The sequence below is a fragment of the Nicotiana sylvestris genome, chromosome 5 (genome assembly GCF_000393655.2).
Source record: "Nicotiana sylvestris chromosome 5, ASM39365v2, whole genome shotgun sequence".
Taxonomy (NCBI): Eukaryota; Viridiplantae; Streptophyta; class Magnoliopsida; order Solanales; family Solanaceae; genus Nicotiana; species Nicotiana sylvestris.
This window is the reverse complement of record NC_091061.1, coordinates 183,005,906-183,077,994: the sequence shown is the minus strand read 5'-3', so window position 1 is coordinate 183,077,994 and position 72,089 is coordinate 183,005,906. Positions and strand designations below refer to the sequence as shown.

The 72,089-nt window shown below is 39.4% G+C and overlaps 2 protein-coding genes and 2 non-coding genes across 4 annotated transcripts; 3 read left to right on the top strand and 1 right to left on the bottom strand.

Moving 5' to 3' along the window:
* The first annotated feature begins 16,130 nt into the window (after window positions 1–16,130).
* Window positions 16,131–20,808, top strand: LOC138869761 (uncharacterized). The gene is made up of 2 exons (XM_070147424.1): window positions 16,131–16,678; window positions 20,643–20,808. Exons 1-2 carry the CDS (start codon window positions 16,131–16,133, stop codon window positions 20,806–20,808), a joined length of 714 nt encoding a protein of 237 aa, XP_070003525.1.
* Window positions 20,809–31,969: 11,161 nt separating this feature from the next.
* Window positions 31,970–32,859, bottom strand: LOC138869760 (uncharacterized). The gene is made up of 3 exons (XM_070147423.1): window positions 32,647–32,859; window positions 32,295–32,515; window positions 31,970–32,189 (listed from the first exon to the last, which is right to left on the bottom strand). The coding sequence occupies exons 1-3, from the start codon at window positions 32,857–32,859 to the stop codon at window positions 31,970–31,972; spliced, it is 654 nt and encodes a 217-aa protein (XP_070003524.1).
* Window positions 32,860–33,689: 830 nt separating this feature from the next.
* Window positions 33,690–33,796, top strand: LOC138869805 (small nucleolar RNA R71). The gene has a single exon (XR_011400058.1). It is a non-coding gene; the product is annotated as a small nucleolar RNA R71 (small nucleolar RNA).
* A 23,482-nt stretch (window positions 33,797–57,278) lies between these two features.
* Window positions 57,279–57,385, top strand: LOC138869930 (small nucleolar RNA R71). Its single transcript, XR_011400165.1, has one exon. It is a non-coding gene; the product is annotated as a small nucleolar RNA R71 (small nucleolar RNA).
* The last annotated feature ends 14,704 nt before the right edge of the window (window positions 57,386–72,089 follow it).

Below are 72,089 nucleotides of genomic sequence, written 5' to 3'. Positions count from 1 at the left end.
ATAGCCACTTTTAATGCATTGAAGGCCCCCGCTCGCCTGAGACCCCAATCCTAAGGCATGGCTTTATTTAGGAGTTCTATCAACGACACTACAATGAGAGAGTAATTCTTCACAAACCGCCGATAAAAGTTGCATAGGCCAAGAAGCACCCTTAAGGCGTGGATATCCTTAGGCGGCGACCAATCTGTAACAGCCTGAATCTTTTGTTGGTCCATCTTGATCCGCCCTTCCTCAATGACATGTCCGAGGAAGTCAATCTATTTTTGGGCGAAGGAGCACCTGGATAGCTTCACATATAATTAGTGCTCCCTTAGTTGGGCTAGGACATTCCGCAAGTGCTCCAAGTGTTCATCCAATGTTTTTCTATATACCATAATTTTGTCCAAGTAGATGACTACGAATTCATCAATATACTATCGGAAAACTTGGTTCACGAGCGTGCAAAATATGGCTGGAGCACTAGTCAAGCCGAATGGCATGACAGAAAGTCATACGCCCCATATCTTGTCACGCAGGTCGTCTTGTGTTCATCTCCCTTAGTAATCCGGACTTGCTAGTAACCTATCTTCGGGTCTATTTATGTGAACACCATAGTACCACCCAATCTATCGAACAGGTCTACTATTAGTGGTATAGGGTACTATTTCTGCACGATAATTTTATTTAAGGCCCGATAATCCACACAAAGTCGTAGGATGCTATCACGTTTCTTTTGGAACAACACATGGGACCCATAAGGGGACTTAGAGGGCATAATGATCCCCTTATCTAGCATTTTTGTCAACTGTCTCCGAAGCTCGGTGAGTTCGGGTTGTGACATTCTGTAAGGCGTCCGGGCGTGTGGCTTCTCACCTGGCACCAACTCAATCTCATAGTCCACATTGCGCCTAGGCGAGAGTCGTTTTGGCATATCTATTGGAATGCCGTCTTCAAACTCCTTTAGCAGCTCCTTCATGGGTACAAGAATAGGACTCGAAGAGCGTTCAATATCTTCAATATAGAGGGTAGCTAGGAACGTAAGTTCATGTCTTTTGAATCCCTTCTTCAACTACAAGACTGAAATGTTCCCCATATCCATCTTTATGGTTGTGCTTGGGATAATGTAGGGTTTCGCCCCGTTTCTCCCACATGTAACATGTATGCATAAGGTGCATGAATGGTGTTGGTTTGCCTCATGAATTCTGATCCAATTATGAGCTTGAAGTCATCTATGATCATCACACGCAAGTTTAATTTTCCTTTATAAGGACCAAACTTCACTGGCACTCCTTTGGCTATTCCACCCACTGACCGAGGTAGTGAGTTGATAGACTTGACACGACCTCTGCCCTTTCCCATAACTAGACCAAGATGCTCTACCTGAGTTGAGGCTAAGTAGTTATGAGTAGCGCCTTGACTAGCTTCTAGCGTATAGAAAAATAAGGCTCGTACTCTATCAAATTATAGTATAGTTTATGATATCGTCCCACAGAAATTGGAAGATCTATGCTACAGATTTATGGTATTTTAGCTACTATTTGAGAGAATCAAATTGATGAAAGAAGAGTAGGATTTTAGAATTATAAATTTACTTAAACAATATCAAACAACTTCCGAAGATTTATATTTAAAAAGAGTTGGGAATCATTAAATTCACTTGATAATGTTATTATAAAACTATTTCAGTTTCACATATATTTCGCCGAAGAATAATTGCTTATTGTGAATACAATTATATTTACTCACTCTAAAACCAAATTGTTACACCCCATATTTTCGTACATGAAAATACGCCATAAATAAGTTAATGAGAGCCCGAAGTAAGGTGTCGCGTCCCGCAGTATTGCATTACGGTGATGCACGTTTTGCAGTGTTAAGTTGCGATGATGTTGCACCCTAAAGTATTGTACGTTAAAATTTTATTTTCAGTTAACTGATGTAAGACTCGGGGATGAGATCATCTTAACGTTAACGTACTTGCGCTATTTATAGCAAGCAATAAATAAGTGATATGAAGAATAAGGGGGTACACGGATTGAAGAAATCAAGTTTCGTTGAAAGTGGTCAATTTGGAATAAAATACGGACCGAGCAATAATACACGATAATTATGAAATACTACCATGTAAGGTACCACATGACCATGATAGTAAAGTATATAAAGTGTATTAAAAGTGAGTAGTATTTTAACTAATTTGAGATAATTGGTTAATTATTCATTTAAGTGGGTAAGTGTAGGAATTGTCTTGTCCACGTGGGACCATGACAACTAAACTAAACTATGACTAATATGTGTGCTACGTTGGTGTCATACTTTGGGAGCAAGAAGTCTTGCTAAGCATTAATTATAAATGGGGCCTACCAACCAAGACACTTAAAGAATGCATTTTGAAATCAAGCCTCTAGAGAAATCATTTTTGAAACTCAAGCCTTTGGATTTAGGCTTGCTAAGAACGGTGGAACTCACCATTTTTCAAAGACTTCTTTATCTTAGAACTTTTTAATGCGAGATATCATATGACCACGGTAGTGTAATATATAAAGTATATATGAAGTATTTTAAAAATAAATAAAATTTTAAGTAATTTGTGATAATTCTTGAATTATGCGGGTAATAGATTAATTACCGGCTAACGAAACATTACCCGGCTAACTAATAAGTGGATAAACTTAACAAAAAAAATCACCTCTCAAGGAGGTACGTGGCAGCCCCCTCTCTTTATCAAAGTGATTCATCAATCACCTTTAATAGGTGTCAAAAGCACAATTTGAAAGTCTTATCAAGATTTTATGGTTACCTTTATCAAATCAAAATAAGACAAAAGAAAGCATTTCACTTAAAGGATCAAAGGCCATCATTCTACCAACTAACGTGAATAGCAGAAGCAATACTTTGGCATTTAAGCCAAGAGGCATTTCTAGTCCATCCAAAGTTCCTAGGTTAATCAAAAAAATTCTGCCGTGGATTTTAAAATCCAAGAACTTGGAACAGAGTTGTTTCGTCCAAATTATTTAGCCAAGATTCGATTGCAAATTCAAAGAACAACAACAATATTGTTCAAATAAATTCCAGGAACAGGTATGTTAAGGATAAGCTCTTCTTTCATTTGGCATGACCCCGTAATTACTTGAGTTTGTTAACAATACATCCTACTACCCGTTTTACGTTGTACAAGACATATAAGGCAATGTTCAATTTTTAAGGTTAATGAAAGGTTCGGTACTAGCAGCAACTTAGGATAAATGAAAAGCTTTTCATATGACACTAACATAATTAGATAGGTTATTATTATATATTATTTAATCAATTAGATCTCTAAGCTAGTTAAAATCTTACTTGTAGTCCTTACGTGTAAATAGTTGGCGAGCAATTAATCCCATGAAACAATAGGACATAATAATGTACTGTAGGAGTCAACATTAATAATGGGTAAAGTAGAGGTATAGAGAAAAATTTATATCCCTGAATTTACGTATATTTGTCTATTTAAACAAGTAGTCCTGTATATATACTTTTCCCTCTACTAACGGGAAGCGTGTTCATAAAATCAATTGTTAATTTGCATTTCATGTTTGAATGTACAACAAAACCTTTTCAATTAAAGGTATCCATGATATTCCTAGAAAAAAGTGAAACAAATAAAGAACCCAATATAAGTTAGTCTTATGCACAAAATTAGGTGCAACCTCCTGGGAAATACTACTGCCTTCGTCATATGATTAAGAAATTTAGGTTGACAAAAGGCTCATATATGATTAGTACTGCAAGTGTTATCATAGGCAACTACTTTAAATACATGCAGGAGGTTAATATTTTCCTATTTTTGTAAATTACCACATTCTTCTTATCAGGACTTCATATTCAGTTGAGTATTTCCTTCTTCCAGTCAAGAGAGCAGAGAAGTTACATGTATACAGTATTAAAAGTATTTTTATTACCATCGAGCTATAATCGATGGGCAGGACCCTATTGGGCAACCTCTGATCAGATGGTAAGTTATATACCGATCCTACTGTGGCCGAGCGCATATGAGCGAGCCCAGTTGGTCGAGATACAGAGCCTAGTATGGCCGAGCGCTTATGAGCGAGCCTACTATGGCAGAGCATATATATATATATATGTATACCGAGCCTTATAGGGTCGGACAACTATTTTATTTACTATATTGAGAGAATTGAGTCAGTATCAACACGTAAGCATATCTTCAGATTATCTTTGACTTCCAACTACTTGCAGTTATTATATTATCAGTTCAGTTTCAGCTTTTAGTATATTGCCTTACATACTCAGTACATTATTTCGTACGGACGTTCCTTTTACCTGGGGACGCTGCGTTTCATGCGCATAGGCCCTGATAGACAGGCTGATAGCCCTCCAAGTAGGCTATCAGCTCAGCGAAAGATGGTGGTGCGCTCCATTTGCTTCGGAGTTGCGTATTTGGTTAGTATGATTTAGATGAGTATTGTTTGGTATGGCGGGACTCTGTCCCGACCTATATGACATTTATGTATTCTTAGAGGCTGGTAGACATATGTCGTGTACGTGAAAGATTGTACGGCCTTGCCGGCCTATGTTTTGAGTTTATAAATGATTATGTTGACCTATTAGGCCCGTATGTCACGTGTATATGCTGATGTAATAAGAAAGATACGTTACATTGGTACTCGGTTGAGTAAGGTACCGGGTGCCCATCGCGGCCCATCGGTTTGGGTCGTGACACAATTAATATCAGAGCAGTTCTTTCCTAGGAAGTCTACAAGCCGTGTCCAGTAGAGTCTTGTTTATGGGTGTGTCGTGCACCACACTTATAAGCAGAAGGCTATAGGGCATTTAAGACTGTCACTCTTTCTTCTTACTCTAAATCGTGTGGTAGAGCTCACTTATAAGAATTCAAGTCCCAAGCTTCTATTTTTATTCATAATAAGACAATGCCTACGTTCAGAAAGATGATCGATAAGAGCTATAGCTGTGGAAGTGTTGGATTAGTGGAGCTCAACTTTGTATGATGCTTATGATAATTAAATATGAGATCTTCAGCAGATCATGTGTGTGCTGAAAGGTGTAAGCCTCTTGATAAGAAGCCTCAAGGCAAGAATGTCTATCCCATCTTTATGGTAAAGGACAATGAGAAATTAAGAATATAAGTACAAGTTTCAGCAAGTAAAAGAAGTAAGATGAAGAAGGGTACAAGGCGCCCAATTAACAAAGGTTAACAGTGGTTATAATTGAGGCAGAGGAACCTAAGCCTTTTGAATTATATTCAATAGTAACAGAGGTATATACAATTGGTCGTACCTCTTCCAGATATGCCCTATGGGGGTTAACAAAAGTAGTATAAGAAGATATGATGGATGAATTGATTGCGTCAGTTGATATCTCCGAAGAATATTTCAAATGTGCTAATAGATCTCTTTATGAGACACCTAGATACTGCACTCTGAATTAGTGCAGCCAGATATGAGTACTACAAAGACATGTACTATAAGCCTTGAAGGAATAATATTATCTTAGTGTGGCTCCCGCCCTAGTAAAGAAAGAATGCTAGGCAATTGAAAGAGCAAAGGGATGGAGCAAAGGGATCTAAAGGAAAAAAGGAAGTTTTGTTCGAGTTTTTAGAATAAAGCAGTAGACATAGATAATTAGCGGGAGATGAGAATAGAGTTAATGAAGCATTATGAGTAAAATATGATACACGGATGTTAACGGTAGGTCAACAAAAATGATGACAGTATTACAGTATTTACAGTCAAGTGAGGGGAAAGACAAAAGATGACAGGCCTTGAGACAATGAAAGAATATAGGCCATAAAGTCATATCCCCACTTCGAGAAATAAGTTTGCAACTCTGACGTAATCACCGAAAGGAAAAGTTAGACCCCAAAGTAATAGAAATTAGTATGGGCTGGTAAACCTGATAAACTAAATATGAATTAGGGACTGAATGATTGGAAAGTACTCAACATAATGGTAATTTTAGATTTCGTTGCGGCTGTAATAGAATGGACAACCGAAGAAGATTCATGAGAAATTCTGAGAATGATCATTCAGGAAGACGCTTCACTAAAGCAAGCAATGGAAGCGAAGTTAATCTTAAGGGAATGTATGAGCCAGTTACATCAAGTGTCACCGTCGTGAGTAAGGAATTTTATTTTCATTGGTACAGAAGGATTACTGCAAGGCGAGTAAGGGTCATCGATGATATGAAAGGATGCCAAAGATGAAAAGGTGAAACATCTATAGGCAGGTCGTCATAGCTCCAACTCTTAGCAATCCCCTAAAGGGGGGAATATGGAGTGATGTGGCATTAAGTCAGAATTAAGTGGTTCTAGTGAATATGGAATGGTAAAAGAAGAATGCGATAAATGAAAGAGGAATGAGATGACACTTATCCAAATCTTACAGATGCGATACAATTCAAGAATATTGTGCAAGCACGAACATCAAAAATTCTATTGGGAATACGGTTTAATAAGTTCGCATCTTTACAAGAGTTAGAGGGTCTTCCCTAAGTACTACAATGAAGGACTAGCTGAGGAAATGAGGAAAAGGCTTCAACCTAAGCACAATGACCTAAAGAGAAAATGGTCTTGTAACAATAATTTCACAACAACATTGTACGTCCTCCATAAGAAAGAGGAATCTACCGTGGGTAGTGAACGGGAAGTAAAAATCAAAAGAAATATTCGAAGATCATATGAGTTGTACGGAAATTCCGGCTAGCGTGGGAGACTAAGCTAAGCAAAGTATACACGCAACAAGGAGGAAGAAAGATAAGGAAAGGTAAAAGCTTACGTTAAAAGAAATATGAGAAGGAACGAAAGGAATTATTTGATCAATGATCCCAAGTTAGTCACATTATTATGCACTCAAGATTTTAGAAAATTATCCATGGAGCATATATATGGCAATCGTATAGCCGTAAAAGACTCTGGTATATGTTGAAAATAAGGAATTAAGTTCAGGTTATAGAAAAAGGATTGAATTGTTGGATGATGGTATTATGGGTATTCCATAACGCCCATGAAAGGTTAAGGTAATAACTAATACCATGAGCCACAGATCGGAAGATAGCTTAAGCCTATGTAAAGGCTAATCAGAAGAAAGAGGAAACTAAAGAATCACATCGCCGAAGTAAATCAGGTATCTGATTATTGGACCTAGAAATATTATAGAAGTTGTGCTGGAGAAGATGACAGAATAGCTCTTAATAGCAGACGTTCAATAGAAACAACACAACGACAATAATCTATAATGGCTCTACAAGGAAGCCAGTTAGAAGAAGTACCATCCTCATAAGAAGTTAGTACGAAGCTCCCACCGGATTGTGTATGCACCAAAGGTGTAAAAAAAATTATAATAAAGCTTCAAGTATAGACGTGAATTGTACCTATGTGGAAGGGAGGTCATGAAAAAGATAGAAGATACAATGTGAGATTTTAAGTAAGTAAGGAAAAGGTGAACAACATATAAGATACTCAAATACAGAAAGTTATGAATAGTCTGTACTGCAGAAAAGAGACTATAAGCGCGGGATTCAATATCCAGAAATGATAGCGACAAGGTTTTAGGAAAACTGGAGTAAGGATAAGAGAAGGCGAGTGAGAAGGTGACGAGAATGGATAAGTCCTAGGGATTAAGCCCATTAAAACAAGAAGAGCTGATGGTTTCTCTAAGTTATAGAAAGCTCAGTATAGCCTGAATGAATTCAAAGGAATCTAAGACTAGTAGCATTTAGAAAAGATGGAATGCTGCCCTGATAGTACAATGAAGGTATAATTGTGATGGATAAAGGATGACGTTTAGGCTTTCGAGTGAGTAATGATTGAAGAGGCTTTCATGGATTGTACGAGATTAAAATACCTACATAAGTAAATCACATTGGGATGCCATGAGATACGGTTATGAAAGCAGGGTATCGCCCCAGGTGGATCAATCTAATCATTTCAGATGTTCCTCGATAAAACATGAATCCTAACACTAATATTACATAAAATGTTAAGTTATCAAGGGTGGACTATGGATCAAAATTGAGGTGAATCAATAATGGATGGGTAAAAGTTATAAAGTATGAGAAGAGATTAGGCCGTCATTCTTAAAGATGAACAGTAATGTGGAGGCATTAAAGGACATAGATTTATACGTACGAGATAAGCAATGAAAGTAACCTGAGATTGTGTAGCAGACCTCAGTAACGAGAAATCGAGGTAAGTGTTATGGTATAGTATGACCTATGTAGATGCAGTAAAGTCATACGATTGGATAACCATGTCTATAAAATAATATATAGCAGTATTCGTAAGTTCGACAAAATACCAAGCAAAGAAATTCAGGATTGGCTAAAAACTAGAGGAAAAATGAAAGGAGAGTTGCATAAGGACACATACATGGTCAGTATCGTAGGAGCTGCATGATGGGAGGTAGCAACAGTTATGAGATGGGAAAGTATTTGATCACAAGTCATGGCATGAGAAAGAGGCCTAAAGGGGGGAATACCCTGACCTTTGGACTTATTCACAGAACAGTTGCATAGATGGCAAGAGGGCTACTAAAGTATTCGCAAGAGCTATGGGATATGAGAACGATAAGCACATCAATAAACATTCGAGGACGAATGTTCCAAAGGGGGGAATGATATTACACCCCATATTTTCGTACATGAAAATACGCCATAAATAAGTTAATGAGAGCCCGAAGTGAGGTGTCACGTCCCGCAGTATTGTATTACGGTGATGTCATGTTTTGCAGTGTTAAGTTACGATGATGTTGCACCCTAAAGTATTGTACGTTAAAATTTTATTTTCAGTTAACCGATGTAAGACTCGGGGATAGGATCATCTTGACGTTAACGTACTTGTGCTATTTATTGTTAACCGATGTAAGACTCGGGGATGAGATCATCTTGACGTTAACGTACTTGTGCTATTTATAGCAAGCAATAAATAAGTGTTATGAAGAATAAGGGGGTACACGGATTAAAGAAAACAAGTTTCGTTGAAAGTGGTCAATTTGAAATAAAATACGGGTCGAGCAATAATACACGATAATTATGAAATACTACCATGTAAGGTACCACATGACCATGATAGTAAAGTATATAAAGTGTATTAAAAGTGAGTAGTATTTTAACTAATTTGAGATAATTGGTTAATTATTCATTTAAGTGGGTAAGTGTAGGAATTGTCTTGTCCACGTGGGACCATGACAACTAAACTAAACTATGACTAATATGTGTGCTACGTTGGTGTCATACTTTGGGAGCAAGAAGTCTTGCTAAGCATTAATTATAAATGGGGCCTACCAACCAAGACACTTAAAGAATGCATTTTGAAACTAGAGAAATCATTTTTGAAACTCAAGCCTTTGGATTTAGGCTTGCTAAGAACGGTGGAACTCACCATTTTTCAAAGACTTCTTTATCTTAGAACTTTTTCATGCGAGATATCATATGATCACGGTAGTGTAATATATAAAGTATATATGAAGTATTTTAAAAATAAATAAAATTTTAAGTAATTTGTGATAATTCTTGAATTATGCGGGTAATAGATTAATTACCGGCTAACGAAACATTACCCGATTAACTAATAAGTGGATAAACTTAACAAAAAAATCACCTCTCAAGGAGGTACGTGGCAGCCCCTCTCTTTATCAAAGTGATTCATCAATCACCTTTAATAGGTGTCAAAAGCACAATTTGAAAGTCTTATCAAGACTTTATAGTTACCTTTATCAAATCAAAATGAGACAAAGGATCAAAGGCCATCATTCTACCAACTAACGTGAATAGCAGAAGCAATACTTTGGCATTTAAGCCAAGAGGCATTTCTAGTTCATCCAAAGTTCCCTAGGTTAATCAAAAAAATTCTGCCGTGGATTTTAAAATCCAAGAACTTGGAACAGAGTTGTTTCGTCCAAATTATTTAGCCAAGATTCGATTGCAAATTCAAAGAACAACAACAATATTGTTCAAATAAATTCCAGGAACAGGTATGTTAAGGATAAACTCTTCTTTCATTTGGCATGACCCCGTAATTACTTGAGTTTGATAACAATACATCCTACTACCCGTTTTACGTTGTACAAGACATATAAGGCAATGTTCAATTTTTAAGGTTAATGAAAGGTTCGGTACTAGCAGCAACTTAGGATAAATGAAAAGCTTTTCATATGACACTAACATAATTAGATAGGTTATTATTATATATTATTTAATCAATTAGATCTCTAAGCTAGTTAAAATCTTACTTGTAGTCCTTACGTGTAAATAGTTGGCGAGCAATTAATCCCATGAAACAATAGGACATAATAATGTACTGTAGAAGTCAACATTAATAATGGGTAAAGTAGAGGTATAGAGAAAAATTCATATCCCTGAATTTACGTATATTTGTCTTTTTAAACAATTAGTCCTGTATATATACTTTTCCCTCTACTAACGGGAAGCGTGTTCATAAAACCAATTGTTAATTTGCATTTCATGTTTGAATGTACAACAAAACCTTTTCAATTAAAGGTATCCATGATATTCCTAGAAAAAAGTGAAACAAATAAAGAACCCAATATAAGTTAGTCTTATGCACAAAATTAGGTGCAACCTCCTGGGAAATACTACTGCCTTCGTCATATGATTAAGAAATTTAGGTTGACAAAAGGCTCATATATGATTAGTACTGCAAGTGTTATCATAGGCAACTACTTTAAATACATGCAGGAGGTTAATATTTTCCTATTTTTGTAAATTACCACATTCTTCTTATCAGGACTTCATATTCAGTTGAGTATTTCCTTCTTCCAGTCAAGAGAGCAGAGAAGTTACATATATATAGTATTAAAAGTATTTTTATTACCATCGAGCTATAATCGATGGGCAGGACCCTATTGGGCAACCTCTGATCAGATGGTAAGTTATATACCGATCCTACTGTGGCCGAGCGCATATGAGCGAGCCCGGTTGGTCGAGATACAGAGCCTAGTATGGCCGAGTGCTTATGAGCGAGCCTACTATGGCAGAGCATATATATATATATGTATACCGAGCCTTATAGGGTCGGACAACTATTTTATTTACTATATTGAGGGAATTGAGTCAGTATCAACACGTAAGCATATCTTCAGATTATCTCTGACTTCCAACTACTTGCAGTTATTATATTATCAGTTCAGTTTCAGCTTTTAGTATATTGCCTTACATACTCAGTACATTATTTTGTACTGACGTTCCTTTTTCCTGGGGACGCTGCGTTTCATGCCCGCAGGCCCTGATAGACAGGCCGAGAGCCCTCCAAGTAGGCTATCAGCTCAGTGAAAGATGGTGGTGCGCTCCATTTGCTTCGGAGTTGCGTATTTGGTTAGTATGATTTAGATGAGTATTGTTTGGTATGGCGGGACTCTGTCCCGACCTATATGACATTTATGTATTCTTAGAGGCTGGTAGATATATATCGTGTACGTGAAAGATTGTACGGCCTTGCCGGCCTATATTTTGAGTTTATAAATGATTATGTTGACCTATTAGGCCAGTATGTCACGTGTATATGCTGATGTAATAAGAAAGATACGTTACATTGGTACTCAGTTGAGTAAGGTACTGGGTGCCCGTCGCGGCCCATCGGTTTGGGTCGTGACACAATTAATATTAGTCCGTGAGGTTATAAATATTAATTAATTGATATCTAGTGACAGTAAAAACTGAAAATGTTCTTGCTTGAATTGTACTAAAATTAGTGAAAACCTCTTGAGATTATTTTCACTGAGTCATTAGTCTTAATTGAGTCAATCCCTTCTTGAGAATTAGAATTGAAAGAAATCAAATAAAGACTTTTGAATCAGTCACCTTACTTGAGTCAATTCCTTCTTGAGGATTAGACTTGAAAGAAGCAAGGTTGAATACTCGGAATAACAAATTGTTACAAATTACTATCACTCTATTTTACTAAAATAATTATATAATATATCAATTTTTCTTCGTGAGAATTACAAAATTTATACAAGAATAATTAAGTGATAAAATAGATGAATGTGATAATAATAACTACAATCTACCATTCTAGTACATAATAGATTTGAAATAGAAATTTTCGTGACAAGCACGCATGAAACTGAAATTGAAATTATAATAATATATTAAGTTTCATTAACTATCCTAACAAAAAAAATTACTCCATAAAGAAGTATTTAATTTTTACAAAGAAGAGAAAGAAGAACTCTTGAAAGAGTATTATTTTTACTTGCAAAATAAAAGACTAGAAGAAAACTTAAGTGAAAGCGAGTGAGAGACCAAGATAACAATTTCTACTCCTAAATACTTGATATTTTCTCTTAACCGTTGCTAGCGTATTTATAAAATTATAGGTCTAGATGAATCTTGAGTTAAGGCCTAGATGAATCCCGAGTTAAGGGCTAGATAAATATTGAGTTAAGGCCTTGATGAATTCTAACTTCATGTCTTCTCTTCTTCTTTTTTGATTTTTTGTCGTGTTCCACAGATGCATCAGGTCTTTTCTCCTCTTTTATTCATTCCATTATTTTTTTCTCTAGAGTTCCATATTTTATCTTCGTCTATGGTAATTCTTCTTCCTGCAATACTTGTTAGAAAATATGAGTTTTGAGTATAATATTTATTTATTTTGTAACAAATATATATTATTAGCTATGAAAATATATGAATAATTTTTATACATCAAATTCCCCCCTACTTAAATATTTGTTCGTCTTCGAATACACAAAGACAAATAACATAGTTAAAACACCTGAAGGAAGATCATAACAACTTTGGGTAGACAAAATTCAACTAAGACCAATCCATAAATTTAAACAACCTTTAACCACACTCATGTTCACCTATTGCAAATTGAAATCATAATATTTTCTAATCCTAAGTGTCTCTCGCTAATGAAGTAAGATGCCCACAATATATATCATTATAGAACAAAGAAGGGCATAGAAAAAAACAAAAAAAAACTCTCATTCTCAGCAAAGAAGTACCTCATGTTACCATAAATTGCCATAAGCTTCACTATAATGTGATTATCCACTAATATAGGAGATCTTGAGTCGAGATCATGTAGGACTTTATAAGGTTATAATGTAGATTTACGGACGAGTATGATATATATGGATAAGAGTGATTTATGTCCCTTATAGGCACTATATTTATAGCACAACGAACTACCGTTTAAAATAATCAACCTCCCCTCTTTCTCTTTTTTTCCTTCTTTTTTTTCAACGTTTCTCCTTTTGGTTCCCTTTCATATTATTTATTTTCTTGAAACTGGATTTCAAGAGCAACACTTTTTTTCACATGAAAATATTTTAGCTTAAATCAGTAAGCACAACAATCACCCTTATCGCCTCTTTCTTCAATAATTATTCTTCTCACTTATATTTTTCATCTAATTTAACTTTTTAAGTGCCGGAAAGGGAATGTATTAAAATAAATATCATAAAAATAGGCTACGGGTTAAAGTTTGGCTAAAACTAAGATAATTTATTTAGGCTCAACGGGGTTAACTAAGGATAGAAATAATCAACGAAGGTAAATTTTGGCCATAGTTTAACACGGACGACCTACTTTCATTTTTCAACTCAAAAATCTTCCTATGAGTTCGCCTCAAACCACACTCAAGGCAAGTTCAAGATTTTTAAAATAAACATGAGAACTAGACAATATATAATGACCACACAATGCACTTGGGATCAACAAACACTGTGATTTTAATAAATAATAAACAAATATAAGTTTAAGAAAGGTAGTTATATAACCCATGAATGGTACTCAATTAAATTCGTCTTTCCTAAGTCTCAATCTTTTATAGAGAAAACAAGTATTTAGCCAACTTATTTACTAGTTAAAAAAAATTTAAGAAGTGTTCGGTTCAAAATATTACGACCATGGCAAAGAACCGAACAAGAAATCCATGGAGATACGTAAATAAAGTTATGTACCACTAGCATATATAAAAAGAAATACTAATATATACATATAAAATCATTTATATATTAAAACACATTTATCTACCAAATTGCCAGATGTATTTGGCTTTATTTTTGCTCCATTCTATTTTTTCTCTTTTCTATTTCAGTTACCTTCAAAAACAAAGACAATAAATAGTTAGTGCTTTATGCACTTATTAGTTTAATGATAAAATATAATAAAAATAAACAAAAGATATCTATATTAAAATGCAAATTTGTTTTCATTTTAATTGTTCAACAGTTGTCTCAACAAAAACTTTCACAATTTTGAGCCAACAATCTGCATTTACCTACGTTCCACCTATTTACATTCTTCTAATACCAAGATAACCAAGCAGCTTGTAACGATCTGGCCGGTCGTTTTGAGAAATCAAGTTCTGTTCGGCGACATAAGGTCTAGAACATCTTCATAATATGAGTATCAACTTACGTGCATGGTTGAATTCTGTTAACGGATGATTCAGAGTCAAATTGGAAGAAGGAATCTAGTTTTAGAGGTTTAAGCGGTGAGAATTTAACTGAAATTTGACTTTTGAGTAAACGGCCCTGGAATGAGTTTAGGGTGATCTCAACAACTTTGTATGATGATTTTGTACTTAGGCGCACGTCCGGATTCAGATTTAGAGGTCCGTAGGATAATTTGAGGCGTTTCAGCGAAAGTTGGAAAAGTTGAAGTTTGGAAAATAGAGAAGTTTGATCCATAATTGACTTTTGTGATATTGGGGTCAGAATGTAATTCTGAGAGTTGGAGCAGCTACGTTATATCATTTTGGAGTTGTCTACAAAATTTGGTGTCATTCCGGGTTGATTTGATAGGTTTCGGTGCGAGTGTTGGAAGTTGAAAGATTTGAAAGCTCCTAAGTTCGATTCATGGTGTGATTCGTCGTTTCGGCGTTTAATGTGATTTGAGACCTCGAGCGAGTCTGTGTTAGGTTATGAATTGTTTGTGTGTTTAGACGGGGTCCCAGGGGCCTCGTGTGTGTTTCGGGTGGGCTATAGGTCATTTTCCCCTAATTTTGGACTGCTGATATCTGTCAGTTGGTTTTCTCCTTCGCGTTCGCGTCTGCTTCTCCCTGTTGGCAAAGAGTAATCTTGGAGGAGGAATTTATTGTTCTTCGTGTTCGTTTAACCTCTCGCATTCACGAAAGTTTGCCTTTCTCCTTCGTCGCGTCAAGTTCGTGTAGTAGAACTAAGAGCTGGGGGCGGGTGGCTATCTCTTCTTTGTGTTCGTGTCACTCTCCCCACGTTCGCGAAAGCTTCTGTTCCTTACTCTCCGCGTTCGTGTCCCTTAGCTCGCGTTCGCGATGGGATTTTCTTGGCAAATTTAATTTTCTTTTTCGCGAACACGATTGTACTTCCGCGTTCACGATGCACAAATACCTGGGCTGGCAGAATATATTCCCAAATCGAGGGTTACACCATTTTCATCATATCTTAACTTGTGGAGCTCGATATTGAGCGATTCTTTGAGGGTTTTTCTAGCAAAATGATCGGGTAAGTGTTCTCACCTAGAATCTAACATATTTCATGATTTTATCTTCATTTTCATCATTTAATTTATGTTTTGAGTTGAGGAAAAATGTTGGTTTTGAAAGAAAATTTCTAAAATGAAAAATCGTGATTTGAGGGACCAAAAATTCGATAATATTTGTAAGGCTGCGCTCGTATCATAATGGGTATTCAGTTTTTGTAAAATTTGTCGGGTTCCGAGGTGCGGGCCCGGGGGTCGACTTTTGGATCGATTTTTGGATTTTGTTAAAAAATGAGACTTTATGACCCAGAATAGTTTCTTATGTATTTTATTTGTGCTTTGAAGTTAATTTGATTAGATTTGAGCCGTCCGGAGGTCTTTTCACCCGAGAAGTGCATTATTGAATATCGGTATGTCGTCTTTGAGGTTAGTATCTTGCCTAACCTTGTGTGGGGGACTTTCCCTTAGGATTTGAGTCTTCTATGTTAATTGTCGTCTTTGAGGTTGTACGCGAGGTGACGAGTGCATGATCGGACTTATTTGTGGAAAATTCCGGGTGAGATACTCGCGACGCAGCATAGGCTCTTGGTGATTGACGTGGGTATTATGTTAAAGAGGAGGAAAAGGTCTACTCGAGGAAGACCAGGGATCAGGTGGGGAGCCTTAACTAAGGATAAAGCTCAAGAGCTGGAGGGGGGTTGTTGGCTATGGGAGCCTGGAGGAGTAGTGGTAATGTGAGCACTAGGAGGTTAGTGATATCAGACTGTATAAGGGAGGCTGTGAGAGAGGTGTTAGGGGTCGCAACGGGTGTCTCTGGTGGGCACAAAGGAGATTGGTGGTGGAATGAAATGGTCCAAGGTAAAGTGGAAGTTAAGAAGGCGGCGTACCTGAAGTTAGTGGGGAGCATAGGTGAGGAGGAGAGGCGAGCGTGCATGAAGAGTTATAAAGTAGCCAGGAAGGAAGTTAAGCTGCCAGTCACGGAGGCTAAGACCACGGCGTATGGTCGTATGTATAAGGAACTGGTGGAAAAAGGCAGGGAGAAGAAGTTATTCCGGCTGGCCAAGTTGAGAGAGAGGAAGGCTCGGGATTTGGACCAAGTGAGATGCATCAAGGACGAAGATGGTAGATTATTGATGGAAGATGCCCAGATTAAGAGGAGATGTCAGACGTACTTTGAGAAACTCCTGAACAAAGAAGGGGATCGAGATATTGCGCTAGGCAATTTTGAGCATTCCGAGAGTCACCGTGACTCGCGGTATTGCAGACGTATCACAGTTGAGGAGGTCATGAGAGCTATGTGTAATATGAGTAGGGGTAGAGCGACTGGGCCAGACGAGAGTCTGGTAAAATTTTGGAAGTGTGTGAGGAGAGCAGGTTTGGAGTGGTTGACTGGGTTGTTTAATGTTATTTTTAAGGAGAAGAAGATGCCAGATGAGTGTAGGTGGAGTACGATAGTTCCATTGTATAAAAACAAAGGTGATATCCAGAGTTGTAACAATTATAGGGTTTGTCGCGCCCCCTTTTTTCCCTCCGCGGAGAGAAGTCCAGGTTTCGACATTCATTGGGGGAAATAACTCATTTCCTTTTGGGAATTGGGTATTTGAAGAGTCGCCACCTAACAGATTATGGTGCGTTAAGGCACCAGAGCGGCTAACTCTTGGATTGGTTTGCATTACTAGAGATTTAGCGTAAGGGATCAAAATAACGTTGAGGGGAAGGTGTTAGGCACCCTCTCGGTCCACAACAGTGGGTCCCAACCAAACTTATACTTATGAACTAGTCCATTAACAAATAAATAGTTTTAAACACATAATTACAAATAAGAGCAGGTTTTGGACATTACATGACTCAAATAATGAGACGAAGGAAAGGCTTAAAAAAATTGTATACATATGGAAAGTGAAGGGAATTCGGGAAGGAGGGGTCCTAGGTTGGTTAGCCTACAAGATCACCCCACACCATGTCCGGTAAATACTCCTCAATGAGGGGCTACACGTGACATTAGCGCGTAGTCATTATATTTGGTTCTACCCAAGTCCCTCCCCTTGGTCATAGCCTAAAATGTTCTAGTAACCGTGACAATGTCCTATGCATGCACTACCCGTCCCTTCCTCGTGGACCTGGAGGTATTTTGGGACCTCTAAATCTGGGCAGTTCTAGACAACCCCTAAGGTGTTTGAAAAGGAAAAAATTCTAGGTGACAGGTAAGAACACATAAGACTTAACAGATAAATGCAGAAAGAAGCAATTAAGAGGCCCAGGTTTACCTCCACTAGTAATACACATAAGCAGCACGTCTCAAACACAAACAAGAGCAGTTTTTATTAGAGAAAAGACTTAAACAGGATATCTAAGTGGATATCGATGAACAGAAATATGCAACTTTATTTTTTATAAACTCGACAGTAAGGTCCTAATTAGTTTGCCTACTGATTTTAAACCTGTAAGTCGTTAAGCAGTAAACACAAACGAAAATAGTTCTCCAGTTTTTATTAGATTGATTACCTAAGGCTTGCCTAGGCGTAGGATAATGCACAACAGTTACCAGAATTATTAAAACAGTTTAGAAGTTATTTTACCTAAAGCATGTTTTTCTAAGTATTGAAGAGATACAGGAATTATGGCCAGTTTTACTTAAACAGGATAAATGTGACATTATTTTTACATCTTTCATAGCCAGTAGTTTAAACTAGGTGTGGCTGAGCGAGTATGAACGAGATCCTAAAATAAGGTGTCTAACATGCACATATAAAATGTAGAATGATTTTAGGATTTGCAGAATTCCTAAAGCATGATTTCTAAATGCCCAGAAATTTACAGCATGATTTCAGGATGTGCAGGAGAAACAATTTTATGTTAATGCTGTTATTTAACCAAAAGCAGGATTTCTAAGTGATAAAAATAATGTCAAATGAGATGCTGAAACAGTAAACCTAAGAACATGATATCTAATGCATGACATGCTTGGAATGTATTGGTCCTAAACATGAATTCTAATGCACATATAGAAAATGTAAACCTAAGGTATGGTTTCTACCCATTGATATTGATAACATATATGACTACCCTCCCCTTTTCACTAGCCAACCCCAATATTCATTTATAATAATTATTACAAACCATTATTGAAATGAATTACATAAGTAGAAAAAGAAAATAAGAAGTTACACTATAGAGAGCCCGAAAACAGGCCCAGATTTCCAGAACGTCAAATGGCCAGATGTTTCATAGCCTTTCTCATATCCAGGTGTGTCAGAGTTCCTTAAGGACCTCAAGAATACCGGGCAGTGCTCACACCCAGATTTCACAACCATAATCAAGTAGGTGCAGTATGGAAGAGCCAACTCCAATGCATTAGAGTTCAGAGGGATCTCATAGGGATCCCTAAGCAGTCACACATTGGAGGGGCAGAACTTAAGGACCTAAGAGTAGAGTGAGAGTGCTTGACATAGTTTTGAAAAGGTTTTAGTAGGAAAGTAGTGTGAAAAGAGACTTAGTTGAAATAGTTTTGTAAATAAGAGAGTTGTGTAGTAAAACAACTTTTGAAAACAGTTGTGTAATTAAACAAATAGCTGGTCAGTCAAACAAGTTCAATAATACTTAGAGAACAAACCTTCAAACAGGGTCAATTGAGGGTTGGGGACAAATAGAGCGTGTATGGTGAACACATAACAGGCAGAAGTCCTTTGCACTTGGTGCAGGTAGTAAGACATAGATTCAGAAGTGTTAATTAGAACACAGTTACAGAACCAGAGAGGCTTTAAGGAGATTCATAGGGGGGGTTGGGAGATAGTAGAGTATATGATTTTATACTAAACATGGTTGAGCATTATATTAAGACAACTTGGGATAATAGCCCAATAGGTGCATACTAGAACTAGTCAACAGTATACAAGTATTAAGCAAAGTAAAGTCAAGTTATGCTGACCCTAAAGAGGTAAGACTTGGCTAGCATAATTAGATGAAGCAAAAGAGATTAATTACATGTTGAACAACAAAACCATAGGTATAAACAAATCAGGAACATGATGAACTGAAGTAGTAAAAGAAATATATTGTTTTTGGGACTTGAATTGAAATCAGAGCATACCCGTATAGAGATAGTAAACACAAAGTGAAGAATAAGAGAGCACAATAATTAGCCTTGGCTTGCAGCCGGCTAATTCAGAATAGTAGCAAGTAACAAAGAAAGAAAGCAAAAAGCTTTTTGAGTGTGAGAGAATTTTTGAACCAATGTGTTTGTGTGCCTTTGTTAATGAGAGAGCCTATGTATATATAGTTGAATCTAGGTAGAATAATAAGGTAAGAATCAAAGTCATGAAGTAATTATAGAACTAGGTATCAATTAGTATAAAATCAGTATAAGTACTCCCTTAATTAAGGGAGCTAACTTCAAACGATAAAGACAAATAAGGAGGGAGATCACATAAGACTGGAATATAACACATAAGGAAATAATTTCAGCATAGTGCAAGTATAGAACATGTAATTAAGGCTAAGTAGATAATATTCCAATTAAGGAAATAACATAAGAATCAGTTGACAACATGGTCGACCATAAAATAAGACAAGAAAAATAACTTAGAGGTTGAAAATCAGTAGAGAATATCACAAAAGATTAGTGAAGGGTATCAATCACAGGGAATCAAGGATTCCAATGGACAATAGTACTGATTTAGTGGAAATTACAATAAATCTCTATGAACAAACGGAATAAATACATAATAGGCAAGAAGAGGCAAAAAAAATCAGAAACCCTAATAGCACAGTAGGGTAAAAATCACACAAAATCAGGGATTCGCATATAACATAGTACTGATTAGAGGAATTAACAGAATAAACATAATATAGGTGGAAGAAGCAAAAATCAGAAAGCCTAATGAGCATAATAGGGTAAAATCACAGAAACTCATAACGTTCATGAGAAACAAGCACGCATACAGATTAAACGAATAAATCATCAAATACAGACTCAGAACCCACGATTAACACCAAGAACTAAGGTTTTCAACATGATAAATCAGATAAAAGGGAAAAACTCAAATAACCGTTTAAACATAGTAAGTATCATAGAACAATACCAAAAAATCATAGGGAAAGTCATTTTGAGAAGGGGTTAAGAAACCCTAGTTTGAAGATGAAAAGATATTTTTGAAAAATCGGAGAGATTCTTAAGAAAATAGTAAAGATAACTCAGACAACTCTTAGATCTGTTACAGATCTAAGAAGTCAAGAGCTAAAATTAGGGTTTCAGAGAGAGATAACCCAGATATAGAGAGATTCCAGCTTAGAAGCCATGGATCTAGCCGAAAAAAGAAAAATCTTACTCGGACAGGCCAAGGGTGGCTTGAGAATGGCCAGAATCAGACCATAGGTGCAAGTTGAACAGCCGCTGGTCCCTTGAGGACCATGGGGTAGCAATAATCCAGCATAGGGGGAGCCATGTAGGCTAGGGGTGGTGGTGGAACCACCATTGTGACCAACGAGCCAACGACTGGTGAGAGGAGAGTAGGGTTTAGCAGAGAGAGAGCTTGAGAGAGATGAAAGTATGTAATGACGTAAAGAAAGAGAGAAATGTGAAAATAGGGGGGGGGGAGGGTAGGTCTTTAGGGTTAATTAAGGTAAAAGAAGATCTGGTCCATTGATCAAAATCGATCAACTGTCCAGATTAAACAAGACGTTGGGTCGGGTGGGATTAATGTATTGGGCTTGGTATTTGGGTTGTTTTAATTGGGTTTGGGGTCTGGTTTAATTAGGCTAATTATGAAATAATTTGGTTTAAATAGGGCCATGAATAATAAATTATATCAAAAAATACTTTTAAAATCATTTGTAATGTCATTTTGTAATTATTTATTGGAAATAAAATGTTGGGTAAATTAATAAAAATATTGAAAAATTATGAAAAAATACCAATTGCTATTAATAAATGATTTTGAAGGTATATATGCAATTTAAAAATATTTTGGGGATAAATTGGGTATCAAAAGGGGTATCAAATTACTGAGTCATACCATGAAAATGTGGGAGAGGGTGGTTGAAGTGAGGGTGATGATGACATTGTCTGTATCCGATAACCAGTTCGGGTTCATGCTGGATCGTTCAACCACGAAAGCTATACACCTTGTTAGGTGGTTGGTGGAACTATACAGAGAGAGAAAGAAGGATCTGCACATGGTGTTTATTGACCTAGAGAAAGCGTATGACAAGGTTCCTAGAGAAGTTCTCTGGAGATGCTTGGAGGCAAAAGGTCTGTCGGTCCTTTACATTATGGCGATAAAGGACATGTATGCTGGGGCAAAGACTCGAGTTAGGACAGTAGGAGGAGATTCTGATCATTTTCCGGTGGAAATGGGATTACACCAAGGTTCTGTCCTCAGTCCATTTTTGTTCGCCCTGGTTCTGGACGCGTTAACACACCATATTCAAAGGGAGGTTCCATGGTGCATGCTATTCTCCGATGATATAGTTCTGATTGATGAGTCGCGAGCCGGTGTTAACAATAGGCTGGAGGTTTGGAGACAGGCTCTTGAGTTTAAGGGTTTCAAGCTGAGCAGGACGAAGACGGAATACCTGAAGTGTAAGTTCAGCTCTGAGCCGGGGGGAAGGGACGTAGATGTGAGGTTTGAATCACATGTGATCCCAAGTAGAGGCATCTTCAAGTACCTTGGGTCGTTATCTAGGGGGATGGGAGATCGATGAGGATGTTACACATTGTATTGGTGTAGGATGGATGAAGTGGAGGTTAGCTTCTGGAGTCTTGTGTGATAAGAGAGTGCTACCGTTACTCAAAGATAAGTTCTATACAGCGGTTGTTAGATCGGCCATGATGTATGGGGCTGAGTGTTGGCCTATAAAGAACTCACATATCCAGAAGATGAAAACAGTGGAAATGAGGATGCTGAGGTATATGTGTGGGCACACTAGAATGGATAAGATTAGGAATGATGATTTTTGGGAGAAGGTGCATGTGGCTCCCATTGATGATAAGATGCGGGAAGCGAGACTCAGATGGTTCGGGCATGTTCAGAGGAGAAGCCCAGATACACCAGTGATGAGATGTGAGCAGTTGGTTGTGGAGGGCACGAGAAGAGGTAGAGGGCGGCCTAAGAAGTATTGGGGAGAGGTTATCAGGCAGGATATGACGAGACTTCAGATTTTCGAGGACATGACACTGGATAGGGAGATGTGGAGGTCGAGTATTAGGGTTGTAGGTTAAGAGGTAGTTTGAGTCTTTCCTTACTTTGTACCATTGCGAGACCAGTCTGGTAGGGTTTTTGTCTAAGATAGTTAGTGGCAATATTGTGTCTTACTATTTCACTTTTCAGCGTAGGAACTATTTACTAGCTATCGCTTTTACTTTGCATCTTTCTTCTGAATTTCATGTTGTTCCTGTTTTTCATATGATTTCTTTGCTAATACTAATATTGTCTTCTTTTTGTCTTTTTGTTTTCTTGAGCCGATGGTCTTTCGAAAACAGCCTCTCTTCTCCTTCGAGGTAGGGTAAGGTCTGCATACACACTACCCTCCCCAGACCCCAGTAGTAGGATTTTACTAGGTTGTTGTTGTTATTGGCCTTTTAGGGTTCTTAGGTCTTTATATTCTCTGTGTATGAATGTGTTCTTGACGTGACTGAGTTTCTTATTTATTAGTTTTACCTCTACATGCTTAATTAGAATTAATTGATTCATGATTCACTCTTATTGCCTAATCGACTCCTATTTGACTTAATTGAAGAATTTTGATCACGCCTAACTATGCCTTATGAAAAGGACACGTGGATGTTGCAAATATAATCTGAGTATTTCTCCTAGAGTTGAACCCACAAGGAATTAACCTACCAATTACTCTTATCAGACTTACTAAATTCTACGTAATCAACTTCCCTAACGTTTTGAATAATAGTTGAGGATATTTTTACTAACTATGACGAACTACAATTATGTAAGTAAAGACTAACTATAATTAAGTTGTAAACAATTAAGAGAAGGATCTAAGGCAGTGATTTCCCCTATTGATGGAATCCCTTCTAGTTATGTTTCACATAATTCACCTAATCGTCTTTATCAATCATGAGCACTCTTATTACAAAAAATCTGTCCCGAGTAATCACGATAATTTACTAGACGCACTCTCCCGAGTTACACTAGCTGACTTTGTTTATTATAGCTCACTTTAGATTGCACCCAAGACTTCGTTATCCCTAATCCCACCTTTAAACCCGCAGTTATAGATCCCTCTTATACTTTTGGAGTGATGTTGTTCAACAACTACCTAAATATGCACTCTCTCCCGAGTTATGCACACTAAATAGGCCCAGCTAATGGAGGATCCTATCAATTAACTACAACAAGAACATAGTTGAACAAATAGAGATTAAACCAGGCACACTATATTAATATAACAAGAAGTTCATCCTTCAATAGGTTCCATCAAAACCCTAGACTAAATATTTAGCTACTCATAATCGTGTTCATAATTTCCCGAATAAATTGCATAATTAAATTACAAAGAAAAGATGAAGGAATGAAGAATTTGATGCCATTCTCCTCCGGAAATTGCTCCAAACATTTTCTCCCTTCCGCAATAGCCTCCCTAGGTCTAAGATATGTCAAAAGTCTTCAAAATATCGTTTTTACATGTATTTATACCAAGTAGGGTCGGGCCCAGACGAAAAAAAACCTTTTTACGCGAACTAGGATTGGCTCTGTAGAATTTGCACAGCCTCGCCGCAGGCTGCGCCGCACCATGCAACGCGGTAGTGCATTTTATCTGCAGCCTCATATTTTTGATTCAAGCTCAACTTTACACTTCTACGCCGTGCCTTGCGGCGCAGCATTGCAATTTTCTCAGAGTGAACTTTTTTCGTCCTCTTTTAACATCCAGACTTGGTACACGACCTCCAAACACGATCCCGGCTTAATGCATTGGGCTTTTACTCAGACTTCAAAGCTCCAAATCGATCAATTTAGCTCCAAATTAACTTTTTAGCTCCGGATCGCTTCCTGCAAGGCATAAAACACGTACTAAGTGTAATTCACTGTCATTTGAGCTCAAACTCACATAAAAATGCAATCATTGGAATGTAATACCATGGCTAAAACACGAGTTTCTAGCCTAACATCAACACCCTACGCTTAGACAATTGCTCGTCCTCGAGCATTTGAACTACACTGCACCTAGGGACAACCGTTCATCAAACAACCTCCCTGCTACACCATGCCAAGAATAATTAAAGTGGATTGAGCACCTTATCATAACATCCCACCCTCAAGCTTCGACTCAAAAGTACCATGCATTAGTCACTCGCCCACTTACTCTAACATAGAGGTCAATGACATTACCTCTCTTTCCTGAATCAAGTGCCCTCATACAACAAAAAGAGAGTAGTCCCACACAATAAAATTTAAGAATATTTAGGAACTCAACATAGAAAGAATTCACTCACTCTCAGAAATAACATTCATATGCCACAAAAGATGCACCATAGGCTTGCCCGTAGTGTACTACTCTACTAATTGAGTTCATTCAGTCTAAGATCAAGTGGGACTTTAATTGGTTGTAATGTAGGCTACGGGACGGGTAGGATACATTTAGGTATAAGAGTGACTACACCTTCCTAAGCACTTTAATACATATACTTTAACCTTCAAACCCCACTTACGTCAAACCAAAACTCCACTTTCACATCAATCTAGATTAACTCCCTACATCTTTAAGCACAATTACATCCGGAGCCACCACTATCAAAGAATATATATATATATATATATATATATATATATATATATATATATATATATATATATATCATTTTTCTTCTTCTTTTTCTTTTCTTTCTTTTTCAATTCAAGTGGCTCTTACTTTTCCCTTTTTTTTTCAACACAATGCACATTTCTCCTTATTTCATTAGTTCCACTCAAAAGCCCAACCAACCACCCCACACTTTAACTTTTATAAAGTTCATAACAATTCAAGTGTTCATGAGAGGTGAAAAGGTTCAAATATATGGTCAATTAAAACAATTGGGTAAGGCTTGTAATGTGGTTGCCAAAGAAACAAGATTATCGGCTCAAGGGGGTTAACTACGATACATCTCAATTAGGTGGGTAAAATATGTATATATATGGCTCAACAAAGAAATGCATATATCACTTCCAAGACTGAACAAAACTACTATTTCGCTTTGCAAACACACGAGGCAAGTTCTAGGCATCAAATGCAACGTACAGAATATCACAAAACCTTACACACATATGGCACATAACTCACTCAGGATTGGACTAATCAAGACACTCTTAGTCAAAGCAGTTAAGCACAGTTTTTATCATACGATTTAAGGCACTTATTCAAGAGTCAAGAATTGAGCCTAGGTGTCACAACTAAGTCCCTTACCACTCTCAAGGCATATGCAATCAAGGGAAATTGCTCTTTCAACTTAGCTTCCTAACTAATGATTCTTAATTCCTAAAAAATAAAAAATAAAAAAAATTTAACTACACCCGATTCAAGCAAAATCCTTCGAAAAGAACTGCGACACAAAGAAAAACCAAAAGGGAATTGTTACACTACCTAAAAGAAAAAAATTAAAATAAAAGACATATTTTTGGATTTTCACATATATGAATTTTTTTTTCTTTTCGACTCATCTCCCTCAAGAAATCAGTCGACGATATCCATCGTCGGGAAGAGTCAAACTACATACTTAATTTCTAACTATTACAGGCCCGATCGAATTCAGAATTATAGTTTACAGACCAATTGTCTAAGAAAGCAAGAAACAAACAAAGGAAAGTACAAATATAATCAAATATGAGCACCCCACCCCACACTTAAGAGATTACATTGTCCCCAATGCAAAGTAATAAAATCAAGAGTGAAAAGGGGACTCCCTGAGGCCCAAGGCCTAATCATCAACACCCTCGAAGGTGCGCAAATACTTCTCATCATCTGAGGGAATGGAGTTCACATCTTCATCAGGTGGCAGCTATCTTCCTTGCTCCAACCCCAACCACTATTGAGTGATAGCAGAAAGGGGGTAATCTTGCTGCAACTCTTCCAAGTCAGCCTCCTCACGATCAGCTCGAAGGCGCAAGTCAGAAAATAGTAGTTGTAGAGTCTCCTCAACACGGACCATCCTCTGGTCCGAGTTAACAGCCGCAGTAGGGGGGTCGATCACCGCCGTAACATCAAAGGGCCTAATAGGGTAAGATACTGGAATAGTCATGTCATAGTGGTACTCCTCTTCCACAAGGTGTGCACACAACAATCGAGTGATAATACTCGGGTAATGTAGATGGCGAGCACAAATTGGTCTCACTTTAGCCATATTTTCAAGCATGATCTTACCAAGGTCGAACTGCATCCGAGTCAACAAGGCATAAATCAAACACACCTTCAGTCGGGGTACATCAGTGTCACTTCCAGTCGGCATGATCTTGGCATTAATCAACTGCAATAGAACCTTGGCTGGCCGCTAGAAAGTTGCCTTCTTCATATCCTTATGGAATTCATTAGCATCTCGTGTCCATGCGGCAGAAGAGTCAGCACCACATAACAGGCGGCGAATAGACGGATAGTCTGGTCGACGGAGAAACCTCTGAAAGAGTTTGTGGGAATGCTCTGTGAATCCCATAATCCGATTGATCACCCGGGAGGAGAATGGAATCACTTTACTCCTTACACGCACTTCGTAAACAGCATCTAGGTTGGCTTCAGGTTACCAGTTAGCATAAAATTCTTTCACTAGGTTTACATTCACTGCATCACCCCGACGGAACAGACTGTCGAAACCCAAAGCCCGAATATTGTTGTAACTTTCACCATATTTACGGGCCAACTTCCCATCGTCAATAGAAACCTCAGGATCTGGGTGGACTGACGGGACAAATGTCTGAAACCAGCGTCGAGCATGGACAGGGACAACCCGTATACCATATTTTCATGCTGGCACCACATCCGCATCAGGGTCAATGCGCTCCTCTTTCTCTTCTACTGGGGTGGGGGGAGGTGCCCGTCTCCCACCACGGCGGCTGCTAGAATCAACCTCATATGAACAAGTGTTAGAGCATTTGCTCGGGCGGCGTGACATTCTACCTGCACAAGACGAAAAATATCATCCACAATACGAAAACCCAAAATAAAACCAAAAGGGGTAACCACCCCACACTTATGTTATTGGCATGTTCACAAGTAAAATGTATATCATGGACCCAAACTATCCCGATGGAAGTACGCCGCAAGCAATCAACAATCCCCCAACCACCAACATAATAGAACAACTACAAAATCACAGACTATACTAGTTAAACATACAAAATTAAGAAGCTAAGCTAGTAACTACGAAGAGAAATAAAAGACATTATACTAATGCACTACTAGCCAACTTCACAAAATACAATATATCACTACACAAGCACAAAACATGAATTGAATATACAAAATAGCACCTAGCACACATTTTCTCATAGCAATTATTCTCCACTAAGCCACAATGTCACTTTCAAGGTCATTGAGGCATTTAGTCAAACACATGACATTCATCACAGTTACCTCAAATTTCAACTTTAATTCTTCCAATATTACTACACAACCCATACCAATCAACCATCCTACCATCACCATAATGTAACAATGGCACAAAGTGCTCCAAATTTGCACAAATACACCACCAATTTTCGGCCTTTAAGGCACCTCCACACAACTTCATAATAAATTTTTTTTAGAGGCATCAAGACATGCTAAAAATCTTCCACAAGGATAAGCACAATGAAAACCCAACAAGTGAAGCACCAATCATGGCCAAAGTAAGCAATTAAATTGAAAAACAATTTAATTAGCATCAATACACTACCTAGGGTTTAGTTGAAATTAACTATACTACTAATGACACTAAATTACTTAAAGAAAAGAGAAGAGAGTAGAGAAACTTACCTTTAGGAAGAATGGAAGGGATGTGATGTGTGTGTGTGGGAAGGAAATTGGAGAAGAAAAGAGAATGGGGGAGTTGGGGGAAGGGTTTGGCCGTTTGGAATGAAAGAGCAAGAGAAAGAGAAAAAGAACAAGGGGCTAGGGGGAGGGGCAGACATAGAGAACAAGGGGCGGCGCCCCATGTGGCGCGGTAGGCCATTTTTCACAGAGTTCGATTTATTTTCGACATTTAGCTTCCGGGTTGCACCCCGACTCTATTATGTACTTATTTTATGTTCAATTCATGCTTGTACCTGCCCAATAAAGTCTCATAACTCCTAAATCCTAATAATCGTAAACTACAATTATGGGTTAGTGAGGTTAACAATTGGGTTGTCTCCCAATAAGCGCCTGATTTAACGTCGCGACACGACGCAGATTAGCGTATTTAAGGCTCGCTCGACCTCTGAGGTTCGGTCAGGTGGATCTCAGACACTTCCTTTATTTTATTCATGCCCACATATAGTTTCAATCTCTGCGCATTAACTCTAAATGCACAAGAGTCTTTCTTTGCAGCAATCTCTACAGCACCTGAAGGGAATACTTCGACCACTCGAAATGGTCCAGACCATCGTGACCTGAGTTTACCCGGAAATAGCCTTAATCGTGAGTTATAAAGCAACACCATATCTCCGGGATTGAAATTTCTCTCCACAATGTTCTTGTCATGCAACCTCTTCATTTTTCCATGTACAACCTTGTGCTCTCAAAAGAAAGATGTCTAAACTCATCGAGCTCATGCAATTCTGTGATTCTCATTGTGCCCGCAGCCTCGATGTCAAGATTCAGCTGTTTCAATGCCCACCAAGCTCTATGTTCGAGTTCCACTAGCAAATGGCAGGCCTTCCTAAACACCAACTTGTATGGTGACATACCAATTGGAGTTTTGAAAGCAGTTCTATAGGCCCAGAGTGCATCATCTAGCTTTTTTGCCCAATCAGTTCTTGTGGCGTTCACAGTCTTGGTTAGCACACTCTTTATCTCTCTGTTGGACACTTCAACCTGTCCACTAGTTTGTGGGTGATAAGGGGTAGCCACCTTGTGGCGTACATCATACTTTGCAAGCAACTTCTCGAAAGCTCTATTACAGAAGTGAGTGCTCCGTCACTGATAATCACTCTTGGTGTCCCAAATCTGGTGAATATGTTCTTCTTCAAAAATCCCACCACCACTCTTGCATCATTAGTGGGCAACGCTATAGCTTCTACCCATTTGGACACGTAATCCACAGCAACAAGTATGTACTTATTGCCATATGAGCTGACGAAGGGACCCATGAAGTCAATCCCCCAGACATCAAACACTTCTACCTCTTGAATTGGGTTCATGGGGATCTCATGGCGACGGAAAATGTTCCCAATCCGCTGACATTCATTGCAGCCCTTCACCCATTGGTGCGCATCTTTAAACACCGTTGGCCAAAAGAATCCGGCCTCAAGCACTTTCGCAACTGTCCTGACCCCTCCAAAATGTCCTCCATACACCGATGCGTGACAAGCCTACAAAACAGAAGATTGTTCTATCTCGGGGACACAACTCCGGATCATATTGTCAACACATATTCTAAACAGGTAAGGCTCATCCCAATAATACATGTGGCAGTCACGATAAAACTTTTTATTTTGTACAAATGAAAGGTCATAGGGAACTATACCGCAGGCCAGGTAATTTGCAAAGTCTGCATACCATGGCACTTCCTCCAGACTAGTAGCGAGCAGCTGCTCGTCTGGAAAGGTTTCCAAAATATCCTCAACCTCAACTGCATTTTCAACTCCCTCAAGTCATGATAGATGATCAGCGACTTGGTTGTCTATGCCCTTACGGTCACGAATTTCAAGATTGAATTCTTGCAGCAGCAATACCCAACGAATCAAGTGTGGCTTAGACTCTTTCTTCTCAATCAAGTACCTGAGAGCTGCATGATCAGTGTATACAATTACCTTAGAACCGATCAGATATGATCTGAACTTGTCAAAAGCAAACACCACAACCAACATCTCCTTCTCAGTCACAGTATAGTTCAGCTGGGCTCCACTCAGTGTTCTACTAGCATAGTAGATTGGATACATCAACTTGTCCTTCCTCTGTCCCAACACTGCCCCTACTGCGTAGTCACTTGCATCACACATGAGTTAGAATGGCTGCTCCCAGTCAGGGGCAACTATGATAGGTACTGAGACCAGCCTCCTTTTTAGCTCTTCGAATGCTACCCTGCAATCATCAGAAAACAAGAAAGGGTGATCTTGTTCTAACAACTTACAGAGAGGGTTGGCAATTTTTGAGAAGTCTTTTATGAATCTCCGGTAGAAACCGGCATGTCTGAGGAAGCTCCCGATTGCTTTTACTGAAGTTGGAGGGGGTAACTTTGCTATCACATCCACATTAGCACAATCTACCTCAATTCATTTGCTTGACACTCGGTGCCCCAAGACAATGCCCTCTTGTACCATGAAATGACACTTCTCCCAATTCAGAACCAGGTTAGTCTCGATACACCATTTCAGCACACGAGTTAGATTTATCAGGCACTCATCAAATGGGTTCCCCACCACTGAGAAGTCATCCATGAACACTTCCATTATATCCTCTACTATGTCAGTGAAGATGGCCATCATGCACTGTTGGAATGTGGCAGGTGCGTTGCATAGGCCAAAGGGCATCCTCCAAAAGTCATAAATGCCATACGAGCAAGTTAAAAAGGTCTTTCTCTGTCCTCCGATGCAATGGAGATCTGGTTGTATCCTGAGTACCCATCCAAAAAATAGAAGTGTGACCTCCCTGCCAATCTGTCTAACATCTGATCAACGAAGGGAAGTGGGAAGTGGTCTTTCCGGGTGGCTAGATTTAGCTTTCTATAATCCATGCAAATTCTCCAGCCCGTGACTGTTATTGTAGAGATCAATTCATTGTTGTCATTCATAACTACCGTCATGCCACCCTTCTTAGGTACACATTGAACTGGGCTAACCCAGCTGCTGTCAGAGATTGGGAAAATAATTCCCGCATCTAACCACTTTATTACTTCCTTCTTCACCACTTCCTTCATGTTAGGGTTCAGCCTTCTTTGGTGTTCCCTGGAAGGTTTGTGTCCCTCTTCTAGTAGAATTTTGTGCATACAGTAGGCGGTACTGATCCCCTTTATATCTGCCATGGTCCACCCAATAGCAGTCTTACACTCCTTAAGTACCTGCAAGAGTTGTTGCGCCTGCGCATCTAACAAACTAGATGAGATAATAACAGGTAATGTGGAGTTAGGTCCAATGAATTCATACCTGAGATGGGAGGGCAATGTCTTTAACTCCAACTTTGGTGGTTCTTCGATAGATGGCTTGGCTGGAGGAGTCTCTCGATTTTCCAAGTGCAAGAGCTCAAATTCTAGAGTTCTATCCCAGAACCCTCTACCTTCTAACACCAACACCCATTCCGCCAGTTCCTCTCCATTCACCTCATCCAAATTCATCAAACATGCAGCAAGGGGGTCCTCAATGGTTAGCATCTCATCATCAGTCTCTACGATTACATCCACGGAATCAATAAGAGAGCAATTAGCGAATTCACTTGGTCTCCTCATAGATTTCTACATATTGAATGTTATCTCCTCATCGTTCAATATCATCTTGAGCTCGCCGGTTTCATAATCAATGAGAGCTCTCCCCGTGGCCAATAATGGTCTTCCCAAAATTATGGGAATCTCTTCATCCACTTTGCAGTCTAAGATCACAAAATTTGCAGGGAACACAAATTTCCCTACCTGAATTAGCACATCATCCAGGATACCAGATGGTCGTTTCACAGTCCTGTCAGCCAGCTGCAACAACATAGATGTGGGTCTAGCTCTTCCAATGCCCAGCCTCTTATAAATCGCCAGGGGCATAAGATTGATGTTGGCCCCTAGATCACACAGTGCTTTAGCAAAAGCAAAATTACCAATAGTGCATGGAATTGTAAAGCTCCCTGGGTCAGATAGCTTTTCTGCAATTGGTCTAGTCACCACTGCACTACAGGTCTGAGTAAGAGTAACTATGGCCAAGTATTGGAAATCAAACTTTTGGGACATCAAGTCCTTCATCATTTTTGCATACCCAGGCTTCTCCTTCAAAGCTTCAATCAATGGTATGTTTACCTGGATTTGTTTCAGCATTTCAAAGAACTTCCTGTATTGCTCCCCCTTTTGGTACTTAGCCAGCCTCTGAGGGAAGGGGCAGGAGGTATCTTCTTCCCTATCAATTGGGATTGATCTTTATCGGCTACTACATCAACTACTGGTTCCTGGACTGTCTCAGCTTCTTTCTCGGTCTCATTCTGAATGCTATTTTCTTCCTGGGCAGGCTGGACTATCTCCTTTGTCAGTTTTGTTGACTCATCAAGCTCAATGGGCACTGGTATAAGTGCCACAGCCTGTCTAGTTTTTCGAGCCCTCTCTTGCTCTACATCTAGATCTCTGACATTACGTAGACTCACTGACATTAGCTGCTTTGGGCCTTAATCTTTTGGATTTATCTGGGTGTCTGCAGGTAGTGTCCCATGAGGACGATTGTTCAGAGACAAAGAAATTTGGCCCACCTGCACTTCAATATTCTTGATTGTTGCATCATGTGCATCTACTCTATCATTAATCTTTGCATTGGACCCAATAACTTACTGCATCATTGCCTCAAGTCTAGCAAACCCATCTTCCTGTCTTCCACCATGCTGTTGCTGAGGCGGGTGATAGCCCTGCTACTGATTTTGGTTATTATATCCCTATGGCCTTGGATAAGGTGTCATATTGTTCAGAGGTCTCATACCTCCCATGTTTCCATTGTTGAACTGTGGCTGGACTGACCTGTATTGCTGATTTGCTGGCCCCAATTCTGACCACTCTATCTCTGGCCTCTATAATTAGACACATAGTTCATGTCTTCAGGGTAGTGATAATGACCATGTTCCGCATTCCACTGGTTACCAATTGGCTGATTAATGCAAGATGCGCACAAGCCCCCATTGGTAGTATCTATAATGTGTACCTGCTGCTTCTGACCTGACTCTTCCACCTTTTTGGTGAGTATACTCATCTGTGTAAGGTGGCCATATTTTCAGCCATATAGTTGGATGGATCTAAGGGCACTGAGTGAACCACTGGAGTGATAGGTGCATTCCTGGTTGTCCTTCCCAAATTTTGTGACATCTTGTCAAGCAGACTCTAGCCTTCTCTCCATGTTTTGCTCAAAAATGCTTCACCAGCTGAAGCATCAACAATGTTCTTCACGCTATCTGACAATCCCATGTAAAACCGCTGCCCCAACATCATATCTGGAATACCGTGGTGCGGGCATATAACTAGCATCCCTTTGAAGCGCTCTCATGTTTCATGTAGTGTCTCAATTGATCTCTGTTTAAAACTTAAAATTTCATCAATTTGTTGAGTAGTCTTATTGGGTGGATGGAAGTTGTTATGGAATTGCCTGACTAACTCCTCCCAAGTTGTTACGGAATTAATAAGAAGCGAGTTTAGCCAGGTCTGGGCAGCTCCTGTCACTGAGAATGAAAACAATAACAGCTTGATCGCTTCCAGTGTTACGTTGGGCTGCCTTTGGGTTTTGCAGATAGGCAGGAAATTCTTCAAGTGCTACCGAGGATCTTCGACTTGTGACCCCGAAAATAGTCCCTTGTTCTGCAACAAGTGCAACATGTTATTCATGATTTGGAAAGACTCAGCTTGTATCTGCGGGACTACAATCGCTGTGGAGAAATTTTCAGCTGTAGGTTGTGCCCAGTCATAGAGAGCAGCCTCTAGCACTATTGGTACCGTTGGGTTTTCCTCGTGATCTCCCATGACTGTTTCGAATTGTGCAGTTGTTGGTTGTTGTTTGTTTTTCTGGTTGGCCCGATTCAAGGCCTTGAAAACTTTCTCGGGATCTAATAATGCTTCAAATACTTCACCAGATCTAGTTTCTAGGCATGCACTTGTGCAACCAAGTCAACAAACGCTAAAATTTCAATGTAAAGATTGGGTGTAGAGAAAACTGACTACACTATGAATTTTTGTACTTCTTTAATTGTAATTGATAACACCGTTAATTCCCCGGCAACGGTGCCAAATTTTGATCATGCCCAACTATGCCTTATGAAAAGGACATGCAGACGTTGCAAATATAATCTGAGTATTTCGCCCAGAGTCAAACCCACAAGGAATTAACCTACCAATTACTCTTATCAAACTTACTAAATTCTACGTAATCAACTTCCCAAACGTTTTGAATAACAGTTGAGGATATTTTTACTAACTATGACGAACTACAATTATGTAAGTAAAGACTAACTATGATTAAGTTGTAAACAATTAAGAGAAAGATCTAAGGTAGTGATTTCCCCTATTGATGGAATCCTTTCCGGTTATGTTTCACATAGATTCACTTAATCGTCTCTATCAATCATGAGCACTCTTATTACCGCAAATCTCTCCCGAGTAATCATGATAATTTATTAGACACACTCTTCCGAGTTACGCTAGCTGACTTTTTTTTTATTACAGCTCACTTTAGATTGCTTCCAAAGTTTCGTTATCCCTAATCCCACCTTTAAACCCGCAGTTATAGATCTCTCTTATACTTTGGGAGTGATGTTGTTCAATATCTACCTAAATATGCACTCTCTCCCAAGTTATGCACACTAAATAGGCCCAGCTAATTGAGGATCCTATCAATTAACTACAACAAGAACATAGTTGAACAAATAGAGATTAAACCAGGCATACTATATTAACATAACAAGAAGTTCATCCTTCAATAGGTTCCATCAAAACCTTAGACTAAATATTTAGCTACTCATAATCGTGCTCATAATTTCCCAAATAAATTGCATAATTAAATTACAAAGCAAAGATGAAGGAATGAAGAATTTGATGCCAATCTCCTCCGGAAATTGCTCCAAACATTTTCTCCGTTACGCAATAGCCTCCCTAGGTCTAAGATATGTCAAAAGTCTTCAAAATATCATTTTACATGTATTTATACCAAGTAGGGTCGGGCCCAGATGAAAAAAAACCTTTTCTACGCGAACTAGGACTGGCTCTGTAGAATTTGCACAACCGCGCCACAGGCTGCGGCGCGGTAGTGCATTTTATCTGCAGCCTCATATTTTCGATTCAAGCTCAACTTTACACTGCTGCGTCGCACCTTGCGGCACCCCATGTGGCGCAACAGTGCAATTTTCTCAGAGTGAACTTTTTTCGTCCCCTTTTAACATCCAGACTTGGTACACGACCTCCAAATACGATCTCGGCTTAATGCATTGGGCTTTTACACAGGCTTCAAAACTCCAAATCGATCAATTTAGCTCTAAATTAACTTTTGAGCTCCGGATCGCTTCCTGCAAGGCATAAAACACGTACTAAGTGTAATTCACTGTCATTTGAGCTCAAACACACATAAAAATGGAATCATTGGAATATAATACCATGGCTAATACACGGGTTTCTAGCCTAACATCAAATTTCACCTCTCCTATTGTCATGCTATCTTTTCATAGCTGTTTGTCTTATTTGGGATTTATCATCATCTCCTCCTGATATTTTTTAGTCTTAGGTGAAGCTAAGATTATTCTTCCCTAATTGAATTGTCGAATATCCTCGTAATTGTTCAACCTTAAAAGGAGTTTAGATAACATATATCTTTGTTGACTTGCCTTTATTTGGGACTACTTGACTTGTGTTGACTTCTTTGTTATTGGCTTATATATTGTGGGATCGTTTCTACATATTAGTTTTTTCTTTTGTCGAACTGTTCCCTTTATGCCTAGTATTCTTTTCTGTAGTTATTCCTTGTGAACTAGTTCTACCATTTCCTTGTGATTTATAGTTCTTAAGTTGATTTACTTGTCGTACCTTGTATTATTGTCATTATTATTGTTATATGTATTGTGGTGATGTACGTGTTTGTTGATGTGCTGTAACTGTTGTTTCTGTTGGTTGCGCTGCATATTTACTTTGGGACTATGGAACAGTATTCCGAGAGATCGCCCTGCATGTTTACTTTGGGACTATGGAACTGTATTCCGGGAGATCCACCTGTACATTTATGTTTGGGACTACGGGACGGTATCCCGGGAGATCCCCATGTACTGGATATTTACTTTGGGACTACAGAACCGTATTCCAAGAGATCCCCCTTCACCTTTATGATTTGGACTACGGGATGGTACCCCGAGAGATCCTTTATACATTTATGTTTGGGACTGCGGGACGGTATCCTGGGAGATCCCTTGTTAATATCACTGTGTTCTGAGCTATCATTTTCATTGATCCTATGCTGTGTAAACATTATATGTGATGTCCGTTCTATTCCTTATACTTACTAGCTGGTATGAACTATGTTAGGACACTTGCACAAGTATACGTGTGGCTAAGAACCCTTATCGAATAGGAGGCTTCTTGATATTGCTGAGTATAGGCACTCACCCTTGTTTATTTGCCTTCCATGTGAGAATGTTTCTTTTGGGCACGTGAGTTGTCGGTAGGATTATGAGGTGTGATGAGGGCACATGATTCCAAATGTTAAGGTTCAGGTATCGAGACCCGTATTGTATGATTATAAGATAAGGTTTCACAGGGTGACTTATATTCAAAAGATATTTACTTGAAAGGGTTATATTCAAAAGGTATTTATTTTTAGAGAACTATTTAGAAAATTATTTACTTGATGGAAGTATATTTCGAAATATTTTTTTATCACTTGAAGGATTTGACTAATTGATTGGAGTTTTTTGGCTAAAACCTAATGTAAAAACTGCCGTAGTTACTAAGTTATGACTTTTCCTTACTATATTTGTGATTTCGGATTTGGGTATTTCCGTTCATTTTTCTATTTTTATAATGGTGTTTCGTTGTTACTCGTTGTTTTCTTTCCTTATTACAACTACTGCATTGTTAGCCACATCGCGTAGTCTTTAAATAAATATCATGTTCTATTGTTTTTATATTTATATTTGGTCAATTTATTAGACCAGTAGGTATCTTGACTGGTCCTCGTCACTAATCCACCGAGGGTAGTCTTGATACTTACTGGGCACCGCTATGGTGTGCTCATACTCACTTCTGCATATTTTTGTGTGTAGATCAAGGTATTGTTCGATAGTAGCTATGCGGATTCTTGCCGAGGAGACTCAAGGTAGCCCTGCTATTGCGTTCGTAGGCTTCGGAGTCACCTTCCTATTTCATATTCACACTGATGTACTTATTTCCATACGGTTGTATTTAGAAGTTATAGCGAAACTCTGTAGAGCTCATGACTTGTACTACCAGGTTTTGAGAATTATAAATTTTATAGAGATTTCTGCTTCGAGACTATTAAATTTTATTTATTATTGTTGTATTTCAGTAAGAGTTAGGCTTACCTAGTCCCTAAGACTAGGTGCCATCATGATACCCAAATGGAGGGAAAGTTGGATCATGACACAACATATACTACCTATATATTCCAAAAACACCAATCTGCATAACAAAACTTCATAAGAAAAAATAGAAATAACTTAGAATAAGCATAAAATTCCCCCACACTTAAAATGCTTTATCCTCCTAAATGAAGACGTCACATGAGGAAGAAACCTAATTTTTTATTTTATTTTATTTCCTTCGGCACCTTCTCCTTCTCCTTTTAATATATCACTTGGGACCCAATTTTCATCAGAATCAGATTCAGAACTAGTATCTTCATCCACCATCACAGCCTTTCCTTTTCCTTTTCCTTTTCCTTTTCCTTCCACAATGGTCTTTGCTCTCTTTTTTGGAGGATGTCCCTCTTGTATTGTTAGTGCACTTGTGGAGGATGGATAAATTTCAGCAAAATCAACTACATCAATATTGCTCAGATCCAGTAAATTACTGACAAAATTACTGCTATGATTTAATATTAGATCTGGTGGAATATGTGTCAATGGTTGTGGTGATGGGCTATTAGGTTGCTGTTGGACTAGTTTCTAAATGTTATCAGGGATATAGAACCTCGAGATTGAAGTGGTTGTTGGATCTGCCCAGTAAATAGGCGGATAACTCGGCATTCCTGTGAAGCCCCATATTTCAGCCATCTGACATTGCATATTTCAGAGAGTACATATCATAGATGAGTTATAAATGATGTCTTGTATCTGTATATGCTCCACTCTGAAATCCCTGATCAATTATTCCTTCCAAATTCCCAAATCTCTGCTCCATATTATCAAAGCTCAAATTCATCCTTGCAAATTGCTCGATTAATTGCCCAATTTGGTATCAGACACCTCTTTTACGCTGGCTTCTAGACTCTAGCAATGGTTCCTTCCCTCTTGGTCCTTTCACTCTCTCCATTCTATTTCAAAATGATTTATTAATGTATTTGGAATACCTGTAGACAATCATTCTTGGGCTAGGATGAACACCATTTATTTTACAAAGTAAAGTTATGGTAGATGGGTGCTATAAACTTCTCACATTAGGATCATTTCTACAATTAATCATGTGGGTGTTTATGAATCTACCCACATTCAGAGGCTTTTTCATGCAAATAGCATAGAGCAATGCTACTCTTGGTGTATAGATGTCATATTGATGTGAGTTTGGGAGTAGCCTATTATCAATAAAGCTCAAGATTTGCCTAGCATAGTAGCCAATATTCTTGCGAAGAAGTTTACTTTTTTGCCCTTCAGAGTTATATGCCCAATTTACTCCTCTTGGACATAAATCTGACTCCACTAAATCCCAATTAGGATTTTTTAGAAAAAGCATTGTTTCTCTGTCATCAACTTCTTCAAGAAAATGAAGACCATTAATAGTTTCAGCAGAAAAATTAATAGGCCTTCCTCTCACCATGGAAATATTTGTGGCTGAGTTGATGTTTTGGTAACATTTCAAAGCTAGCTCAAGGCAAAAATCACCAGGTGGGTGTGAAAATTCTTCTCACTGGTAATATTGGATGAGTTGAGCTATGAACTGATCCCAAATTTCATCTTCTTCATTAAACTGAATCCCTTTTCAGGAATTGTTCTTCGGTTTGAGCTCCTTTGAAACCAGTTCTCATCATCTCTTTTGGGAGGCATTTTGTTAGCATGGAAAGAAGAAGTGAGCTAAGGAAGAAAATCAATTGGAAATGAATTTTTTTTGGATGACTTATACTGTGAAGTTGGGGTGCTTTATTCTTTGCCTTAAAGAGTGGACCCCGCTTTTATTTATAGGAAAAAGACAATTACTAAAGATCTTGAGAAGTACAGATACATCAAGTCTTTTTGCTAAATGCATCCTGAATTTTGCTTCATTTTTTGTTCCTTTTCTTTTAAAAGAAATTATTAATTGTACTATATTGTGTCTGATGCCTTAAAAAATGTAACTTGAATCATTTTTGTGTTAGTTAAGTCAAATCACGAGAATTGAGGAGCACAGATACATCAGACTCTTTGTAATTTCCAAAGCTTATCATTGTTTCTACTATATTTATTTTCTATAAATGGGAAAAAGAATGACCTCACACATCTCATGCCATCAATAGTTGTAATATGTACTTTTCAACCTACTACGTGAGAACAACTAGAATTAGTACATTTTTTTCTTTCTTTTTCTTCTCAAGTTTTTAATATGCTTTTATTTACAATGTAGTCTATTACTATATTAGTTTAATATATGTACTTTCTATACAACAATCTGCTTAAAATACCAATACATATTTAAAATATATATTTAAGGATCTTTTCCTCTTCATTTTTTTGGTTTGAATACTTATACACATATATACATACACAAACACACACAACAACAAAAATAGATATATGGGATATAATTGCATCATAAAAAAATTGAAGAAGAAGAAGAAGTAATTAGTTCTAAGTTTATTGTCGTCAGCTCGACTTATTCTTTTACTGTTAACTTACCTGATGATGGTTGCAGATACAGTTTTATCAAATCCTCCATTGACATATAGCTTTAATTTGTGCCCATCAACTTTAAATTTATTTTCTCCATTTACTTTGTTGTCGTCCTCCTGTTATTGGATCTCAACTGCTCCATAGGGTGTGATGTTTGTAACCAAGAAAGGACCAGTCCAACGTAATTTATACTTTCCTGGAAAAAGTTTTAATCTACTATTGTATAGAAGCACCAAATCTCCAATCTTGAACTCTTTTCTCTTAATCAGATTGTCATGCCATTTTTTGTTTTTTCTTTGAAAATTCTTGCATTCTCATATGCCTTCATTCTCAACTCATCTAGCTCATTTACCTGCATAAATCTGTTCTTTGCGGTAGATATTAGTTCACAATTTAATGCTTTTAGTGTCCAAAAAGCCTTATGTTCAAGCTCAACCGGTAAATGACAAGCTTTTCCAAAGACTAATCTATATGGAGATGTACCAATTGGCGTTTTGAACATTGTTCGATATGCCCATAATGCATCCAATTTTAAGGCCCGATCTTTACGAGAAATTTCAACCGTCTTTTCAAGTATTCTATTTAATTCTCGGTTAGAAACTTCAACTTGTCCTTGTGTCTGAGCGCAATATGGTGTACATGTTTTATGAGTTACACCATATTTTGCCAGTAACGAGGAAAATTGCTTATTCATGAAGTGGGTTCTTTGATCACTAATAATGACTCAAGGTGTGCCGAATCTGGTAAAAATTTTTTTTTAGAAATTCACACACCGTTCGAGCATCATTTTTCCTTGAAGGAATGGCTTCAACCTATCTTGATACGTAATTTACCACCACAAGAATGTATTCATAAGAATACGATGAAGGAAAAGGACCCATGAAGTGTATTTCTCAAACGTCGAATATTTCACAAACATATTGTCATGACCCCGGTTCATCCTCCGTGAACCATCGTGACGACACCTAGTCCTTTACGACTAGGTAAGCCTAAATTGCAGAAGATAACCAAAGTGCGGAATAAAAACAAATTAAAAGAGAATGAAGAATGATAAAACAGTGTTTAAAAGTGTCGCTCGGCATATACAACACAACATTCTTAGAATCAAGTACACTATCCCAAAACCCGGAAACTCACGGAACAACAAGCCTTTGGATATCTACAATGTCTAACTCCAGAATATCTAACAAGGGAAAGAAATACAGAAGGGCAAATGTTTAAAAGCTAGAATAGAAAGGGACTCTTCGGTCTGCGGACGTGGCAGATGTACCTCGAAGTCGCTGGAGCAGTCGCCTCGCCTCAAGAGTGATAGGACCGAGTCGCAGTACCTGGATCTGCACTTGAAAAACATGCGTAGAAAGGGAATGGGTACACCACAGCGGTACTCAGTAAGTGTCAAACCTAACCTCGGTCGGGTAGTGACGAGGATGGTCAGGGCCCTACTGAGGTTAAATAAAATATAAAATTTGGCAGTGTAGAACAGAACAATATAAATAAATACAGTGGTAAAAGTAACAAAGGATATAAAAAGCGCAACAACAACTATTACAGAGACAAGGCAAAACACGGAAAGAAATGCGACTTAGCACCAAAATAACAACTGGGAATCTCCCAAAATAAACAGACAAGAGGGAGCTACCGGAATCCCACATCCGTAGTCCCAAAATAAATATACAACAGCAATAGGGAAATATACAGAAATGAAAAAATTTCATATTAAGATAATAAGTGATTCTAGCCTAGCATGCTGCACATAATTCAGGTAAGGCAGGTTGATCAAATAAAGCAATTAAGTCACTTAGACATGTTTTCCTAAGCTAACAACATGCTTAATAGTACAAGTAATAAAAACAGGAAAGGAAACATACTAGTGATTACTTAATGAAAACCGGATTTCCAACAATTAGCACAAGTACGCACTCGTCACCTCACGTACAAGGCATTTCAATTGCCAAATATATCAATCCTAAGGGAAAGGTCCCCCACACAAGGTTAGACAAGCCACTTACCTCGAACCAGCTCAAAATCAACTCGAAATCACGCTCTTGCCATGAGTACTCAACTCCAAATGGCCCAAATCTATTCAATTCAATTGTATAATGTGAATAACACTTAAGTGACTGATTCTACAAAGAAATTCTAAGCTAATACGCGAAATTAGCCAAAATGACCAAATCGCCCTCGGGCCCACATCTCGGAATCGGTTAAAATTTATATTTTCAGAATCCTCACACTCTCCCGAATTCATGCATATCAAAATTATCCAAATCTAAGGTCAAATTCCCTATCAAAAGTCGAATTCTAGGTCTAAGAACTTTCTTCCAACTTTTCCCTAATTTTCATCTCCAATCCGAAATTAAATGATGAATTCATATTTGGATTAATTGGTTATAAGCAAAAAGGAGTTAAGAATCATTACCCAATCTATATCTCTGAAAATTCCTCAAAATCTCGCTCAGATCCGAGCTCCCAAGCTTAAGTTTTATAAAAATAGCTAAACCCTCGATTTTGAAATTTTATATTCTGCCCAGGTATTTCCTTCTTCGCGAATGCTGAAGGACCCTCGCATTCGCGAAGCACAACTTCGCTTGGTCTAGCTTTCCTTAATCATGAATGCGATGCACAATCTCCTCCTCCTACGCGAACGTGGGAACACCAGCACGAACGCGTAGGTATAAGACCTCTCAGCTTCGCGAACGCGGGAGAAACTTCGCGAATGCGAAGAATTAAACCTCCCCCATCCCTAACTCCTCTTCGCGAACGTGAGACCCCACTCACGAATGCGATGAAGGAAACCAGAACTGGGCTGCTGCAATTTTCTGCAATTTCTCTAAGTTCCAAAATGATCCGTTGAGCATCCGAAACACACCCGAGGCCCCCGGGACCTCAACCAAACCTACCAACCAATCCTAAAACATAATTCAAACTTGTTAAAACCTTCGGAACACTCAAAACAATATCAAAACACTTATTTTTCATCGGATTCAAGCCTAAGAATTTCAAAAACTCTAAAAATACGCTTTCGATCAAAAAGTCTATCAAAGCTCGTCCGGATGACCTGAAAATTTGCACACACGTCTCATTAAACACTACGGAGCTACTCCAACTTCCAGAATTCCATTCCGACCCTCAGATCAAAATCTTACTATCAAACCGGAAACTTCAAAAATTCAACTTTGAGCATTTCAAGCCTAAATTAGCTACGGACCTCCAAAATACAATCGGAACACGCCCCTAAGCCCAAAATCACCCAACGGAGCTAACAGAATCATCAGATTTCCATTCTGAGGTCGTCTTCACACTGTTCCAACTACGGTCAACTCTCTAACACTTAAGCTCTCATTTAGGGACTAAGTGTCCTAAAATTCTCCGAAACTCAAAACCGAATATCCCGGCAAATCAAAATAGCAAAAATAAACTTGGGAAAAGCAGTTAAGCTAGGAGGTAAGGCAAGCTCATAAGTAACCTCCCTAACGCGCCCCAATATCTCAAAAGGACCAATAAACCTCGGACTCAACTTCCCTTTCTTCCCAAATCTCATAACTCCCTTCATAGGCAAAACCCAAAGCAGAACCCGCTCTCTAACCATATAGGAAATATCACGAACCTTCCGGTCCATGTAACTCTTCTGTCTGGACTGGGTTGTACAAAGCCTATCCTGAATCACCTTAACCTTCTCTAAAACATCCTGAACCAAGTATGTGCCCAATAGTCTAGCCTCACCCAACCTACTGGGGATCTACACCTCCTACCATATAAAGCCTCATACGGTGCCATCTGAATACTGGACTGATAGCTGTTGTTGTAAGCAAACTTCGCCAATGGCGAGAATGGATCCCAAGACCCTCCAAACTCAATCACACACGCACGGAGCATATCCTCAAGAATCTGAATAATGCGCTTGGACTGTCCGTCCGTCTAAGGGTGAAATGATGTACTCAACTCTACTCGAGTACCCAACTTATGTTGAATGGACCTCCAGAACCAGGATGTGAACTGAGTACCTCTATCTGAAATGATGGACACTGGAATACCATGTAGATGAACAATCTCCCGGATATAAATCTCCGCCAATCGCTCCGAAGAAGAAGTAGTACACACAGGAATGAAATGAGCGTACTTGGTCAGCCAATCCACAGTTACCCAAATAGCATTGAACTTTCTCAAAGTCCGTGGGAGCCCAACTGCAAAGTCCATGGTGATCCACTCCCACTTTCACTACAAAATCTCTATCTGCTGAATCAACCCACCCGGTCTTTGGTGCTCATACTTCACCTGCTGACAGGTGAGCCACCGAGCTACAAATCCAACTATATCCTTCTTCATCTGCCTTGACCAGTAGTGTTGTCTCAAATCCTGATACATCTTCGCGGCACCCGGATGGATGGAATACCGCGAACTATGTGCCTCATCTAGAATCAACTCTCGAAGTCCATCAACATTGGGTACACAAATCCAACCTTGCATCCTCAATACCCCATCATCACCAATAGTCACATCTATGGCATCACCATGCTGGACCTTGTCCTTGAGGACAAGCAAATGAGGGTCATCATACTATCGCTCCCTGATACGATCAAATAAGGAAGACCGAGAAACCACGCAAGATAGAACATGACTGGGCTCTGAAAGATCCAATCTCACATCCATCGCCATAGGCCTATCTGATGCTGGTAAATAAGCCAAACTCCCCAAACTCTCTGCCCGGCGACTCAAAGCATCGACCACCATATTGGCCTTTCCCAGGTGATACAAAATAGTGATATTATAGTCCTTCAGCAACTCTAACTACCTCATCTAGCGCAAATTTAGATCCTTTTGCTTGAACAGGTGCTGCAAGCTCCGATGGTCAGTATAAATCTCATAGGGAACCCCGTATAAATAATGGCACCAAATCTTTAGGGCGTGAACAATGGAAGCTAACTCAATGTCGTGAATAGGGTAGTTTTTCTCATGTATCTTCAACTGTCTGGACGCGTTGGCAATCACCTTATCGTCCTACATCAACACCGCTCCGAGGCCAATCCTCGAGGCATCACAATAGACCGTATAAGACCCTGAACCTGTAGGCAATATCAAAATTGGGGCTGTAGTCAAAGCTGTCTTGAGCTTCTGAAAGCTTGCCTCACACTCCTCCGTCAACTAAAACGGAGCACCCTTTTGGGTCAACCTAGTCATAGGAGTTTCAATCGATGAAAACCCCTCCACAAAACGATGGTAGTAGCCCGCCAAACCAAGGAAATGGCAGATCTCGGTAGCTGAGGATGTTCTGGGCCAACTCTACATGGCCTTTATCTTCTTCGGATCCACTTGAATACCCTCACTCGATAGTACGTGGCCTAGGAATGCCATTGAATCCAACTAAAACTCACATTTCGAGAACTTAGCATATAACTTCTTCTCTCTCATAATTTGAATCATAGTCCTCAAGTGCTACTCATGATCTTCCCTACTCCGGGAATACACCAGAATATCATCAATAAAGATAATGACAAATGAGCCAAGATACGACCAGAACACACTGTGCATCAAATGCATAAAGGCTGTTGGGGCATTGGTTAGCCCAAATAACATAACAAGGAACTCGTAATGACCATACCAAGTCCTGAAAGTAGTCTTTGGGATATCTGGCTCCTAAATCTTCAACTGATGGTAACCTGAGCGCAAGTCAATCTTAGAAAACACCCGTGCACCCTGAAGTTGGTCAAACAGATTATCAATACGAGGCAAAGGATAACGGTTCTTCACTGTAACCTTGTTCAACTAGCGATAATCAATACACATACGCATAAACCATACTTTTTCTTCACAAACAAGATAGAAGCACCCCAAGGCAATACACTAGGCTGAATAAAACCCTTATCAAGTAATTCTTGTAACTGATCCTTCAGCTCCGTCAACTCAGGAGGAGCCATACGATACGGAGGAATAGAAATGGGCTGAGTGACCGGCAAAAGATCAATGCCAAAATCAATATCTCTATTAGGCGGCATGCTCGAAATTTCAGCTGGAAACACATCGAGAACCCGTACTACTGGAACTGAATCAACTGAAGGGGTATCAATACTGACATCTCTCACATAAGCTAAATACGCATCACACCCCTTCTCAACCATATGCTAAGTTTTAAGAAAAGAAATAACTTTACTAGGAGTGTGATCTAAAGTACCCCTCCACTCAACACGCGGTACACCTGGCATAGCCAGCGTCACAGTTTTGGCGTGACAATCAAGAATAGCATAATGGGGTGACAACTAGTCCATGCCCAAGATAATATCAAAATCTACCATGTTGAGCAATAATAAATCGGCTTTAGTCTCAAAACCACTAAGTGCAACCAAACATGACCGTTAGATGCGGTCCACAACAAGAGAATCTCCCACAGGACTAGAAACATAAACAGGGGAACTCAAGAATAAGTGGAGCCTAGATCGAATATAACTGATGCATCTCTATGACAAACCAGTATAGTACATGTGATGATAGAATCGAAGGCAACAACCTCGGTACGGGCAGGAAGGGCATAGTATTTGGCCTGGACTCCCCCTCTAGGGCAACCTCTACCTCCCTGACCTCCACCTCTAGTTGGATGAGCAGGTGGGGTAGCAACTGGAGCTGTAACCATAACCTGAGAACTCTGTGGGGCATGCTGTGGCTGAGAATTTTATGGAGGTGCACCCCTCCCAAGTCTGGGGCAATCCCTCACCATATGGCGTGTGTCACCACACTCAAAACAAGCTCTGTGAGGACGTGGTGGTTATGACTGGCTTGGGCCAGGTCTGCTGGACTGACCTCTGAAAGCACCCCGCGCAGGAGGCGCGCTAGATACCGGTGGTGCATAATAAGGCTCCTGAGACCTAGGAGGAGCTGGAATACCACTGGCTGCTGGAAGAGCCGAATGAATAGGGCAACTCATATAACCCCTACCATGATGACCTACTGTTGGGGCATGGGCACCAAAGAAATGGCCTGACTCTCGAAACTTCTTGGCCTCCCTCTCCCTATTATGCATACCATCAATCCTCCTAGCAATGCTCACCACCTGGTGATAAGAAATATCCATCTCCAACTTATGAGCCATGCTAGACCTGATGCTATGAATAAGGCCCTCAATAAACCGGCAAACCCTTTCGTGAACAATAGAAACCAAGGCTGGTACATGCCTAGCCAAACTAGTGTAACAGACAGCATACTCTGAGACAGTCATAGCACCCTGGGGCAAATGCTCAAACTCTGTGCACCATGTGTCCCTAAGGCTCTGAGGAACATACTCTCTTAGGAATAGATCTGAAAAGTGAGTCCAAGTCAGTGAAGTAGCCTCATCCGAACTATCTAACTCATAGGTGCGCCACCACTCATAGGTAGCTCCTCGAAGCCAGAAGGTAGTGAGGGAAATCACGCTCAATCCTAATATACCCATGGTACAGAGAATGTGGTAACTCTCATCTAGAAATCCCAGAGCAACCTTCGATGCTAGACCACTGAATACATGAGGTTTGTACCTCTTGAACCTCTCAAGCCTCAGCTACTCTTCCTCGGAAGCCACTGCCCTACCCTCGGGCTGAACTGGCACTGCAGCCAGTACAAGAATAATATCAGGGACCTACTCAACATGCACTCACTGCTTAAGAGTGTGGGCAGTGGGAGTTTGTGCTCCTCTCCCGGCTTGAGATGTAGCTGCATCAAGGGAAATCAACCTCGCCTAAGCCAGAGTGGTGTACATGCTCATGAACTGTGCCAGAGTCTCCTGAAGAGCTGGAGTAGTAATATCAGTAGGCGTGTCAGGTGCCTAGACTCCGGCTGGAACTGTTGGTGTTGCCTCGGCGGAAGCTCGCGCAGGTGCTTTGGTTATACCACATGCGCTTCCTCAGCCTTTACCCTGGCCTCGGCCTCGACCTCTGACGGCTGCAGTAGGGGGCTTGGGTGCCTGATCATCTCGGGTAGCACGTGTCCTCACCATCTGTGAGAGAATAGAAGATAGAAGTTTAGAATTGTGATGTCAAAATATCGTACGACAAGGAAATCAAATAAAGTGAAATTTTCCTAACAGTTACATAGCCTCTCGTAGATAAGTACAGACATCTCCGTACCGATCAGCGAGACTCTAATAAACCGGCTTGTGATCCATGACTCCTATGAATCTAGAGCTATGATACCAACTTGTCATGACCCCCATTCGCCCTCCATGAACCATCGTGACAGCACCTAGTCCTCTACGACTAGGAAAGCCTAAATTGCGGAAGATAACCAAAGTACGGAATAGAAACAAATTAAAACAGAATGAAGAATGATAAAACAATGTTTAAAAGTGACGCTCGGCATATACAACACAACATTCTCATAATCAAGTATACTATCCCAAAACCCGAAAACTCACGGAACCACAAGCCTTTGGATATCTACAATGTCTAACTCCAGAATATCTAACAAGGGAAAGAATATAGAAGGGCAAATATTTAAAAGCTAGAATATAAAGGGGTTCTTTGGTCTACGGATGCGGCAGATATACCTCGAAGTCGCTGGAGTAATCGCATCGCCTCAAGGGTGATAGGACTGAGTCGCAGTACCTGGATCTGCACATGAAAAACATGCGCAGAAGGGGCATGAGTATGCCACAGTAGTACTCAGTAAGTGCCAAGCCTAACCTCGGTCGAGTAGTGACGAGAAAGGTCAGGGCCCTACTGAGGTTAAATAAAATATAAAGTTTGACAATGTAGAACAGAACAATATAAATAAATACAGCAGTAAAAGTAACACAGGATATAAAAAGGGCAACAACAACTATTACAGAGACAAGGCAAAACACAGAAAGAAATGCAACTTAGCACCAAAGTAACAGCTGGGGATCTCCCAGGATACCGTCCTGTAGTCCCATATGTACATACTCAATGGATCTCCCGGGATCCCGTCCTGTAGTCCAACTCATAGTGCGCGGGGATCTACCAGAATCCCGTTCTGTAGTCCCAAATGTAAATACCCAATACTGGAAGAATCTACCGGGTGCATTCCCGTAGTTCCATATAACTGTGTAGGGGGATCTACCGAAATCTCACATTCGTAGTCCCAAAATAAACAGACAAGGGGGAGCTACCGGAATCCCACATTCGTAGTACCAAAATAAATACACAACAACAACAGGGAAATATAAAGAAATGACAAAATTTCATAAGTGATTCTAGCCTAGCATGCTGCACAGAATTCAGGTAAGGCAGGTTGAGCAAATAAAGCAATTAAGTCACTTAGACATGTTTTCCTAAGCTAACAACATGCTTAATAGTGCAAGTAATAAAAACAGGAAAGGAAGCATACTAGTGATTACTTAATGAAAATAGTATTTCCAACAATTAGTACAAGTAAGCACTCATCACCTCACGTACAAGGCATTTCAATTACCAAATATACTAATCCTAAGGGAAAGGTCCCCCCACAAGGTTAGACAAGCCATTTACCTCGAACCGGCTTAAAATCAACTCGAAACCACGCTCTTGCCACGAGTACTCGACTCCAAATGACCCAAATCTATTCAATTCAATTTCATAATGTGAATAACACTTCAAGTAACTGATTCTACAGAGAAATTCTAAGCTAATATGCGAAATTAGGTAAAATGACCAAATCGCCCCTCGGGCCCACATCTTGGAATCGGTTAAAATTTATATTTTCAGAATACTCACACTCTCCCGAGTTCATGCATACCAAAATTATCCAAATCTAAGGTCAAATTCCCTATATAAAGTCGAATTCTAGGTCTAAGAACTTTCTTCCAACCTTTCCCTAATTTTCATCTCCAATCCGAAATTAAATGATGAATTCATATTTGGATTAATGGGTTACAAGCAAAAAGGAGTTAAGAATCATTACCCAATCGATATCTCTGAAAATTCCTCAAAAGCTCGCTCAAATCCGAGCTCTCAAGCTTAAGTTTGATAAAAATAGTTAAACTCTCGATTTTGAAATTTTATATTCTGCCCAGGTATTTCCTTCTTCGCGAATGCTGAAGGACCCTCGTTTTTGCGAAGCAAAACTTCGCTTGGTCTAGCTTACCTTCATCACAAACGCGATGCCCTAGTCGTGAACACGGTTCACAATCTCCTCCTCCTATGCGAACGCGGGAACACCATCGCGAACGGGTAGGTATAAGACCTCTCAGCTTCTCAAACGCGAAGCATTAAACCTCCCCCAACCCCAGCTCCACTTCGCGAACGCGAGATCTCACTCACAAACGACACTGCAGAGCTACTCTAACTTCCGGAATTCCATTCCGACCCTCGGATCAAAATCTCACTATTGAACCGGAAACTTCAAAAATTCAACTTTCGGCATTTCAAGCCTAAATTGGCTACGGACCTCCAAAACACAATTCGAGCATGTCCTAAGCCCAAAATTACCCAACATAGCTAACAGAACCATCAGATTTCCATTCCGAAGCCGTCTTTACATTGTTCTGACTACGGTCAACTCTCCCAAAACTCTCCAAAACTCGAAACCGAACATCCCAGCAAATCAAAATAGCAGAAATAAACTTAGGGAAAGTAGTTAATAGGGGATTGGGGCATTAATTCTTAATATAACCGGCCGGGTGGTCACACCTATATTAACTACAAAGGTATCTCATCTCTCCTCGTGATGTTGCCAGTTCTTTGGCATCTACCACAATTTGCAACATATGTTCTAGCATCTTTGGAAAGTGTAGGCCAAAAGAATCCTGCCTCTAAAACTTTTAAGGTGGTTCTATTTGCTGCGTAATGACCTTCTACTACTCTGTCATGGCAATGATGTAGAATGTTGTTCATTTCTTCTTCAAGTACGCATCTTCTGATAATGCTATCTGCATAAATTCTAAATAAGTAAGGCTCATTCCACAGATAATATTTAGCATCAGATAAAAGCTTTTTTCTTTACTAGTAAGAGAGATTTTGGGGTCCAACCAAGTAATTTGCAATATCTGCAAACCAGGGTGGTTGAGTCACAATCGAGTTGACCGGAAAAATGTGTTCATCAGGAAACTCTTCCTTTATATCACAATATCCAAGGGGAGGATTTTCTGATCTAGACAAATGGTCAGCTACCTAAGTTTCTGTTCCTTTTTATCTTTTATCTCAAGGTCAAATTCTTGAAGAAGTAAAATCCATCTTAACAATCTAGGTCTAGCGTCCTTTTTTGCTAAAAGGTATTTTGAAGCTGCATGATCAGTAAAAATAGTGACCTCTGTTCCTATCAAATATGAACGAAATTTATCAAATTCAAATACTACTGCCAATAACTCTTTTTTGTATAGTGTCATAATTCAGCTGAGCCTCATTCAATGTCCTACTGGCATAATAAATGGAACGAAAGATCTTATACTTTCTCTGGCGTAAAACAACTCCAACTGATATATCACTCGCATGACCCATGACCTCAAAAGGCTAGTTCCAATCAGGGGAAACAACTACAGGTGCAATTGATAATTTTTTCTTAAGAGTGTCAAAAGCTTTTATGCAATCACTTGAAAAATCAAACTTAACAGCTTTCATCAAAAGGTTAGTTAGCGGTTTTGAAATCATTGAAAAGTCTTTTATGAACCGTCTATAAAAACCTGCATGACCAAGCAAACTTCTAATGCCTTTAACAGTTGTAGGAGGGGGTAATCCTGCTATTAGATCAATTTTTGCCTTATCGACTTCTATCTATTTAGCAGTGATTTTATGTCCTAAAACAATTCTCTCGGTAACCATAAAATGACATTTTTTCCAATTAAGAATCAAGTTTGTTTCTTCACATCTCCTAAGAACCAAAGTCAAATGGTAAAGGCAATCTTCAAATGTTTTGTCAAAAAGTGTGAAATCATCCATAAAGATCTCTAGAAACTTTTCAGTCACGTCAAAAAATATTGCTGACATGCAACGCTGAAATGTAGCAAGGGTGTTACACAGACCAAATGACATTCTTCTGTAGGCATATGTTCCATAAGGACAAGTGAAAGTTATCTTATCCTGATCTTCGGGGGCAATTGGTATCTGGATATAACCTGAATAGCCATCAAGAAAACAGTAAAAACCATAGCCTGCAATTCTTTCCAAAATTTGATCAATAAATGGTAAAGGAAAATGATCTTTTCTAGTAGCATCATTGAGACGTCAGTAATCAATGCAGACTCTCCATCCTGTGACAGTCCTAGTAGGTATGAGCTCATTATTTTTATTTTTTACAACTATCATACCTCCTTTCTTTGGTACTACCTAGACGGGACTTACCCAAGGGCTATCTGAAATGGGATAAATGATACATGTCGCTAACAGCTTTATAATCTCCTTTTTTACCACTTCTTGCATTGTCGGATTCAACCTGCTTTGGGGCTGGGCTATTGGCTTGTAACTATCCTCCATGAGGATTTTGTGCGTGCAAATAGCTGGACTAATTCCTTTGATATCTGCTACCGTCCAACCTAAAGCTCCTTTGTGAGCTTTCAATACTTCAATTAATTTTTCTTCTTGTTCTGCAATCAAAGAAGATGATATAATCACTGAAAATAATTCTTGCTCAAGATAAACATATTTTAAATGGGAAGGGTGAACTTTGAGTTCAATTTTTGCTTGAACTTCTTCTGGTTGTATCTCCATGTCCTTGGAATCCATTTCCAATATTTCAGCTTCACTCCTGATTATGAGATCATCATCTTCTGTGGTGCCTGATTTGGCCAAGCATCTTTCCATTGAGTTTGAAATTAATTGATCATCTTTGAATTTATCTACATTGTAGACACGTGATTTTTGACCCTCCCCGAGAATTTTCACATTTTTAGCGTAAATATTTAATTTAGGTCTAATATAGTTATTTTAACTATTTTACTTTATTTCGTCGCAAAAGGAAAAATTACAAAAATATATATATAAATTTTAGTTTATGTATTTCTCATAAACTTGAAAAAAATACAAAAAAATCGTACCTTATTTTTTGTACTTTATATAATTTCGATATTACCAAAAAATATAGTTCTATTAATGTTTTGTAGTCATTTTAATTTTTTGAAAAATACAAAAATATTACTTTATATTTTATCTTTATATAAAAAACGAAAATTACAAAAAAATAGTTTTATTAATATTTTGTAGCTATTTTAATCTTGAAAAATATTAAAAAAGATATAGTTTTGTTTAAATATTAGTCTTATTTTGGTAGCTATTTTGCTTACATAATCAGTTGAGCAACGTCGTGTTCCTATTTCTCGGGTCCGGGCAAAAGAATAATATTCGGGTTCAAACTACCCGTTTTTAGGCCTAATTTTCGGACTTAGCCCATAATAATCCGAGTCCACCACACATGGGGGACACGCGTGGGGAACACGGACGGAACCCCACACACGGGGAACCCCACCACGCATGGGGGTCCATTTCCTTGGCAAAAGCTACACAAATACACGGACAAAACAGACTTTGGGAGATTTTTTTTGGGAGGAAGACATTTTCACTGTTCATCTTCTTCCTAAAAGAAAGCAAGAAGAAAACCCTACGAGCCCCTACTCCCTCACGTCCAAAACCACCAGCTCCCTCCATCCCTTCCGGCAGCCCCACGCACCAGCCCCGTCGAGCAGCAGTTGTTGCTGCTGCGTCGTCACCACTCCCTTACGTTCGTCGACCACTTCTTCTCCTTCGGCGTAACCAAAACCAATCCAACAAAATCCAAAAACCACCATCAACAACCCCAAAAGCATCGTCACCCCAGCTCCCTCTCCGCCTCTCGACCCTACTGTCACAACCAAACAACCCGTCCACCACCTGTCATTGCCCGTCATCCACCACCCGTCACTGCCCATCGACCACTGCCCAAACCACCACCAAACAGACCCTTACACCACCAAACAGGCCCGTCGACCCTACTGTCGACCACCTGCTCCGACGACACCAGCTCCCTCATCGTCTCACACAGCCACCACACCAGCTCCCTCCATCGTCGATCACTGTCCGGCGACCCCCACGCCTCAAATTGGTTCAAACAGCAATTGTTGTTGCTTCCCCATCGTCATCCTTACCATCTTGCCCAAACTACCACCCCCATCATTCCAAAAGCTACCACGAACAGCCCCTCCCGTCGTTACTGCCCAAACGACCCTCCGTAACCTGTTTTTCCCTCATATCCAAACGACCTTCCATAGCCTGTTTCTTCCTCATAGCTGAACGACCTCTTCTGCTTATCTTCACGTACCAGTTGCTGCGTCGAAAAAATACAGCAGCAACCAACAATCTCTGGTCATTGACAGTTTTGGGCCCGAGCTTTCTATTTCCATAGAGGTCGTCTTTGGTTCGTCGAGGTCCGGTACGCCGAGGTGTTTGTTCGAGGTTTCGTCGTTGTTCCCCGTTCAGTGAGGTCAGGTTTGAGTTCCGTCGGGGTCGTGTTTGTCGTTATGAGGTTGTCGAGGTTCAAAGGTTATTGTTCTTCATCCTTTGTTTCATTTCGTTCGTTTCGCATATTATGGTTCAAGGCGAATGAGAGTATTTGATATTGATGAATGTCAACAATGCAATTTTTTGTTGTTTTGTTAAAAATGTTTACTTTATGGTTAGTTACTGCATGCTTAAAGTAAATGTGAGAACATATGAACGGTTTGTGAGTCATCTTTGTTGAATTGCTTTTTCATTTTTACCATGGATATTATTACCTATTAGAATCGTTGTTTTCGTTTAACCTCAGATGACGTCATGGGTAAAAAATCATAGTTGTTTTTAGGCTTGCCTTTAATAAAAATTAGACGAGCCTCGAAAAAAATGCACAAGCTACGGGGCCCTCTAAATGTATATATTAAAATAATTAGAATTCGGGACATGCCGTTTAGCGAATTTTACGGCCTTCCCCAAAATAACAATACGCTAGGTGCTTTAGGTGCGCCTTTAATAATTTATTTTCCTTAACTCGGGTGCACATTTATGTGACCCAAATCCAAATCTCAACCGAGTCGAGATATGTCAACAACCGCGTGAGCATTGATGTAACGTGGTTCGAGATATATTTTCACGACGTTGCAATTCCTTGTAAAAAATAATAATAATAATTATGAAAGCGGTAAAAAGTTAAAATTTGCACATAAGTTCATATTTGTATAAAATCAGATAATCAAGCCGAATATAACAGTTGAGCGACCGTGCTAGAACCACGGAACTCGGGAATGCCTAACACCTTCTCCCGGGTTAACAGAATTCCTTATCCGGATTTCTGGTGCGCAGACTGTAATATGGAGTCATTCTTTTCCTCGATTCGGGATTAAAATTGGTGACTTGGGACACCCTAAATCTCCCAAGTGGCGACTCTGAAATAATTAAACAAATCCCCTTTCGATTGTCCTTTAATTAGAAAAACTCCCTTGTCCCCTCGCGGGTACGGAAAAAGGAGGTGTGACATACATGATAACTAATCACATCAATTGAAAAGCACGAAGATAATATTTCATCTCCTGAAAATTTTAGTATCTTTTGCATATCAAAAATGACTCTTTCTTCATCAACTCTCAAGATTACTTGTCCTTGATGGACATCTATGATTGCTCTACCTGTAGCAAGAAATGGTTTACCCAAAATTATTGGTTCATCATGACATTCTTTCATTTCAATCATTATGAAATCTACAGAGAAAACAAATTTATCTACTCTTACAAGAATATTTTAATTATTCCCTTAGGTTTCTTAGTACTTTGATCTCCAAACTGAAGAGAAACACTTGTGTCTTTTATTTCACCAAGATCTAATTTTTTAAAGATAGAAAATGACATCAAATTTATTGAAGCTCCAGAATCACAAAGTGCTTTTTCAAAAATACACTCCTCCCAAAGTGCATGGATTTGTAAGCCTACCAGGATCACCGAGCTTTTGTGGTAGTTTATTTTTAAGTATAGCACTGCATTTTTCAGTAAGCATTACCACATAAACTTCTTTCAATTTCCTTTTTCTTGACAAGATTTCTTTTAGAAATTTGGCATATGAAGGCATTTGCAATAAAGCATTAGTAAAAGGAATATTAATATGAATTTGTTTTAAAATCTCCAAAAACTTTGCGAATTGGCTATTAAGCTTTTCTCTTTTCAATGTTTGTGGAAAAGGAATTACCACAGGTAGAGGAGTCACTTTTTCAATATTCTTTCCTTCTTTTTTCTTGACTTCTTTCCATTCTGATAATTCAGAGGGTGTTTCAACATTCATAACCTTGTCTACCTATTCTTCTGACTGAACTTTTTCTTGTATATTTGTGTGGGGTTCATCAAGCTCCTTACATAACTGTAAGGTAATGGCCTTAAGGTGTTCCTTTGGATTTTTCTCTGTATTACTTGGTAAGGGACCTTGAATCTTTTCTGACATAAGAGTTGCCAGTTGGCTTAATTGAACTTCCAATTTTTTTCAGGCTGAATTCTGGCTTTCTATCTTTTCATCAGTGACCTTAATGTACTTGTACAAAAGATCATCAAGATTTGGATGAGCTTGTTGAGATTTTTGCTGGTATGGAGATGCTTGCTGAAAAGGTCTAAAATTTGATTATCCACGATTTTGATGTTGGTATCCGGGTGGAACATGTACTTGTTGTTTCTGGAAGCTTTGAGAGTTCTCAGCACCATTTGGATTGCTCTATTGAAATCCTGGATGTTTCTGTGCCATTGGACTTCCAAAAGGGTACTGTTTGTACCTGATGTCATTGACTTGTTCATCATTTTGATTGATTGCTTGGCATTCATGCTTTAGATGGTTCCCTCCACACAAGTCTCAGACTTACATGATTGTTGAGTATTCACCTGAAAAGGTTCAAACTTTTGTGACAAAGAAACAATCTGTTACGTTAGTGTATTTAAAGCATCTACTTGATTTATCGTGGCGGCCTTTTTGATGATTACACACTTAGATGGCCATTGGATGGCATTCTCAGAAATTTTATTCATCAACTGCAATGCTTCTTCTGTGGTCCTTCCCATTAAGGAACCTCTTGCGGCTGCATCTATCAAATTTCTAGAAGAGTGTTTTAACCCGTGATAGAAAATTTACAACTGCATATGTTCAGGAATGTCATGATGTGGACATTTTCTTAGCATTGCTTTTAATCTTTCCCAAGCTTGATAAACACACTCAGTGTCTGTCTGCAAGAAATTAGATATATCTTGTCTTAACTTTGTGGTTTTAGCAATGGAAAAATATTTATTCAAAAGTTTCTGAATCATCTGGTCCCATGTGGTTATGGATCCTTGAGGCAAGCTTCACAACCAAGTCTTGGCGTCTCCTTTTAAAGAAAAAGGAAATAGCCTTAACTTGAATGCTTCAGGAGGTACCCCATTAATCTTAGCAGTTTCAACAAGTTCCAAGAAATCAATTAAATGACTGTGTAGATCTTCACTTGAATCTCCAGTGAAGATACAAGATTGTTGAATTGTTTGAATCAGGCTTGTCATGACCCCAAAACAAACCTGGTCGTGATGGCGCCTATCATGAAACTAGGCCAGTCGACACAATCCCAAATCAAACCAATATTTCAAAATAAGGATGTTTTAAGCTATTAATTAAATAAAATCCCATAAATGAGTCTAAATAACAAGTGCGGAAAGAAATATAAGCCCGACATCGGGATGTCACAAGTCACGAGCATCTAAGGTCTAAATACAATGAAGACTATCACATTCTGGGAAAATACTAAAAACGGTCTAAGGAAGATAAGAGGGAGAAGAGCAAGGCTGCGAACGACATGCAACTACCTTGCTGACTCTGAATCACCCGCTGGATGAAGGATCAACGCTTGCTATCACGACCCGCAACTCTTAGATCTGCACACAAGGTGCAGGGAGTAATGTGAGTACGTCAACTTAGTAAGTAATAAAAGTAAATAGAGACTGAGCAGTAAAAAAACACATAATCTACGTCATAACACCACAATAAGTACAATATGTTTCCAAAATAGTATATAAGTCAAACATCTCGTTAAAATCCAATTTCAGTAAAAATCCTTTGAAAAATGTCTTTCTAATAGTTTAACAGAGATTCAACGAAGTTTAGAATAAAAATAAAGAAAATCATAAATAGCCCTCGGGCAAGACATGTATCATAAACCACCCCTCGGGCATAATATCAATCAGAACCAGCCCCTCGGGCAACCTCACAATCACTTGTAATTAGCCCCTTAGGCGCAACATGAATCAAGAACAGTCCCTCGGGCATACATCACATCACTCACTCATGGTACTCGTGCTCACTGGGGGTGTGCAAACTCCGGAGGGGCTCCTACAGCCCAAGCATTATAACATGCAATCTCGTGGCGTAATAAATCAGGCCCTTGGCCTCTCATATATCACAAATCAATACAACATACTGCGGTGCGCAACCCTATCCCATTATATCATCACAACTCAGGCCCTCGGTCTCACTCAGTCAGAAACCTCTCAAGCCACTCGGGCTATCAATAAAATAGGGTGCTCGGCCCAAAAGTATCATTTTATCAATCAAATGAAGTAAATAAGACTGAGTTATAAAATCAGTAAAATATAGCATGACTGAGTAAAGATATTAAATCAAAACAGTAAGGAATAGTAGTAAAAAGCTCCAAAGAGTCCAAACAGCTTGGCATGAGGCCCAAATGTGGCATTCAACCCAAAACATAGTTGTAACGATCCAACTGGTCATTTTGAGCAATTGCATCTGGTTCGATAGTTTGAGGTCACGAGCGGCTTCATATTATGTGTATCGACTTGCGTGCGCAGTCCGGGTGTGAAACTGGAAAGCTTTTATGTGAAAATATGAAAAATATAGTAATTTCTAGAGTTAAATTTTGGTTTTTAGTTGACTTTGGTCAATATATTTGGTAAACATATCTGGATTTGTGTTCCGAAGATTCCAAAAGGTCCGTAGTAAAATATGGGACTTGGGCGTATGCCCGAAATTGAATTTCGAGGTCCCTAGCCATAGAAACTAATTTTTGAAGAAAATATTTGTGCTGGTTTTTAAAGGAAATAAAGAAATAAATTAATCTTTGAACTCATTGGTATCGGGACCATATTTGGTTCTGGAGCTCGGTAAAAGTTTGTTATGATATTTAAGTCCTATCTGTAAAATTTGGTGAAAACCGGAATTGATTTGACGTGATTTGGACGTCCGGTTGAAAAGTTAGAAAATCATGAGTTTTGAGGTGAAATTCGTAGTTTTTTATGTTATTTTGATGATTTGATCACACGAGCAAGTCTGTATGATGTTTTTAGACTTGTGTGCATGTTTGGTTTGGAGCCCAGAGGGCTTGGGTGAGTTTCGGAAAGGTTTAGGCTATGTTGCGCTTGTTTTTGGATGCTTCATCGTCGTTTCTTCAAGCAAAAATAATACCACATTGAGAAAATGAGATCCAAATTCAGTTTTGTTTGAATTATTAGATCCGTATCGAAATTATGGAGCCATAGAAAAAAGAATCATCGAATTTGGACATCGTATGAGGAAGTTATGCTCATTTTCGTGTCGGGAAAAATTATTGGTTTCTGGTATATACGCAAATGCGAACTTTTTCATCGCTTTTGCGATGCCCAGTTCGCAAATACGAACTTTTTGTCCCAAATGCGATCTTTTTATCATAAATGCGACTTCTGCCAACCCTGCTTTGTTCGCAATTGTGAGGGTTCGCAATTGCGGACCCTGGGTCACAAATGTGATATCTCAGGCCTGTTAAGTGAGGTTTTTGACGAGATTTTGACCCATTTTTCAATTTTATCAAACCCTAAAGCTCCATGGGCGATTTTCCAAAGAGCCAAACTTTTCCAAATCATTGGATTGAGCCGAGCGTTGATGAATCGGTAAAGGAAAAGCTAAATTGAGTATTGAATTGGCCGGATTGAGATAAGTATCTTGCCTAACCTTCTGTGGGGGACTTCCCCTAAGGATTTGAGTCTTCTATGCTATATGTAGTCCGTGCACGTGAGGTGACGAGTGTGTGATCGGACTTATTTGTGGGAAATTTGCCTTTAGGGTTCTTAGGTCCTTATGTTCATTATGTGGGAAGCGATTGTTCTCCTTATCGTTTTGATATCTCTAAATTGTGAATTCCTCTATGACCCCGTGTATATATGCTATGTGCCTAAATTATTGTGGTTGTCGGTGTAGTTATCACGTGCCTATTACGTCTTGTTATTTTGTTAAGGCTAATGCACTTCTTGGTTTTTCCATGATTCTCTTGTTGCCGTGTATTCATACTCTTGGTGGTGGAATTACTTGTGATTGGATTGTTGGATTCTTTCTAATTATCCTTCATGTTGCTACTGTGTGTTTACTTTGGGACTACGGGACGGTATCCTGGGAGATCCCCATGTATGTTTACTTTGGGACTATGGATCGGTATTCTAGGAGATCCCCCTGCACTATTATATTGGAATTAGGGGACTGCACCCGGTAGATTCCCCCAGTATTGGATATTTACATTTGGGACTATGGATCGGTATTCCGGGAGATCCCCACGCACTATGAGTTGGACTATGGGACGACACCCGGGAGATCCACTGTATATTTATATTTGAGGACTATAGGACGATATCCTGGTAGATTCCCGATTGCTATCTCTGTGTGGAGTTACGTTCTTTTATTTGACTTTCTCTCCATTGTATTTGTTGTTATTAATGCAAGTGTTTTAACTATTTAGATTTATTTACTGATGTGATCCTTTGTGTTGGAATCTATAGTGGTTACCATACCTCATCGTATTTATATATATTTCAATACTTCCAAATTTCAATAATTGTTACATTTCTAACTCAATTAGTTTCTCAATTAAATTCCCTTAAACCGTTTGAGGTTGTATTTTACTTAAAAAGGAATTTCTACTAAGTTAATTTATTAAATCCCATGTTGAAGGTAATAAATCATTTGATGTTGTATTTTTATTTGAAAATGGTATTTTCTTTATTCAAATGATTTCTAATAATAACTTTATCTTTTCTTGTTGATTTCCTATTTTGTTTAGAAACTGTACTCTACTTTATGTTATGTAAATGAGATTCCTTGAATATCTTAATTGCATTGGTTATGGACCATATGTACTGAGTAACATGAGAACTTCGTTGTGGAAAGTGAGATAGAAATATGTGGGAACGAGGTGCCGGGTGTGCTAAAGGTTTGGTAATTAAGGTTATTATATGAGACACCGAGTTTGAGATGGCTGGAATTGTGCATCAGAAATGATATGATTTATTGAGTTGACATCGCCTTCCTTATTCAAGTACATTTTTACTTGTCTGTGTTCCAGCTATGTTGGTGTTAATTTACTTGGTTATCTTTCGTTTCCATCCGTGATTCCCTTTATCATTTCTATTGTTTGTATTTTGATTTCTCTGTTGTTGATATTACCTCGTTATCTTTATCTCCATATTTCACTATCATATCTTGTTCATTTCATTTGACCAGTAGGTGTCTGGACTATTCCTCGTCACTACCCCACCGAGGTTAGTCTTGATACTTACTGGGCACCACCGTGGTGTGCTCATACTATACTTCTGTATATTTTTGTGTACAGATCCAGGTATTGATTGATAATAGTTGTGCGGATGGTCACGGTGGAGACTCACGGTAACCTATTGGTGCATTCGCAAGCCTCGGATTCACCTTCAGTTATATTTACATTCCATTGATTCCTTCTCGTTCGAGAACAGTGTTGTATTTATTTTGTATAAATACTCTTAGAAAGGCTTATGACTTGTACCACCGATTTTGGGAATTGTAAATTGTTAAGAGTTATTGAATTTGTTGGCAAATATTAATGTTATTTCAGTTAATGTTAGGCTTACCTAGTTTAGAGACTAGGTGCCATCATAACTCCTTCGGAGGAATTTTGGATCTTGACAAGTTGGTATCAGAGTTCTAGGTTCATAGGTGCTACGAGTCATAAGCAGGTTTAGTACTTATCTTTGAGAGGCTACAAAACTATTGATTCATCAGACGTTGATTCAGCTCGAAGCATATAACTTATGTTCCTTTACATCCACTCATATGTAATATTACGCTCTCGATGTCCGATATACGCCAGTGGTTCGTGATGCTACAGACATGCTATGAGGGAGTCACGGATGCTCAGACATTTTCTCAACGTGTTGTCTAGACTGGAGATACAGAGGTATTGAGAGACTATTCAGTTGTTTATATGGAGGCGCAGCGAAAGCGTGGTGGGTGTTGATTGAGGATAGTTGGAGGTATTGGAGTACCTTGTAATTTGTGTTGTGCTTTGCGGATCATCAGACGTTGTTTTCTATGGCTTCGCGCCAAGTGGAGGAGTCCATCAGTGGCATTCAGATTGAATAGTCAGACTCGCGTCAGTTTTGGCCTGAGGTATATGTATGTGTGGTATTGGTAGGTTCCCGGAATTTGAATATGACTAAGGTCTAACATATTGCACGGGACGATGTTGGGACTTTGATTAGGATTATTGTATATCGACTATCCGAAGAAATGGGTCAGCTTTGTGGTGTTGGGTCAGCATAACGATGAAGTGATTGGTCCTTTAAATAAGAATTCTCTACTGGTATTTATGGAAGCACTCTTGGATTGGACGATTTGTGTGACTCGGTTGAGTTGCGGAGGTGTAGTCTTGATGGCTTTTTTTCGTGCGGGTAGATCTCGGTGGGTTCTCGATGGTTTGACTACGGCTTGAGTTGGGTGTCTATTATGGGCATAAGGAATATATGGTACATTGTGGCTTTCTCCTGAATAGGCATCAGAAATTAATGGCGTGTTGACATTGTTGGCTATCATATATGAAGAGTGTGCATTTTGGAAAGGACCTTGAGGTTTGGTTTGCGGGTGCGTGGTTGGTAGCATGGTGATTACTAGGTTTTGAGCTTTTCGAGGTTCATGTTTTGTTACGCGGCCAGAAACTCTATATGAGTGCTTCAGCAGAATGATAGGGTGTAAGTGTTATATCAGCCATTTGATTTGCATAGTGGAGTTTGAGTATGGAAGTTTTGGTATTCCTGAGGTTTTGGGCTAGATGCCCTCATATGTGGACCATTTCTTGTTGGCGGATTGTGAAGAACGTTGAGGATGAGGTAATTAATAGCATGCATGATTGATTAGGTCATTGTGGATTCTGGAAAGGATATTTACCTATTTGGAAATAATCAAAATTTGGGTTGGGGGCTATTTGAAAGTTCAATGAGAATATGTATCTTGTATCAGATCAAGTTTGAGAGCTCTTGTGAGATTGTCATTATGGTTATGTTACCGGGCGGAATGGATATTATTTGTGCCCCTAGCCTATGTTATGTGTTGATCTTTTATGATGTGTTAGGCGGTGAGGTTGTATGATTATTCCCCACGCATGTTGTAATTCTGTTCAGGCCTTATGGCGATGTGGGCAAGATAGCCCTCGTGATGTTGATTTGTTCATTGCACCTTAGTTGTGGTTGTTTCTTTCATGTTCTAGCACTTTCATTTATTTTCCCACAATTTTATTTGTGCACTCTGTTGTACTTGATATCAGTATTCATATGTTCAGTGAGCCCGAGCATTTTGGCTTGATAAGTATTTGGGAGCGGGCTGCACGCCGCAGCGGATATTATGTGGGATACCCTTTCCTTGTGTTTATTTGGTGTTGTGTCTTCTCTCTGTGGGATGATTTGATGAAAAACCTATACTTTTGTTGTCACACATGTTGTACTTGTTAAATAATTCTTCTACTATGTTTTCCTTTATTTGTGCTGCATAATTGAGTTATTACTGATTTGGTGTACGAACTATGTAGTGTAAGAATCTGTGTGGTTCCATGATGAGTTGTTAGTTGGATTTCTTGTATTGGCTGAGATAAAGTTCTTAGACCTGAGTTTAGTGCTATGGTATTGGGGGTGGGGAGTGTTTGGAAGTGAGAGAGTGTTTCTGCTAAGATTTGGGTAATGGCCCTTGGCGGGCGGGAGAGCTTCGTGACTTGTTGACTTCATGGGCGGCTATGAGTTTCTGCATGTCTCTTTATCACGGTAGTGTTCTGGAAGTCCGGAACAAGGTTGTATTCAATGTGAAGTATATTGCCGGTATCCAAGATGTTATTTGAGCAGCTATGTGGGTCAGAGGTTATTGCTTTGAGTATATGAGTTGTGTGGAACAGCATGTGATTGTATTCTGGATTGGAATTTTTGGCTCTATTTAGCTTGTTTGGGTGTGTTCAGTGTGATGATGTGGAATTCGGGTCCTATGATGAATTTCGAATGTTGAGATTTGGGTCATGTTCTAAGGTTATGGACTAAGGAAGAGATGAGACCTTTAGTTAAGTTGTATTGTCAGTTCTGCATGGATTGGATGATGGGAAATCACCCCCGGGTGTATGTATGAGGAGCTCATGCAGTGGTTAATTGGCTTTGGAACGACTCCGGGCACGTTCGAGGACAAACATATGTTTAAGTGGAGGAGGATGTAATGACCCAACTGGTCGTTTTGAGCAGTTGCATTCGGTTCGGCAGTTTGAGGTCACGAGCAGCTTCATATTATGTATATCGACTTGCATGCACTGTCCGAGCGTGAAATCGAAAAACTTTTATGTGAAAATATGAAAAATATAGTAATTTCTAGAGTTAAAATTTGGTTTTTAGTTGACTTTGGTCAACATTTTTGGTAAATGGATCCGGATCTGTTCTCGACGATCCGGGGAGGTCCATGGTAAAATATGAGACTTGGGCGTATGCCCGGAATTGAATTTCGAGGTCCCTAGCCTTAGAAAATAATTTTTGAAGAAAATTATTGTGATGGTTTTTAATGGAAATAAAGAAATGAATTAATATTTGAACTCATTGGTACCGGGCCTGTATTTTGGTTCTGGATCCCGGTACAAGTTTGTTATGATATTTAAGTCCTATCTGTAAAATTTGGTGAGAACATGAATTGATTTGATGTGATTTGGACGTACGGTTGAAAAGTTAGAAAATCATGAGTTTTGAGGTTAAATTCATAGTTTTTGATATTATTTTGATGATTTAATCGCACGAGCAAATCCTTATGATGTTTTTAGACTTGCGTGCATGTTTGGTTTGGAGCCCCGAGGGCTTGGGTGAGTTTCGGATAGGTTTAGGTTATGTTGCGCTTGTTTTTGGATGCTTCATCATCGTTTCTTCAAGCAAAATAATACCACATTGAGAAAATGAGATCCAAATTCAGTTTTGTTTGAACTATTAGATCCGTATCGAAATTATGGAGTCATAGGAAAAAGAATCATCGAATTTGGACATCGTATGAGGAAGTTATGCTCATTTTCGTGTCGGGAAAAATTGTTGGTTTCTGGTGTGTTCGCAAATGCGAACTTTTTCATCGCATTTGCGATGCCCAGCTTTTTGTCGCAAATGTGACTTCTGCCAGCCCTGCTTTGTTCGCAATTTGCGAGGGTTCTTAATTGTGAACCCTGGATCGCAAATGCGACATATGAGGCTTGTTAAGTGAGGTTTTTGACAAGATTTTGACCTATTTTTCAATTTTCTCAAGTCCTAAACCTCCATGGGCGATTTTCCAAAGACCTAATCTTTTCCAAATCATTGGATTGAGCCGAGCATTGATGAATCGATAAAGGAAAAGCTAAATTGAGTATTGAATTGGCCGGATTGAGGTAAGTATCTTGCCTAACCTTGTGTGGGGGACTTCCCCTAAGGATTTGAGTCTTCTATGCCATATGTAGTCCGTGCACGCGAGGTGACGAGTGTGTGCTCGGACTTATTTGTGGGAAATTTGCCTTTAGGGTTCTTAGGTCCTTATGTTCATTATGTGGGAAGCGATTGTTCTCCTTATCGTTTTGTTATCTCTAAATTGTGAATACCTCTATGACCCCGTGTATATATGCTATGTGCCCAAATTATTGTGGTTGTCGGTGTAGTTATCACGTGCCTATTACGTCTTGTTGTTTTGTTAAGGTTAATGCGCTTCTTGATTTTTCCATGATTCTCTTGTTGCCATGTATTCATACTCTTGGTGGTGGAATTCCTTGTGATTGGATTGTTGGATTGTTGTTGATTATCCTTCATGTTGTTGTTGTGTGTTTACTTTGGGACTACGGGACGGTATCCCGGGAGATCCCCCTGTATGTTTACTTTGGGATACGGATCGGTATTCTGGGAGATCCCCCTGCACTGTTTTATTAGAACAACGGGACTACGCCCGGTAGATTCCCCAGTACTGGGTATTTACATTTGGGACTGCGGATCGGTATTCCGGGAGATCCGCGCGCACTATGAGTTGGACGACACCCGGGAGATCCACTGGATATTTATATTTGGGGACTACAGAACGGTATTCGGGTAGATCCCCGGTTTCTATCTCTGTGTGGAGTTACGTTCTTTTCTGTGACTTTCTCTCCATTGTATTTGTTGTTATCAATGCAAGTGTTTTAACTGTTTAGATTCCTTTATTGATGTGTTCCTTTGTGTTGGAATCCATAGTGTTTGCAATACCTCGCCGTATTTATATATATATATATATTTCAATGCTTCCAAATTTCAATAATTGTTACATTTTAACTCAATTAGTTTCTCAATTAAATTCTCTTAAACCGTTTGAGGTTGTATTTTACTTAAAAAGGAATTTCTCCTAAGTTAATTTATTAAATCCCATGTTAAAGGTAATAAATCATTTGATGTTGTATTTTTATTTGAAAATGGTATTTTCTTTATTCAAACTATTTCTAATAATAACCTCATCTTTTCTTGCTGAGTTACTAATTGGTTTAGAAACTGTACTCTACTTTATGTTATGTAAATGAGATTCCTTGAACATCTTAATTGCATTGGTTATAGACCCTATGTACTGAGTAACATGAGAACGTCGTTGTACAAAGTGAGATAGAAATATGTGGGCACGAGGTGCCGGTGTGCTAAAGGTTTGGTGTCATGACCCCAACCCCGGTCGTGATGGCGCCCAACACACTGCTAGGCAAGCCTGAACAACTAACAAACTCAATCCCTTTTTCTTATAAAAATAATTATTAGCTAACATAGTTAAATTGCTAAATTACCCTAATAGGAGTTTAAGACAACAAGTTAAATATGCGGAAATTCAGATGATAATACTACTACATAGCCCATACAGATCCGGTGTCACAAGTCTCGAGCCTCTAGTACAAGTTTAACAGCCTAATACATAATCAGTCTAGGAAAATGCAAATAAAATGAAAGGATAGAAGGGAGAGATTCGGGTTGCGGACGCCGTGCAGCTACCTCGATGCTCTTGGATATGAACTGATCGACTGAAACTCCTCACTTAGCCTCTAGAACACTTGGATCTGCACGCAAGGTGCAGAGAGTAATGTGAGTACTCCAACCCAGTGAGTAACAAACATAAATAATGTCTGAGAATAAGAAATCACGGAAAACACAGAGTAATCTATAATGTGGCAGTTTAAACAAGTAATATGAAAACAGTAAACCAATGGAAATGAAATATGGTAATGCTACAACAAATAAGCAGTTAAGTGACAGACATATAAAGAAAATCAATGCATAGAACGATACCCTATAGTACCCACTGCGGCGTGCAGCCCGATCCATATATTTTGTCGACAGCGCTCACTAGGGGTGTGCAGACTCCGGGAGGGACCCCTTACGACCCAAGCGCAATATCAAGCCATCTCATGGCATCAAATGTAGGCCCTCGGCCTCATATCAATATCAGTATAACACGGCTGTGGCGTGCAGCCCGATCCCATAGTATCTCACAATGGCCCTTGGCCGTACTCAGTCGAGAAATCATATAAGCCCCTCGGGCATTAGTAAAACAGTAGTTCTCAGCCTAAAACATCATTTAATATATCATTTTAGTTTCAAAATCGAGTAAAAGTGGCTGAGCTGTAGAACAGTGGAAAACAGTACGACTGAGCTCAAGTAGTAAATCAAAACAGTGAAGAAATAGTGATAAAACTCCCCGGAGGAGTCAAATAGTTGGCACGAAGCCCAAATATAGCAATTAGTCCAAATAATGATGATAACAAATAAGCTTCAATCAAATATGCGATAAAAACATCACTCGGGATGGACTAAATCACAATCCCCAATAGTAAACGACCCACGCTCATCATCAAGCGCGTGTCTCACCTCAATATAGCACTATGATGTGCAAATCCGGGGTTTCAAACCCTCAGGACATTATTTACATTCATTACTCACCTCAAACCAGCAAAAACTATAGCTCGCTACGCCTTTCCCTCTCAAATCGGCCTCCTCGCGTGTCGAATTTGACCAAAACCAGAACGAATACGTCACAATATGCTAAGGGAACATAACCCAAGAGAAAACAATTGAAAAATATCAAAAATCTCGAAATTAGCAAAACCCGAGCCCCAGGCCCACTTCTCGAAACCCAAAAATATTCACATCAAAGGGTTCCTTATCCTTCCACGAGTCCATACATGTCAAGAGTTCTCAAATCCGACCTCAAATGGCTCTTCAAATCCCAATTTAAAATCTCAAAATCCCAAGACCTAGTTCTTCCATTTTTAGCTAAATTTCCATGAATTTCTAGGTCAATTTCACAATAGAATCACGTTTTATGCTCATAAATCTTACCTCCAATCACCTCTCCTCGAATCCCTCTTCAATTTCCCTCAAAGAGCTCTCAAAATACTCAGTTATAATGGAAAAATGACTCAAAATCGCAGATGAAATGAATTAAAACATTCTGCCCAGGGGTTTTTCGCATCTGCGAACAAAAGCCTGCTTCTGCGGTACCGCATATGCGGTCCAAACAACCGCTTTTGCGGTCACTCACTTACTAGCCAAAACCGCATCTGCGATGGAGAATTCCTCAGTTGCGTCTTCGCAGATGCGGCCACCTTGACCGCTTCTGCAGAAACTGCTTACCACGCCCACACTCGCATCTACGGCTCCCCTTCCGCATGTGCGGTACCGCACCTGCGGTCCCTAATCCGCAGGTGCGGAGATACTAGAAACAGCAATCTCAGCTGCTGCAACAAGGTTCCAACCTCTCCGTTAGCCATCCGGAATCACCCTGAGGCCCCCGGGACCTCAACCAAAGGCACGAACATGACCCAATACCTTATTCAAACTTGTTCCAATCATCAAAACATTTCAAACAACATCAAATCCATCATTTCGCATCGAATTCAAGCCTAAGTTTTCTAAAAACTTCCGAAGTACGCTTTCGATCAAAAACCCAACCAAACCACGTCCGAATGACCTAATATTTTGCACACACATCACAAATGACATAACGAAGCTACAGCAACTCTCGGAATTCCATTTCGACCCTCGTATCAAAATCTCACCTACCAACCGGAAATCGCCAAAATACTAACTTCGCCAATTCAAGCCTAATTCTACTACGGATCTCCGAAACCACTTCCGATCACACTCCTAAGTCACAAATCACCTCCCGAAGCTAAATGAACCATCGGAACCACATCCTAGCCCTCTAACTCATAAGTCAACATCCGGTTGACTTTTCCAACTTAAGCTTTCTTAAAAGAGACTGTGTCTCATTTCTTACCAAAACCACACCAAACACAAACCAATCAACTCGACCACATAAAACATGGATAACGAAGCATAAAGAAGAAGAAATGGGGAAAATGGAGCCGTAACTCATGAGACGACTGGTCGGGTCGTCACATCCTCCCCAACTTAAACAAATGTTCGTCCTCGAACGAGTCAAGAACGTACCTGAAGCCTCAAACAGGTGAGGATATATGCTCCGCATCTCTTGCTCGGTCTCCCAGGTAGCCTCCTCCATGGGCCGACCTCTCCACTGCACTTTCACTGAACTTATATCTTTTGACCTCAACTTCTGAACCTGGAGACCCAAAATAGCTACTAGTTCCACATCAAAGGTCAAATCATCATCCAACTGAACCGTGTTGAAGTCCAGCACATGAGACGGATCTCCAATATACTTCTGGAGCATAGAAACATGAAATATCGGATGCACACTCGACAAGCTGGGCGACAACGCAAGCTCATAAGCCGCATCCCCAATCTTTCGAAACACCTCAAAAGGCCCAATGAACTGCGGACTCAACTTTCCTTTCTTTCCAAATCTCATAACACCCTTCATGGGAGAAACCTTCAGCAAGACCTTCTCACCAACCATGTAGGATACATCTCGAACCTTCCGGTCTACATAACTCATCTGACGCGACTGCGCTGTACGAAGTCTCTCCTAAATAACATTCACCTTCTCTAAGGCATCCTAAACCAAATCTGTCCCCAATAGCCTAGCCTCGCCGGGATCGAACCAACCAACTGGAGATCTACACCGCCTCCCATACGGAGCCATCTGAATACTCAACTGGTAGTTGTTGTTGTAGGCAAACTATACAAGTGGCAAAAACTCATCCAATGAACCTCCAAAGTCGATAACACAAGCACGCAACATGTCCTCTAATATCTGAATAGTACGCTCGAACTGTCCGTCCATCTGAGGATGAAATGTTGTACCTGAGTACCCAACTCTCTCTACACGGCTCTCCAAAACTACGAAGTAAACTGAGTACCTCTATCTGAGATGATGGAAACCGGAACACCATGCAATCAAACAATCTCCCGAATATAAATCCCTACGAACCGCTCTGAAGAATAGGTAGTACACATGCGAACTTGGTCAGCCGATCCACAATCACCCAAATAGCATCAAACTTCTTCAAAGTCCGAGGAAGTCCAACCACAAAGTCCATAGTGACCTTCTCCCACTTCCACTCAGGAATAACCATCTGTTGAAGCAAGCCACCCGGTCTCTAATGCTCATATTTCACCTGCTAACAATTGAGACACCGAGCTACAAATACCACAATATCTTTCTTCATTCTTCTCCACCAATAGTGCTGCCTCAAATCCTGATACATCTTTGCGGCACCCGGATGAATGGAATACCGCAAGCTATGGGCCTCCTCCAGAATCAACTCTCTAAGCCCATCCATATTGGGCACACAGATTCGGCCCTACATCCTCAACACACCATCATCACCGATGGTCACATCTCTGGCATCACCATGCTGAACTTTGTCCTTAAGGACAAGAAAATGCGAATCATCATACTGGTGCTCTCTAATGCGATCATATAAGGAAGACCGAGAAACCACACAAGCCAACACCTGACTGGGCTCCGAAATATCTAGTCTCACAAATCGATTGGCCAAGGCTTGAACATTAACTACAAGGGGTCTCTCCCCAATTGGAATGTACGCCAAACTCCCCAAACTTACTGGTTTTAGGCTTAAAGCATCGGCCACTACATTGGCCTTTCCCGGATGATACAGAATAGTAATATCATAATCTTTAAGCAACTCTAGCCATCTCCGCTGCCTCAAATTAAGATCCTTTTGCTTGAACAAATGTTGAAGACTGCGATGATCGGTGACTACCTCACAAGATACGCCATACAAGTAATGCCTCCAAATTTTCAATGCATGAACTATGGCAGCCAACTCCAAATTATGAACAGGGTAGTTCTTCTCATGGGGCTTCAACTGACGAGAAGCATAAGCTATAACTCTACCCTCCTACATCAATACAAAATCAATCCCAACTCTCGAAGAATCACAATATACGGTATATGAACCTGAAGCTGATGGCAAAACCAATACTGGAGCTGTGGCCAAAGCTGTCTTAAGCTTCCGAAAGCTCTCCTCACACTCGTCCGACCATGCAAATGGAGCACCCTTTTGAGTCAACTTGGTCAAGGGCGATGCAATAGATGAGAATACCTGAACAAACCAGCGATAATAGCCTGCCAAACCAAGAAATCTACAAATCTCTATGGTTGAGGACGGTCTAGGCCAACTCTGAACCGCCTCTATCTTCTCCGGATCAACCTAAATACCCTCGTTGGACACCACGTGTCCCAAGAAAGCCACTGAACCGAGCCAAAACTCACACTTGGAGAACTTTGCAT

Coding starts and splice junctions, on each gene's coding strand:
- LOC138869760 (XM_070147423.1), bottom strand. CDS start 32,859: ATGTCAGTGAGTCTACGTAATGTCAGAGATCTAGATGTAGAGCAAGAG. Junction 32,516..32,646: donor TCCAGGAACCAGTAGTTGAT/GTAGTAGCCGAT, acceptor AAACAAATCCAG/GTAAACATACCATTGATTGA. Junction 32,190..32,294: donor TTTGCTTTTGCTAAAGCACT/GTGTGATCTAGG, acceptor GCTGGCTGACAG/GACTGTGAAACGACCATCTG.
- LOC138869761 (XM_070147424.1), top strand. CDS start 16,131: ATGGGAGCCTGGAGGAGTAGTGGTAATGTGAGCACTAGGAGGTTAGTG. Junction 16,679..20,642: donor GAGAGTCACCGTGACTCGCG/GTATTGCAGACG, acceptor GATCTGTTACAG/ATCTAAGAAGTCAAGAGCTA.